Here is a 72,089-nt window from a genome sequence, read left to right as displayed (position 1 = left end):
ATGAGGTACTGCTCTTAAAAATACTCAACCCCTTAGACTGCCTAAGTCACTAACCAGACAGTGGGTAATGTATGTATCCCAGATGAGCCCCCAAATGTTGTGACTATGATTGAAGTCACTGGAGAGAAACTGAAGCTGGTGATAGAGAAATATTCATTCATTGCAACAAGCTGGCATAATTCTGCAGGGACTCTCAGTAGAAGCTCACAAATCCAAAGGCACATATTATACCCTTAATATCAAAGTTAACAGTAGCTGAAGCAATACAATTTCAATAGTTACAATGTCAACATTTTCTTTATCACTCCTCACATCTTATCACCTTCAGAGCTCAGGAATTGTAGAAAGGATGAAATGAACAATAAAAATTGTCTTAGCTAAAGCTAGGACAGAGATGGGAAGGACTTGGTTTGATGTATTACCAGGAATGCTGATGAGATTGAGAGCAACCCCAAACTGTATGCTTGGTCTGAGGCCCTACAAATTACTGACAGTGCAAGTAATGGTGTGATTATGGGCTGTGGGGAACCTGAAACAAAATTACCTTGCTGTGACCCTGCCCACAGAGTTCCTGCTGATAGTTTCAGCTATCAAAGATTGAAGGGCTTAAGAAGATGTGATCAAATTTCTGGAATGTTTAATTGTCATCCCTGTACAGTCTTGTAGATAGGCAATTAGGGATTTTAAATAGTGTAGAAGTAGTTACAGATAGGTTAGTAATTGGGGAAGGGATCCAAAGTGAAGGGCATTTTCGCTGCCTGCTTAAGCAGAATCAGGTATTACAGGAAAGATACAAGCCTGGATAGAACATTGAAAGATTGGCAGGAGGCAAAGCGTGGGAATAAAGGAGCCTTTTCTGATTGGCTGCCAGAGACTTGTGGTGCTTGGCAGGGGTTGGTGTTGGTACTGCTTCTTTTTAGGTAGTATGTCAATGACTTGGCTGATGAAACTGATGGCCTTATGGCCAAGTTTGTAGATGACATGAAGATAGGTGGAGGAGCAGGTAGTTTTGAAGAAGCCGGGAGGCTGCAGAAGAGCTTTATGAGATTGGGGAATGGGCAAAGTAGTGGCAAATGGTATGCAGTGTTGGGAAGTGTATGGTCAGGCACTTTTGGATAAGAAATGAAACATGGAGTATTTTCTAAATGAAGAGAAAATTCAAAAATCCAAGATGTGCAGGGACTTGGGAGACTTTGTACAGGATTCCCAAAAGGACCATTTGATGGCTCTGGGTCTGTAATTGCTGAAGTTTAGAAGAATGACAGGAGGATCTCATTGAAACCTGTTGAATGTTGAAAGACCTAGATAGTGTGAATGTGGAGAAGATGTTTCCCATGGTGGGTGAGTCTAGGACCAGAGGACACAGCCTCAGAACAGAGGAGCATCCATTTAGAATGGAGGTGAGGAGGAATTTCTTTAGCCAGTGGGTGGTGAATCTGTGGAATTCATTGCCACAGGTGGCTATGGAGCCCTGCTCACTGGATGTATTTCATTCAGAAGTTGATAGGTTCTTGATTAGTCAGGGAAAATTACGGGGAGAAGGCAAGAGAATGTTGAGAGGGAAAATTACGGGGAGAAGGCAAGAGAATGGAGTTGAGAGGGAAATGGATCAGCCATGATGAAACGGCAGAGCAACATCCATGAGCTGAATGGCCTAATTCTGTTCCTATAGCTTATGATCTTATGAACTCAATCCTCCTTATAGCCTTCCTGGGACAGACTTCTATCCAGGGACCACAAGGAGGGTGTCATCAGCAAACTTAAATACTGCATTGGTGTTATGCTCAGCCACATAATCATGTGTGTAGGTGTGCCTGGCCCAAGGAGATTTCAGATAATACCAAGCAACATGTTATACTAGTATGTGGTTATGGGAAAGGTGATGTGTTTAAAATCACTCCAACAGAGTAAAGAAAAACACCGAGAAGAATCATGCTATTCCCGCTGCTCTTCATAATGAGTTTGTACTTTCTCCCTGTGACTGCGAGGGTTTCCTCTGGGTGCTCCAAGTTTCCTCCTACAGTCCAAAGATGTACAAGTTAGTCGGTTAATTGGTCACATCAATGTAATTTGGTTTTGTGGGTTCATGACCTGAAAGGCCTGTTACCTCTAAATAAATAATCTACAAGTTGATTGAGACGATGTTAAATGACATGGAAGAGGGAAGGTTATATTGCATTAATTGTCTAGTCACAATATCAATTGATGGAGACGATTAACAATACAACCATGTTTATACTTGATGTGGGTGTGATGAGCATGGCAAAACCATAAGTGCCAACAAGGTTTTGGTGTTCTGGTAGAAGAAGCAAGGTAAGCCCTCACTAATGTTAAATGATGGATCGAAGAATGTTGCAGGAAGTTGTAGAATTAGTCAGCTCCATCATGGGTACCAGCCTCCATAGTATCCAAGACATCTTCAAGGAGCAGTGCCTCAGGAAGGTGGCATTCATCATTAAGGGTCCCCACCACCCAGGACATGTTCTCTTCTCATTGGTTTTGTACTGAGGGTCAGAAGCCTGAAAGCACACACTCAGCAATTCAGGAACAGCTTCTTCCCCTCTGTCATATAATTTCAAAATGGACATTGAACCCATGAACACTACCTCACTACTTTTTTTATTTGTTTCTGTGTTTTTAACCTACTTATTTTAACTTAACTACTTAATATACATATTTATATAATTGCTATAATTTTTTTCTTTATCTTTATCAAGTATTATAAACTTGATTCCAATCAAGAAGTCCAACCTAATAATAGTCTAACACATTGAATAAATGGAAGCAGGGATCCAAAATAAAGGAATGTGTCCTGGAAGAAAGTGTTTTAATTATGGCAGGATGAAACACAATTTAGAGCTAATAGTCTCATAACTTGAGTCCCACCAGAGATCAAAGACTGGAAATGAGTAAGCTTGGAAGCTGTTGGAGTTTTGGTTGATGGGGAATCTGTTTGAATGTTTGTACATGATCAATAATTTACAGCTTCACTTTGTTTTAAAGTCTAAAATTCTCCTTGTCATGCATATGTTTGTCTTTTAAACAACCTTGGCTGTTTAACCCTTGAGAGGCAGATATTTCCAAACTGGATTAAATTCTGTGTCTACAATGCTGCATGAGGAATAGGCAATTTATAAAGGGGGTAGACAAAGAGTTAGAAGTTGCTTGAATTAACTATACTTTGGGGATTAGGGTATGATTTAAGTAAAATTTTTGTCTGACCTAGCATGAAATAAAGTGCAGGACTTTTAAGAGATGATCTCCCTTTAAGAAGCTGCATGAAAGCAAGAGATCTCCTGTTCTCTTTTTCTTTGTTCTTTGCCAAAAGGTTTTACTTCACTGTGGAAAGTAATATTTTATTTTACATTTTACAGTTAATCACAAAAATTCCTGAAGAAAGCAAGAATAAGAGCAGAGTTTTGACACCCATTTTAAGCATGTATTTATTTTATTTTTCTCTTTTGTTTTCCTTTGCTTGCCATATGAATTAATATTGATAAAGACAGGAAGAACCAATTTCCACAGTGACCTTGGCGATATTTTGAGTTGTGTGATATCTCTAGTTCTGGATAGGAGTTGGGGGATGAAGTAAGAAGCTGGGAGGAGATAGGTGGAAGAGGAAAAGGGCTGAAGAAGAAGGAATCCAATAGAAGAGGATAGTGGACCATGGTAAAAGGGGAAGGGAAAGGGGAAACAGATGGAGGTAACTGGCAGGTGAGGAGAAGAGGAGGGGTAACCAGAATGAGGAATTAATTGACACTGAGTCTGAGGCTGTGTTGTAATCTGGCTGCTCCAGGCTTAGTGTCTGTGAGCTTCATGGTGATTTTCCTCTGTGTGATAGATTGAGCCTGAGACTATGGGCCGATTCCAGCTGCTTCCGGCTTTGAGATTATTGACTTATTTTTGTTCTGAATGCTGATGCTTACTTTATGATTGGCATGATCTGACGATTTTTCTTTCTCGTGTATTGGGTGTGGGTCTTTTTTTAAAATTGGGCTCTTTCAGGTTTCTTGTTTTGTGGATGCCTGTAAGCAGACACATCTCAAGGTTGTCTAATTGATACACACTCTGATGTACTTTGTACTTTGTAAAATGTACTTTGATTTAAAAAAGAAGGAAGGAGGAATGAGTAAGAAATTACCAAAAATTAAAGAAATCAATATCCATGCCATCAGTTTAGAGGTTACCCGCACCAAATACAAGGTGTTGCTCCTCCAGCCTGAGTTTGGTTTTATGATGGCTGTAGAGGAGTTTATGGACAGCCACTGTAAGATAATGCCTTCTGCAGCAGATGGAACAAAGGTGATCACAAAAGCAGTCCCCTAATCTGCATCAGGCGTCACTGATGCAGAGGAGATTGCACAGGGACCACTCGATACAATAGATGACCCCAATAGACCTGCAGATGAGGTGTTGCCTCACCTGGAAGAACTACTTGGGGTCCTGAATGGTGCCAAAAGAGGAGGTATAGGGCCAGGTTTCTATGGAGACAATGTACCTCACCCTACTGTCATAAATCATCTTCATCAAATCATCAAAAATCCGAGTCAAGTTAGTAAAATCTTTTCTAACTACCTCTAAGAAGTCTATACTTCTCTAGATGCAAGTAGATCCCATCCCTAACAATCTGCTCCAATACTATCCCTACCTCTGATGTAAGCATGGCCAGCCTATAATTTCCTGGTTTGTTTCTACTGCCTTTGAACTGACAAATGACTTTAACCATTCAAATCTTTAGAATCTTAGATTCTCTCTTTCCTTGCAGCAGGGAAATGAAATGTATCAGAACATTTGTCAAATTTAAACCTGATGGACTATATCAGCATATTTCAAAAGTTCAAAAGCTTCAAAGGTTCATTTTATTATCAAAGTATGTATGCAGTATACAACTCTGAGATTTGTCTTCTCCAGGTAGCCACAAAACAAACTAAAAACATGGAAATCAGTTTAGAGAGAAACTGCAAAACTACCAACATGATCATCAAGTCCCTAAACACCCCTCCCCCCACATAAACTGCAACTAGAATATCAGACCCAAATCCCTTTACACAAAAAAACCTATGAGAAAGAACAGTGCAAACACAGAATATGAAAACCATAAGACTGAATAATAACTTAATCATCAATTGTCCAGAACTCCATACGCAGAAACCTTGGTAACATTCACCAGCATTATCAAAAAAGGGAGACTGGGCACAGTGACAGACCACGCAAGTTTCTGCTTCAGCAGTGGAGCAACCCCACCAACAAATATGTCTTTTGGTCCAGACCAAAATAACCAAACTGTTATTTTCAAATCTGTTTTCAAAACTGCTATTAATCAGATCTTGACATCACACAGCAGATACCACAAGACTTAAAGCAAAGACAGAATTAAATAGGATGAGACAACATCAGAGTTACTTGTCGGTGCCTGCAATTGGGGAACTGGAGGCTGAGTGTTGTGATAAATCTTTATGTAAGTATTGTGAGACATGTACTGTTGTGATACAGTTAGTCGTCATCATTTCTTGGCTAGATTTAGCAGTGAAGAGGGAGTGAAGAAGGAAGCAACAACATTGTAAATGCATAACGTTCTGACTGAGTAAGAATTGGAGAAGCTGGCTGGAAGTAATAGTTTTGTAGTGAGGTATCCAGAGTTAATACACTTTAAATCGAGATTAAATTAACCAAACTGTTAAATGATCTGGAAATGACACACCTATCTTCTGGAAATTTGAAGGGCGAAGCCCTATAGTCATGCCTTCAACTAGAATACATACAGTAGCTAGCAGTGAAACAAAACTGACCCAATGCTGACCAGAAGTCAAGTCAAGTCAGGTCACTTTTTATTGTCATTGCGACCATAACTGCTGGTACAGGACACAGTAAAAACAAGACAACATTTTTCAAGACCATGGTGCTACATGAAACAGTACAAAAACTAGACTGAACCACATAAAACCAACATAGAAAAAAAACTACACTAGACTACAGACCTACCTAGGACTGCATAAAGTGCACTGAATGATGCAGGTATTACAATAAATAATAAACAAGACAATTGGCACAGCAGAGGGCAGTAAGTTGGTGTCAGTCCAGGCTCTGGGTTTTGAGGAGTCTGATGGCTTGGGGGAAGGAACTGTTATTTAGTCTTGTCGTGAGAGCCCAAATGCTTCGGTGCCTTTTCCCAGATGGCAGGAGGGAGATTAGTTTGTATGAGGGGTGCGTGGGGTCCTTCATAATGCTGTTTGCTTTGCAGATGCAGCGTGTAGTGTAAATGTCTGTAATGGTGGGAAGAGAGACCCCGACGATCTTCTCAGCTGACTTCACTATCTGCTGCAGGGTCTTGCAATCCGAGATGGTGCAATTTCCGAACCAGGCAGTGATGCAGCTGCTCAGGGTGCTCTCAATATAACCCCTGTAGAATGTGATGAGGATGGGGGGTGGGAGATGGACTTTCCTCAGCCTTTGCAGAAAGTTGAGATGCTGCTGGGCTTTCTTTGTTATGGAGCTGGTGTTGAGGGACCAGGTGAGATTCTCTGCCAGGTGAACACCAAGGAATTTGGTGCTCTTTACGATGTCTACTGAGGAGCCGTTGATGTCCAGCAATAAGTGGTTGCTCCATGCCCTCCTGAAGTCAACAACCATCTCTTTTGTTTTGTTCAATTTCAGAGACAGGTTGTTGGCTCTGCACCAGTCTGTTAGCCGCTACACCTCCTCTCTGTAAGCTGACTCGTCATTCTTGCTGATGAGACCCACCACGGTCGTGTCATCGGCGAACTTGATGATGTGGTTCGAGCTGTGTGTTGAAGCACAGTCATGGGTCAGCAGAGTGAACAGCAGTGGACTGAGCACGCAGCCCTGGGGGCTGATGTTGTTGGAGATACCGCTCCCGATCCAGACTGACTGAGTCTGCCAGTCAAGAAGTCTAGTATCCAGTTGCAGAGGGAGGTGTTCAGGCCCAGTAGGCTCAGCTTTCCGATCAATTTCTGAGGGATGATTGTGTTGAATGCTGAAGTCTATGAACAGCATTCAAACGTACGTGTCTTTTTTGTCCAGGTGAGCTAGTGAGCTAGTGCCAGGTGGAGGGTGATGGCAATGGCGTCATCTGTTGAACAGTTGTGACGGTACGCAAACTGCAGGGGGTCCAGTGAGGGGGGCAGCAGGGTCTTGATGTGCCTCATGACGAGCCTCTCGAAACACTTCATGATGATGGGTGTAAGTGCAACGGGATGGTAGTCATTGAGGCAGGACACTGAAGACTTCTTTGGCATGGGGACAATGGTGGCAGCCTTGAAGCACATTGGAACGATAGCGCTGCTCAGGGAGATATTGAAGATGTCAGCGAGAACATCTGCTAGCTGGTCTGCACATCCTCTGAGCACTCTATCAGGAATATTGTCTGGTCCAGCAGCCTTCCATGGGTTGGCCCTGCACAAGGTTTTCTCACATCAGCCACGGTGAGACACAGCACCTGGTCATTTGGAGGAGGGGTGGACTTCCTCGCCGCCATCTCATTTTCCACCTCAAAACAAGCGTAGAATTTGTTCAGCGCACCTGGGAGGGAGGCATCACCCGGACAGTTAGGTGATTTTGTCCTGTACTTGCTGATGTCCTGGATGCCCTTCCACATGCACCACGTGTCACCGCTGTCCTGGAAGTGGCTGTGGATTCGCTGGGCGTGTGCACGCTTTGCCTCTCTGATGGCCCAGGACAGTGTGGCCCTTGCTGTTGTTAGCGCTGCCTTGTCACCTGCCCTGAAGGTGGAGTCATGGGTCCTCCGCAGTGCACGCTCCTTCGCGGTCATCCATGACTTCTGGTTAGCGCGTGTAGTGATGGTCTTCTCCACAGTGACATCATCAATGCACTTGCTGATGTAGCTGGTCACTGATGCTGTGTACTCCTCTAAGTTGGTAGAGTCGCCATCGGTTCCAGCCTCCCTGAACATGTGCCAGTCAGTGTGCTTAAAGCAGTCTTGAAGAGCAGAGATGGCTCCTGCTGGCCAGGTTTTCACCTGCTTCTGAACTGATCTGGAGTGCCTGACGAGTGGTCTGTATGCTGGGATTAGCATAACAGAGATATGGTTTGAGTAACCGAGGTGGGGGTGTGGCTCCGCCCAGAACGCATTGGGGATGTTTGTGTAAATAAGTTCTCCCCCCTCATTGCAAAATGAACTCCCTTTCCAAGAAGTTCTGGGGAATTTAGATGTAGTGATGAATTTTCCAGTCTGAGCTCAAGATGAAATCCTCAAGTGTTTGTTTGTACAGATTCAAGTTTTCGTCTGGACCCATGCCAAGTGGTGAAGTGACAAAGTTTCAAGTCACTTAAAGTCAAAATAACAAAATAGTTCTGGTGTGGCTGGATGTGTCCTGAACAAATATTTACAATTGTAAACATTGTGGAAGATCTTAATAACAATGTTTAGAATACAAATAAACTCAAAAAATTTTCCTCCAAGTAAACATATTGTTGTGCTAATGGTTGGGCATCAAAGATTTCGGTGTTGGACAAGTCATGGTATTCTAGCAGGCAAACAGAATGGAGATGCATTAATCAAAAATGAAAGTTGCATCAATCATTTTGTCAAGGGTGTGTTTTTTTTAGATTATGAGATTGTCCAACAGAGAAAAGCAAAAATTGTGTAACATTTTGATTGGTCACAAGGATGAGCTCAGTCTAAAATCATCTAGAATTAAATTGTAAGTAATACTTAGTAGCTTGAAATAGAATAGGATGTTTATATGGAAAGATAAAGAGTCAAGCCAGGATTAAAGCTGTGGAAGGTATAGAGTGAAGAGCTCATAATAGAGTATGTCAGTATGTACTTCATGCCGTTCCCTCAGTAACTTAATGTAATATCTTCTCAAATATTGTTTGTTATATTTCCATTTATATTATGTTATTTTTGTTGACTGATTCTAAACTGTGAACAACTGGCTTCCTCACCTGGATGGGTACAAGCTGAACTTGTAGTTCAAGTATATAGGATCCTGCCTACAGGTGTGATTACAGTCAGCCCATTGGCCACCATGTGTCCTGATACAAGAACCCAGAAATCCCATTGGGGTTGCCATGCCAACTGATGACATGAACGGACCAGTGGAATTTTCCAGGTGAAGCAAATCATTCTGGGAATGGTGGCACTGTACTTTGTGCTGAAGAGCTCCCTTTAGAGTACTTTCCAATAACTTTTACTGCTACTTTCCCACTACAGCAGCAGGGATCCAGGTTCAATTCCTGCCACTGCTCATGAGGAGTTTGTAGCTCTCCCAGTGACTGTGTGGGTTTCCTTTGGGTTCTCTGTGTTCCTCCCATGGTCCAAAGTCGTGCCAATTGATTGGTTAATTGATCATTGAAAGCTGTCCTGTGATTGGGCTAGGAGTAAATTGGGGGATTGGTGGGGCAGCGCAGCTCAAAGAGCCAGAAGGGCCAGTTCCCCATGGTATCAAAATAAATAAATAAGTAGCTAAATAGATAGATAAGAAAGAAAGAAAGATAATTGTCAATTTACAACACTAGTAAAAACAACGTTATGCATTTCTGGACAATGCTTCCAGTGGGCATAGGTTTGAGGTGAGAGGGGAAAAAATAAAAGAGGAACTTGAGTGGTAGCTTTTTTTGAACAAGTGTGGTATCCATGTGGAATGAGCTACCAGTGGAAGTGCTTGAGGCATATACAATAAAAACTTTTAACAGACAATTGGATAGGTACATGGATTGAAAAGGTTTTGAAGGTTATGGGGCAACCACTGGCAAATGGCATTATTTTGGATGGGGCATCTTGGTTAGCAGGAACAAATCGGGCCAAAGGGCCTGGTTTCATGCTGTATGACTTGTGACAAGTTTACTCCTATCTACTTTATTCCAACACTCTTTTGTTTAAAATACTTCCACCAACTCACATGAAAATGCTTTTCAAATGGACAGATTTATCATATTCAATAGAACATAGAAGAGCAGAGCCCAGGAACAGGCCATTCGGCCCACAATGGTGTGCCAAACCAGCTAAAAAGTAAATCAAAACCCCGCTAAAGATAATCCCTCCTACCTACACAATGTCCATATCCCTCCATCTTCCTCATGTTCATATGCTAATCTAAACGTCTAAAAGCCTCTAATTTGCCTCTACCACCATACCAGGCAGCACATTCCAGGCATCCACCACTTCTCTGAGTAAACAAAAACTTACTCCTCACAAAGTCTTTCTTCATTTTAGGTTTTGCTCATGATGCCAAAAATGGCAGTTACTTTTCAAGCCATGACAGTGTATGCATAGATTTATGATTACGTACTAAATTTTACACCTAATTCTTCTCGTCGTAAAATACAGCATTTATTCACCCAGAGAACATCAGCAGCCAGAAGCTGAGCCTCAAAGGTTTCTGCATCTTGCATTGCACTCATGCCTTCACCAATGCAAAGCTGATGGCTTCCCCACATTTTAACCGGCTCTTTTATCCACACCCCTAATGATCCCCTTGGCTTTTAAAATTATTTACTTTTATTTGAGAAACATTGACAAATTCACACACCTTTCCCGCTAACACTGCAGAAACACATGAAGAAATGTGGGAGATTTATACTGGCGTACGTGGACCATTAGTTGCTTGAGAGATGGTAAAAGAACGTCAATGCAGATGTGTAGAGATTTGCTGCGGCTGGCACTTTGCTGGAATTGCACTTCACAAAGTCACTCTTCCTGGTTCATGAGCAGTGAGAAAATGTCGGCATCTCCTGGATTTGTCATCTAATTTCAATTGCAGATATCAGCACAGTACAGTACTCTCAGTCTTGCTTTCCTTTATATCCCATCTGCTGGATTCCAATAGCCAGTGCATTGAATGGAAAACATCTCTCATTTTCCTACACATTTTCCCCTCTCACACTGTACTTCATTAAGTACCTTCCAGTTTTCAGTTTCAAGATTAAAACTGTGCTTTATACCTATTCCAGCTTCTTTCGGGACATTTTATAACCAAGGAAAGAAAATTTGGATGCTAATTTGTCCTTCGTATCTTTAATTCACATACTGATTGGGTCAATATAACATACGATGTTCAGGTGCACCGAAGGCTTATCCAAAAGCCACAAAACTTTAATCCCAGAGCAGAATGAGAAATGAATGCCCAGCCCAAACTTCCCAATTCTTTACGTTGTATCTACTGTGCAACCTAGCCCGACTGAAACAAAAATGCCATTCACAGGAGCTATATTCATTTTCTGGAGCATGTTATGCCCAGGCTTGTGATGTATAGTGCTCTGTTTACATGCTGGAGACTAACTGAGCTGAAGGAGTTAAAGCTTATGGTGTAGGAAAACGCTGAACTTTGTCCATGCCCTGTTATTGCTTGGACTGTTCAGCACAGACGTACACTTTGAAGCTCACAAAGTAAATGAAACTCTTTAATCTATCGCTACTGGCTGCGATTTGGTTTTATTGAGATGGTAGGGAAAATCTGCCAGGTTCCCTCAAGAACGAGAGCAGGAATCATCACTGAATTTTGGTCTCACTCTCACCAAGAATAAGTTGGACAATATTTCACAGGCAAAGCAGCGGAAGACAGACTTGTGATCATGAAACCTTTTGTTTAAATGAGATTTGCACTGTGTCATTCAGGCCACTGTCCGATGCCTGGTTCCACTAAACTTCTTGGGAATGGGTTGAGTGTTTCCAACACCAACTTGTATGCTCCACTGTGTTGTGAACAAGGACTGCCACGAGTTAAAAAAAAATACAGATGTTGGAAATGTCTACATCATCCAAAGCAACCAGGACAAGCCGAATAAATGAATGGAATCATCAAACAACAACTACGTATCATAAGGAAGGTGTAGCAACCGCAAGCAAGAAAATGAAACCAAGTCTATTCAAGGAGGTAACAGGATATTCTATGTAATGGCCAGGAGCTCTCCATCTCAGAGAGGCTTTCATACACATTATGGCAGACAGTTAGCTATTGTGCAAAGTTAACCCAAGCTGTCCAGTCTGCTTCTCAGCAGGTTTCAGCCACATAAAGTGATCTAGCAGAAGGGGAACACCCCTTGATTTCTGGCCTGTGGGTTCTGATTAATAAATCGCATATGGATCGACTGAGAGCTCAATGGGAAGATCCCTATCAGGTTCTGTTAATTACCAACTTGGCGGTGAAATTAGATGATGAAAGTAAGTGGGTTCATGTCACCCACTGTAAGCCAGCTGAAGTGGTACCCGATGAGGCCAACAAGCATTATGGTTGATGTGCTATTAACTGCTTGGCCATAATGCCTACACTGCTGGGCTACACTGAGCAAATCACGAACCATCCAGGGGTCTTTAAGCAAGTCAACAACTCCTGGAAAATATGAAGTTTATTCTAATACTAGTTGTCATTATATTTTGCCAATTTTACCTAGTTGCAAGAATGCTATTATTCATACTAATATATCTTATCAAAATTTACATCTTTTTTAAACCTTTTTAATAGTTCAAACTTGCCTAAGAGTGTCTACTAATCTGCCTAACCATTATATAATCCTATGAATATTTGAAAAATATATACCTTTTGATATTTCATAACTGAATAGTTTATTGACTGTGTTATGCATTACATAGATGCCATAAGTTTTTCTGCCTCTGCATATTCTGATGTAATGATTCTAAATATGTGATTTAGAATCAAAGTGGAGATTATTGGATCCAGCTGTTTAATTTCTGGGTTGACTGTTTAGTTGTTATTTTCTTTCCAGTTTAGCAAATAATTCACACAAAATGCTGGTAGAACACAGCAGGCTAGGCAGCGTCTATAGGGAGAAGCACTGTCAACGTTTCGGGCTGAGACCCTTCATCAGGACTCTGTGTTCTACCTGCATTTTGTGTGTGTTGTTGTTTGAATTTCCAGCATCTGCAGACTTCCTTGTGTTAGCAAATAATTATTTGCTTGTAGTTTAACTAGTTTTTGTATGTATATAACAATTTAGTTTGCCCCTTGTGGCTATACAAAGTATAATTCTAGAGTCTTGGAAGCTTTTTCGTTTTACATTAAGTGAATAAGTGCTTTCTGATTGGTTAATTTGGTACTGCAGTATTCAGATTAGCACTTTCTTATTGGTTAACCCTTATCTACAAATTTGAATGAAATTTTTCCTTACCTCTGCTGTACAAAATAGCTAAACACAAAGCAGTGTTACCTTATTCTTTTTAGCGTCGTGCACCTGGATGACCACACAAGGGCTGTAACTGGAGAGCCAGGGGAAACCCAAGATGAGAGGTGCATTGTCCGAGTTAATCACAGGAATTGGATGGACTTGCGACGCTCTCCGATGCTCGTATGCGTGCTCTGACCATCCCATACTCCAGGGGATGTCCATCACTAGCTGTGATGCAGAAGGAGTGAGAGATGTACTCAGATTCAGGAAATCCAAGCCGCACACATAGAGTTTGGTCCAAAAAGTTGTCTGTTGTGCCAGAATTCACTCGAGTCTCTTCTGTGTGTAGAGCCATCTGGGTGTGGAGGAGGACGAGGAGCATGAGTCAGGTGCATTGAGGGTCTGGTGAAGTTTACCTTGTCTCTTCCAGGTGGTGCCATTTCCCAGGCACAGTGGGCATTTCATGTGTGGGGATCGGCTGCTTTGCATTAAGTCCACGTTGCTTCTCTACCGACACTCATGCTCCTGCAGAGTTAAAGGAGCTCTCCCTAACTGTTTGGGTTCTGGAGGCATTGATGATGTGGGTCATGAAGCCAGAAATGTTACTGGGATCACGTCCATGTTCCAGCCACTCTCCGCCCTGACAGAACTGATTTCGGCATGGTAACCCAGCACAGAGCGTGAGCCTTGACAGAGATGGAGTGTCTGATCCACTGCCACCCTTGTACTTCCTGGATGGTCAAAAACCTGCTGCATCCCAGCAGCGAAATTATCATATTTATTGCAAATGGTTTTATTATCCCAGTTAGTGGCGGTGTAGGTCAGAGCTCACACAATCAAAAGAAAGGTAACAAAGGCAATATTGGCTTGGTCCATAGAATACAGAGATGGTTGGATCCCAAAGCCTAAGATGTGCTGGGACAGAAAGATGTGACATCAAGTTGGGAATGCATCAAAGTGTTTGGGCACTGGAATCTGGAGGTCCAAGGGAGGAGATTGACTGGTGCAAGATTGCTGTATCGAGATGGACAATGGTTTCCTGCTGCTTCTGGATTGTGTATTTGTGTTAGCAGAAATCTTCCTTTAGGTGAGTATACTCTGCTGGGTTAATTGATGGTTTACTCATCCTGTCAGGAAACATAGAGGAGGCTTAACCCAGAAGAAGAGCAGTGGAGATGATTTAGTGGTGAGTGATAGCTCCAATAATAAACTACAAAATAACAAGCTAGGAAAGACCAGAAAACAAGAGCGAACAGGTATTAAATGTAACAAGGTAACTGGAGACAGGAGCAACTGTCTGAGACTGGCGGGGTTTGATGAGTGAACAGGAACTGCGGGTGAGAGCAGGGTTTGTATAAGCTGCAGGTGAGGAGTTATGAATGAGTGGCACCTATGATGACTCCTATTAACTGGACAGAGACTGGGAGGAGCCTGCATGTGTAAGCCTGGCAGATACTGGAGATGCCTCTGGCCTAATTCATATATAAAAAGAACAGAGAATTCTCTCTCACTTCATTCTCAGCCAATACTGTTAAAACAAATTAATTGGATGCCCACTTCATATGCCCTGTGAAATGTGTTCAAGTGCAAAGTGATTGGTAACTATACAATAAGTATCATTGATAAGATATGAAAATAACTTTGGATAAAGCACTTTCTGATAAAGCTCCCAGGCACTTGTCCCAAATTTATGTTACTTCTGAAGATGTCTTACAAATCAGCAATGGGAGTTATTTCCGTGTTTCCATTAATTGATCAACTTAAAAATGTTTACTTGTGCATCAAGATCCCACTGGTGTTTGGAAAATGTGACCTTCTGAATTGTCAAAAGGTAATAAAGTCACATTCATTTGTGTTGAAATTTAGATGGTGGATTCTCAGACTTCTGTAAGTAACTTACTGTAGGCCTTTGCAAGAATGCCCATCTTTGTCCATGCCTCAGCAACACATACAAAATCCTGGAGGAACTCAGTAGGTCAGGTAGAATCTATGGATGGAAGTAAACAGCTGATATTTCATGCTGAAACATTTCATTCAAGACTGGTTAATACCTTCTTTTTCACTTCAAGTACAGAGAGTTAGAACGTCTTTTCAGTTGTCAGAAGAAGAACGGCTAATGGATGATGTCACCTGCTGTCCCATCACTTGTTACCAGAACCTGATTCCAGAGGAGGTGGGGAGTTATAAAGAGTTATAACATTGTGAACATTTACAGCTAATTGTAGTACACGGAGATCATGCCCGCCAGAAATACACATGGCTCTTCGGTTGACTGTCCAGCTACTTTTTTAATTGTGAGCTTTCGACTTCCATTGAGTGGGAAAAAAATCTCCTTAACTCCTCTCTAATCCTTTGACAAATTAATTTAAATCTATGCCTGCTAATTGTTGTCCTGCTAAGGGAAATTGGGTTTTCCAGTTCAGCTTGCCTAGGTCTCTGGTAAGTTTATATATCTCAATTAAATGTCTCTGTGGTCTTCTCTGTTCCAAAGTAAACAACCCCAGGTTTAAATCTCTATTTTTACTGCTTTGTGATGTTTGTACTTCTCAGAAATGTTCCTACATATTTGCTCTTCTATGTTCTTCTGACTGTTTGGGGTCCTCTGGTACTTTTCCAGCAATGTGACTGTCCCTTTGCCGTTTCTCATTTCAACCGATATGGCTTGATTTGTTGATCCTTCTCACAATCACAGAGTGGTGGTTTACACCTCAGGGAAACAGGTCTCTCAGCCCACTGAGTCTGTATCTACAGTAAGCACTCATTTACACAAATAAATCACTCTGTTGAGTGCTCCGTCAGTCAGGGTCAACCATGGATATTGTGTCCTAGCTATCTAGGTATGCAAGTGTGGGCAGTACAATATGGAGAGCAAGCTGTTGCCTATGTAGCAAGCTCCCCCTCTGATGCTCTGATCACCATAGCTTGTCACAGCAGCCACACTAGCGTTGTTTGGTTGATGTTGAGCAGGCCATTGTTAGCTAAATCAGGTGAGAGTGGGAGTTGTGAAGAACGTGTTCAATGTTCTGCACCCTTTCGCCACACTCACAGGATTCACTGGTCTTTGAACCCCACTTCACCATATTGTCTCCCGTCCTACAAACTGCCGCTCTCGCTCTGTTGAGAGTGCACCCCTTCCGTCTGTCAAGCAGTGCCCCAGGGGTCTGGCAACTTTTCTGTGGGGTCTTGCACTGTCTTGTTTGGTGGGGTTCTGGCTTCTCTTTGTTGCCAGATGTCAATCCTGTAGTCTGGGGGGATGTTCCATTCGGTAGCTTTTGCTCAATTTTAGGTGGTTGGAAACTGGCACATGATGGTGTAGTGGGTGCCTTTAAAAGGACAAAAGGGTGCTCAGAACAGCAGAGACTGAAATAGTCTGGCACTGCCAGCATCACAGAAGTTGTCAGTCAGCATTGAACTCAATGTAAGACTGCTTTAGGGACTCCAGCTCTGAATTTTTCCCTTGGGGTTTACTTCTGTAGCCTTCCCTATGAGTAGGAATAGCCACAAGGCAGCAGAGGTTTAACATAGAAACATAGAGAACCTACAGCACAATACAAGCCCTTCGGCCCACAAAGCTGCCAACCATGGCTGAGAAGCCCCATCTGCCCAAATCAGATGGTTTTAAGGTGCCAGTAACTCACCTTTTCCCCTTCTCCTGTCAGTAGAAATGGTTCCACCAGGCTTAGTCGCTAAGCCACACATGTAGGCCAGGAGCTAAACTTGGTTATCAGAAGCTACTTGAGATGTATGCCATTGGAAGCATTTAATAGGTAGTGGGATCTTATCTCCATTTTCACCCCCAGCTATAACAAAGAACCAATAATAATCAATAATAAGTCACTAATCCTATTTTATTCTCCCCACACTCTGATCAATATCACAGTTCCCTACCCCAGCTCCCAGAGTTTACTATCCACAAACAAAGAAGGATTGGTTAACCTACCGACATGCTCGTCATTGGTCTGTGGGAGGACACTGGAGTACAGGAAACCCACTGGGAGAATGTGCAAACTACACGTAGATAACACCCAAGGCGAGGACTGAATCTGGATGGCTGCAGCTTTGAGGAAACATTCTGTACTGCTCCTGTACTGTACTGTTCTTCCTCCTCTGATCCTCCTCACAGTTGTTGTTGCTTCCAAAGCCAGTATTCAATGCTTTATTGGTTCAATTCAATGGTTTAGTGGTTCAATGGTTCAACTTAATATCAGAGAATGTAAACACTATACAACCTAAAATTCTTACTCTTCACAGACATACCCAAAACAGAGAGGAAAAAACTCAAAAAATGAATGACAACAAAACATTAGAACCCAAAACCTCTGCCCCCCCCACCCACGATGTAAGCAATAGCAAGCCCTCAGAGACCATGATCGAGAATCCATCAGAAACTACTGTCCATCCCAACATTTTGACATCTCAACAGCTTCTCTCTCACTAATGAAGGAGAGAGAGGTATCGCGCCTGCCACAGCAGGGGGGGGGGGGGGGGAGGGTGGCAACAGCTTATTGTCTCAGTGTTACCATATGCTGTGTTGCTTATTCGAGAACCAGCAGACTCACTCTCACCATCAGAGGGAGAGAGAGATCGCTCGCTCGAGTGTAGAGACCTCTGACTTTATTGTATCCTCCTATTTATCTGATCTGAAAGTAACTCTCCATTAGGATTCCCAAACTTTTCATTAAAATGATTCTAAGCCACCATCTCATGGTATACAATGGAACCATCATTCCTCAATCCTCCACCAGCAGCTTCCTTAGTGACTGAAAGCTTACCTTGACCATATCCATTGTTACAATGGCTGGAAGCACATATGAAAGTCTGGTTCCTGTGCAAAAGGAACTCAGTTCCCCAACAACTTTCTACCACATGCAAGTCAGGAGAGGGATGGAATATGCACCACTTCCATGGGTGCCAAGAGTTTTGGATTTGAAAATTAACATGCTTCAATGAGTACAACTCAAATTAAGCTAACATATTCTTCAGTTGTATAAAGGATTGCAAATCTTATGTCCTCTGAACGATTGCAAATTTACCCTGTTCCCCCTCACTTCACCATTCCCCATTCCTGTTTCTCTCTCCCACTTTATCTCTTTAGCTGCCCATTACCTCCCTCCGGTGCTCCTCCCCTTTCCCTTTCTTTCATCGTCTTCAACAAACAGATTCCCCCTTCTCCAGCCCTTTATCTCTGGCATCAATCAACTTCCGTGCTCTTTACTTCATCCCCATCCCCTCTCCCGGTTTCACCTATCACCTGCTACCTTGTATTTATTCTTCCTCTCGCTTTATATGACTCCTCCTCTTGCTTTCCAGTACTGATGTGGGGTCTTGGCCTGAAACGTTGACTGCTTATTCTTTTCCATAGATGCTACCTGGCCTGTTGAGTTCCTCCAGCATTTTGTGTGTGTTGCTTTTGCTTATTACATGTTGGCTTTGCAACCACACTCGCAACCCCCTGACAAAAAGTGGAAGTTCAAACTCTTCCATTGCACCTCATTTCTCATCTTACCTTCTTTGTGTCGCTGACTGCCATGGACCTCACCTTCCCACATCACTGGACCCACTCTGTCAAACATTTTGAGTCGCTTGTTGCATTCTTTACATATGGAATTTGGTATGGGAAATCTTCACCCTGCCTTGTTCAAATTCACTGGCCACCCAGCCACCCCTGATTTAAGCCTAACCTAATCACAGGAAAACTTACTATGACCAATTAACATATTAACAATATTAACATATTAACCAGTATGTCAGTAGGGGGAAACCAGAGCACCCGAAGGAAACCAATACACTCCATGAGGAAGAAGTACATACTCCTTAAAGATAATGCTGGATCTGAACTCTGAATTCCGAATCCTTGACCTGCAATTGCGTTGCGCTACCCGCTGTGCTACAGTGGCACCCCGTCCCATGATACTATGCAGTTGTGATTAAGCAAAAGCAAATTGGAAATGAGTGCATTTTAAAAAGCTACTTATGCAGTTGCAGCACTGCTAAAAAATATGCTAATGAATTCTGATGTCAGTATCTGGTGTACTTTCCCTCTGTGATCTTTTAGACTGCCTTCTTGACTGTGCACAGCCACTAAACCCCAAGTAATCTCCTTGATTAAATTCATGTATCAAAAACACGATGAGCTTTTAGTATTGTGGCACTAATGGGTCAAAGCAGCACACTAGGCAATTTTACATACTTGTGCTTTATATCCAGTAACACATGGCTATGAATTCATGATTTTTTTAAATCTACATTCCCTTTTGTGACAGTTCAATAAGATAGCACTGTATCACGCAATAATGTTTATGACCAGAGCAATACTAATATAATGGTCCTAAACAAAGCCAAGTACAACAAATATTTATTGTGTAACAGAGGTTGAATATATATTAAGCTGACTACACTTTCTGTTATGTTTTTTAATTCCAGAAGCTAATTGAATGAAAAACATGGTAGCCAGGAAAATATGTCTGAAGATTCTGTTACGTACCCCGTAACTTTGTGTCTGACCAGCAGAGAAAGAAGAATCCGTTGGAGTCTGGTTGTAGCAAACTAAAGGTGTTTATTAGGAAACTACACAATACAATATCAAAAATGCAAATATACATATACAACAAGTTAGCAGTAATAAACCTAAAAGTGTAGGAATAATAATAATCAATAATAAACAAGCTCTACCGATGTCTAGGGGGTAAATGAATTGTCACAATTGTCACAGGAAAGTATAGAGTTCAGTTCATAAATGCTGAAGTAGTTATGGTTGTTGTATTGAAATCATTGGAGAGAGAGAGAGAGAGAGAGAGAGAGAGAGAGAGAGAGAGAGAGAGAGAGAGAGAGAGAGAGAGATGTAACAGCAACAGCTGCGGCAGGCAAACCTTTTTTTGGCTTTCTTAATCCATCGTATTGTTGTGGCCATTCAGTTATGACCCCTCTGGTCTTCAGCTAGACCGTTCTTCTGTGGTGGACTCATCACTCTGGCATGAGTGGACACACACACAAGTCCCCAGCGGCCCTGCTGTAACACTGTGAGCTTTACTGACCGATCTCCTGGTTCGGTCTCCGAAGCCCCCCACCTTTCTGTTGGTTCCCAACACTCAGTCAGTGTCCACTGGTGTGTCTGAAGGGTGTCTCTTCAGAGCTGTCTTTTATCCCTACTCACGGGGTCTCAGCTATCCATCAACTCCAATGACCGTGTCCATCAAATCAGGCCACTCCTGCTATCTCCTGAGGAATGTTAATGAGCAAAGTAAAGTCCTTGTCGTGGAAGGTAAATAATCCAGGAAGAGTCATAATACAGTAAATCAACAGTCTCTCTCCCCCTTTTATCTGTAGAAGATATTCTTGCCTGTGTTTTATCTCTCTCTCTCTCTCTCTCTCTCTCTCTCTCTCTCTCTCTCTCTCTCAATAGCAGCATAGCAACAGCAACAGTTCGTAGTTCTCAGGAGGGGGGTTGGGAATAGTTAACTCTGCACCCCATTGTCCATCAGGTCTGTTCATCACTCATAACACCTCCATCCTTCTGGAAATTTTCACCAGAGTGAAAATTAACTAATAAAGCATATTACTGAATTACAGAGTTTAACAAAATACAGAAGTGGTCTTAACTACAAGAATAATACAAGTACACTTTCAAATTAACATCTGGATAAACCGTCAGCAATTACATTCTCACTCCCCTTTATATGTTGCATTTTAATATTGAATTCTTGTAACAACAGACTCCATCTTAACAACCTCCTATTTTTATTTTTCATGTTAGCCAAAAATACCAAGGGATTGTGTTCTTAGCTTAGGTGTATATTACAAAGTGTGAACCAATACATGTGTGATTATACTGTGGTACATTACAGAAGTTTGTGCAAATACTAATCTCTATTTTACTTTTAAACTTAACATTCAGTCTTCCATGATGTTGTCTTTCTTATTCACATTCTTTGTTCAAAAAAAATCAAATTCCCTTAAAACCAGATCCTGTTATTCAAAGTGGCATTTGGTCAACCTTTGCCTCTTTTCCATTTAACTCTCACGTGGTTAGCTTGCTCACCAGCTTGGAACAGGCCTTCACAGACTTCTTTCACAGGAGCTGTCTTATCACCAATGTTTTCCAAACTAAGCACATTTGCTGAACTTCCACACCATTCATTAATTTCAAGCAGGTCATTAATTTCATCTTCAGGATCTTTAATTCTGGTAGTTTCTCATTTAACATCTGCAGGTGATCCCTCTTGGTCAAAACAACACTTTAAGTTCTGCCTCTCCAACTCACATCATTGAACAACATCACCAAGTTGTTTATCCTGAAATTCCAAAACAAACTGTAATTGACTCACAGGCACCTTGTTAACAAACCACTGTTCAGCTAACGGTCCCTTCACCTTAATTAACTGTTCTGAAACCAAACTTGACTTTAAATTTTCTTTATTCAAAAACTTAGGAACAATACTTTTCTCTTTCCCTTCAATAATATTCACATCACCAGCTTTCATTTTATTACTAACTTTTAACACACGTTCTAACCCAAGTGACTGAGAATTCTCACTTTCTACTGGTGCAAAGGTTAACCCTTTCTTCACTGAACCAAGTCCATCTGACCCAAAAGGATTTCTCCTAGGCTTTCAATACCAGTCCCTTTTTCAAATTCTAAGTTCCCTGATCCTCCCAGTTACTCTCTGGGCAACTCCCCTTTGAAGTAAACTCAACCTTGCGGGTTAAAACAACCTCGTCTGCTAACCCAGCAGACTCCCTGAAGGTAGCGGCATCCTTTTCATCTAGGACTACCCTTATATCATCGGGAACACTCTTAAATTCCTCAACTGAAAACAGCTCTGTCAAGCCCGACAGATCATCCGTGTCCAACCCTGGACCTTCTATCTGCCTCATCTGTTTCTCATCTTTATTCTGTGCCTCCATAAATTCCTTCCTCACTTCTAAGTGTCCACCCAGGGGTATCTTATGGGTCAGGTTCAAAATTCCGTTCCTTGACAACACTAAATCTGCTTCGCCTCCCTTACTTTCCTTAGCTCCACTATTCTTTTCCTTCTCCTCTGGTAACCCCTTTTCATACAAGGTTGGCAAAAATGTCTCTGCTAAATCAACCCTGGACTCATTTAAACTGTCTCCTTTCTCAGCCGCCTTTCTAGACATGCTGCGAGTTATTGCACATGCGGGATAAATCTTGGAATCTATGGGTGGGTCCTCAGCACTTACAGGCTTACTTGTCAGCTTCACTGCTGAATACTCGTCACCACCTGCCAGATCGTTACCAAGTAGGACGTCCACGCCGTCCATCGGTAGTTTCAACCGCACCCCTATTTCAACTGGTCCAGATACCAGGTCTCATTTCAGAAACATCCTGTGCAAAGGTAAAGCCTTGGTCCCTTTTCCGATACCTCTTAATACAACCTCCCCAGTCTCGGTCTCAGGACCGAAGTCTAACATCTTCTTTAGAATCAATGACTGACCAGCCCCAGTATCTCTCCAGATCCACACTGGAACTGGGGTTTCATCCTCCTTCACAGACACTGTCCCTTCCAAGATAAACTTCTCATGCCCCTCTTGGGCTCGATCTACCTTTGCCTTCCCCATCGATCTGTTGACTGACTCAATGCAATCAGTCAGGACTGCTGTTTTCCCTTTTCCTGTCTCTTCCTTCAGAGCAAAACACTTAGATGCTATATGACCAGCTTTCCCACAATTATAACACGTAAAGTTAGGAATCTTCCTGCTAGCCTGTTCTTCCTCCTCCTTACCTTTTCCACTAGCTCCCGGCTTATTCTCTGCCTTGGCCGGTGGGCTTCCTCTACCGTCCCTACTGCCTTTCTGGTAGCTCTTATTTAGGGAAAACTTTGTTTTGTGGGTTAAGGCATACTTTTCTGCTAATTTGGCAGTCGCAGACAGAGTCACTGTCTCCTTCTCATCCAAGTACGTCTTCATACTCTCAGGGATACAACCTTTGAACTGCTCCATTAGTATTAACTGTAACAGTTTATTATAATCTCCAATGACCCCTTTTAAGGTGCACCAATGCTCACAACACATTTGCATCTCATGGGCAAACTCTAAATACGTGTGGTTCCACGGCTTTCTCAAGTTCCGGAACTTCTGCCAGTATGCCTCTGGCACCAACTCGTAGCTCCTCAATACAGCTCTTTTTACTTCCTCGTAATCCTTAGACTCATCCATAGACAATGCCAAATATGCTTGTTGAGCCTTCCCCCTAAGTACGCTCTGTAACAGAACAACCCATTTCCCTTTAGGCCAGTTCTGATTCACAGCCACTTTCTCAAAATGAAGGAAGAACTTATCGACATCTGTCTCCTCGAATGGAGGTACCAACTGGATCTCCTGACCAATCTTGAACCCCTCATTTGGGTTTACAACTCGGTCTCTTCCCTACGATGCCTTTAACCTCTCTATTTCTAGCGCAAACTGCCTCTCTTTCTCTCTGTCCTCCCTCTGCCTATCAGCTTCTTCTCTCTGCCTTGCAGCTTCTATCTCCTTTATCTGGAGCTCATGCTCCCTTTCTTCCTTCTCCTCAGCCAACCTTATTCTTTCTATCTGTATCTGAAGCTCACACTCGACTGTTTTTTTCTCAGGGAACAGGTCCAATACATCCGACGTGAATACACCCTCGGATACATAATGCACACCTCTTGCTCTCTGTATATCCAACTTGCTCATGGACAATTTCACCGCCGAGAGATTTAATTATTTTGCAACGCTCACCAATTCCACCTTCTTGGCATCCTCTAATGCCCCCAAATTCGGGTCTTTTTAAAATTTGTCAATTTCCATCTCTGCCAGTTTCCTGTCTGGTTATCCACACAACCAAATCAGATAAGGGATTTTTATCCCGATTCACTGCCCCCCCAAATTTGGTAATCAAATCCCAGACGAGCCCCCTATTTGTTATGTACCCTGTAACTGGGTGTCTGACCAGCAGAGAAAGAAGAATCCATTGGAGTCTGGTGGTACCAAATTAAAGGTGTTTATTAGTAAACTACACAATACAATATCAAAAATGCAAATATACATATAAAACAAGTTAGCAGTAATAAACCTAAAAGTGTAGGAATAATAATAATCAATAATAAACAAGCTCTATCGATGTCTAGGGGTAAATGAATTGTCATAGGAAAGTATACAGTTCGGTTCATAAATGCTGAAGTAGTTATGGTTGTTGTATTGAAATTGTTGGAGAGAGAGAGAGAGTGAGCGAGATGTAACAGCAACTGTTGCTGCAGGCAAACCTTTTTGTGGCTTTCTTAATCCATCGTATTGTTGTGGCCATTCAGTTATGAACTCTGGTCTTCAGCTAGACCGTTCTTCTGTGGTGTACTCATCACTCTGGCATGAGTGGACACACACACAAGTCCCCACCAGCCCTGCTGTAACACTGTGAGCTTTACTGACCGATCTCCTGGTTCGGTCTCCAAAGCCCCCCACCTTTCTGTCGGTTCCCAACACTCAGTCAGTGTCCACTGGTGTGTCTGAAGGGTGTCTCTCCAGACCTGTCTTTTATCCCTATTCACGGGGTCTCAGCTATCCATCAACTCCAATGACCGTGTCCATCAAATCAGGCCACTCCTGCTATCTCCTGAGGAATGTTAATGAGCAAAGTAAAGTCCTTGTAGTGGAAGGTAAATAATCCAGGAAGAGTCATAATACAGTAAATCAACAGTCTCTCTCCCCCCTTATCTGTAGCAGATGTTCTTGCTTGTGTTTTATCTCTCTCTCTCTCTCAATAGCAGCATAGCAACAGCAATAGTTCTTAGTTCTCAGAAGAGGGTTGGGAATGGTTAACTCTGCACCCCCTTGACCATCAGGTCTGTTCATCACTCATAACAATTCAAAGGTTCAAATGCTCATTTTATTGTCATAGTATGCATGTACAATACAACTCTGATAATTATCTTCTCCAGATAGCCATGGAATACAGGAAGACCATTGGTATTGTTGACAGAAAAGACGTCAACTTTCTCCCCACCCCGGCATGAAAATGAAAAAGGAACAAAACTCGCAAAGCTCCAAATCGCCCAACGCCTTCCAGAAAAAAAATGACGATAGCAACAAATCCCCACCCCTTCCCCAGAAAAAAACAGCAACAATAGCAACAAATCTCCAACCCTTCCCCACAGGAAAAAACAGCAACAATAGCAACAAACCCCCAAGCTGTCCCCGCAGAAAAAACAGAGACAATAACAATTGCCAGCTCTCTCACTTGCAGAAAAAAAGCTGCAACAGTAGCATCTAAACCCCCAACCTCCTCACTCACACAGAAAAAATAAACAGATCACCCACTCATCAATCAGTTACAAGGAAGAAAACACCAAGAAACTGAAGAAGACCAATCTAAAGTGCAATCGACTTAGTTTCTCTTGGGTGAGGTGCTCACATATGATGTGATGGTGTAATGATGTAAGCCATTCATATATTTCTTGCATATAACCCATAATGAATTATGCAAACAGAGAATGCTTAATCAAACAATATATTTACAATATTACTCAAAATACCACTGAAATATTAAACACACAAGAGATTCAAAGAGTTAAGAGTTTTATTGTGATTATACAAAGCTCTGATTAGGCTGGGTCCACAGATCTGTTCAGGGGATTGCAACTTAAAACAGGATATAATGCCCGAGAGAGACTGCAGAACAGGATGAAGTAAGTAACAAAGGCTTCTGTTTTAAGGATAGGGGGCATTGATTTGGGCTTGTCATACCAGCAATGAGCAGCATCAATGTGCATAAAAATCTAATTGAGATGTTTGAGACGATTTAATTACTTTATAAAAGAGGAGGCAAACAATTTCCTTGGGTGAGTCTTGGACATTGCTGCAACTCAGGACCTAAGCCATTTGGTAGTGATACTTGAAAATCTGTGGGGATTGAAAATAACATCTCCACCTGGCTGACAATCAACACTGGTGTGCCTAGGGGATGTGTGCTTAGCCCTCTCACTGCTTTACTCTCTCTACACCCATGACTGTGTGGCGAGGTACAGCTCAAATGCGATCTCTACATTTGCTGATGATACAACCATTGCTGACAGAACCTCAGATTGTGACAACAGGATATTCAGGAGTGAGATATACCAGCTAGTTGAGTGATGTTACCTCAGCAACCTTGCACTCAATGCCAGTAAGACCAAAGAGCTGGTTGTGGACTTCAGGAAGAGTAAGATGTGGGAACACACACCAGTCCTCATAGATGGATCAGAGGTGGAGAGAGTGAGCAATTTCAAGTTCCTGGGTGTTAATACCTATGGGGTCATAACCTGGTCCCAGCATATCTCTGCAGCTATAAAGAAGGCAAGGCAATGGTTATATTTCATTAGGAGTTTAAGGAGATTTTGTATGTCACTAAAAACACTCACAAATTTCTACAGCTGTATCCTGGAGAGCATTCTAACTGGCTGCATCACTGTCTAGTACAGTGCAGGGAGTGTGGTGGGGGGTGCTACTGCACAAGATCGAAGTAAGCTGCAGAGAGTTGTGAAATCAGTCAGCTCTATCGTGAGCACTAGCCTCCGTAGTATCTAAGACCACCTTCAAGAAGCAGTTATTGTCAGGAAAGAGGTGAAGGCATGAACTCATAAATTCAGGAATAGCTTCTTCCCCTCTGCCATCTGATTTCTGAATGGACACTGACCCCATGAACACTACCTCACTACTTTTTAATTTCTGCTTTTGCACTACTTATTTAATTCATAGATTATATATATATAGGTACATATTTACTATAATTCAGGTTTTTTCTATATTATCCTGTATTGTATTGTACTGCTGCCTCAAAATTAATGAATTTCACGCCATATGCAAGAGATATTAAACCTGATTCTGATTCTGAAACACTTCTCACAGGGGTAATGGTAATCCAGATTACTTGTCCTCCAGATACTGATGAGGATGGATCAACAAAATGTCAGAATAAGGTTGATAAGGTCATCACTGGGCAAGGACAGTAAGGAATACAGAAGAGTTACATGTAAAGGTCCTAATGAAGTGCCCAAATTTTCAAGATTTCCAGAATCTACAGAATATCTTGTCTTTATGGGTTATAGAAGCAATTTTAGTTCAATAGTAATGGAATTGGACTGCAGAACAGGTTCAGGAATACAGCGACATTCTTAAGAATCTTAAGAATACATTCTTAAGGTCTGTGCTCCTAAGCAGTTGGCAGACAAACACTGATGGAGCAGCCATCCACCAGCACCCCTTACCTAGCTCACTCAATCGGATATGTGACTATGAATGAAGACATTCTGGGTCACAACAACCAAAACAGCCAGCTTACATTGCTAGGGCATCTGTGGTGCTGTAGAAAATCCCAAGAGTGCAACAAGAACATCCCCAAGTAAACATAATGTTGAACCACCTAAGGGGGTAGATGACCAAAGGCTTAATTAAAGAGGTGGCTTTTAAGGAGCATCTTATAGTAAGACAGCTGTAAATGCTAAGAGATATTTATCTATCTATCTATCTATCTATCTATCTATCTATCTATCTATCTATCTATCTATCTATCTATTTATTTATATATTTATTGAAATTCAGCACAGAATAAGTCCTTCTGGCCTTTCCAGACTTGCTGTCCAGCAAACCCTTGATTTAATCCTAGCCCAATCTTTGGAAAATTTACAATGGCCAATTAACCTACCACTACCAAGAGGATCACAATCTTGTCATAGGGTTTGGAGGGTTGTGTGCCTCAATGACCCGGAGAGCTATGTTGGCTGCAGTCAGGCCTTTGTGCTTTGACTCCTGGTAGAGTCACCCAGGCCAAACAGGTCAGAAGGTAGAGGCCAGATTAAGAGTGGTCCACCAGTCCTCCATGTTCAGGGGTTCATCTCAGGGCAAACAGGACTGGTAAAACAAAAAAGTCATTCCAGAAACAACAATAAAGAATATACTGTTTATCTGCGTGCGACGGTATTCCTGAGTCTCCACCCGGGATTTGCATGACTGATGGTAGTGGAAACTGACAGGAAGCTACCGGCACAATGAAGGAAGGCTGCCAAGATCAAGACTTAAACTGGTTCTTGGAATGTGTGACAAGCTGGTGCTGTACTGTAGAAGTGGAAATGAATCACACCTGTGGAACAATAGAGAAGGACAACAGGGATGGAGGACCTTCAATGTTGCCCTAGGTGCCAGTGGAGTACCAGGCAGAAGCTAACTAATTAATTAACCTACCAACTGGTACATCTTTGGACTGTGGGAGGAAACCAGAGCATCGGAGGAAACCTACGCAGTCACGGGGAGAATGTACAAACTCCTTACGGGCAGCAGTGGGAATTTAGCAAGCATCACCACAAGCTAAACTTGAACATGTACCTCACTGCTCTTTTTGTATCATTTATGGTATAGAACGGCTATGAAATTTCCCACCTTTGTAAATGAGGCTATTTTACGGTATGTATATATGTGGAACCCTTTGAGGTATTTCATTTCTCCTCTCAATGACAGGCCCATATTGATCTTCCATATTGGTTTCAACAAACCAATGGTTTGAGAGCAGACTATTCTGAATTCCAATACTTGTTATCAAAACAAAAAATGCAGGAGAAACTCCGTAGGTCAGGAAACATCTGTAGGAAGCCAAATGAATTAACACTTCAGCTTGCTGAGTTTATATCAGTTTTGCTGAAATGTCCATGATCTGAAGCATTTACTTTGCTTTTCTCTCTTCATGGATGCTGCCTGACTTCCTGTGCGTTCCCAGCATTTTCTCTTGCCGTTTCAGATTTTATTCGCCTAAAGTACTTTGCTTTTCACTGCTTGGCTGGATGTTTAACAATAAGCTTCAATCACTTCTGTGCATTAGATAACCTTTTGCAAATGTTGTATACATTTCTTAGTCCTCTCACACTCAGCACAACCATACATATTTACTTCCCTGAATCTTCCTTCATCAGTTATATCCGGTACGTAGAAAATTTTTACTCAATTACTCAGTTACACTTCTGGGTTAGAGTTTTTTTAAAACTACATTTGCACACAAGCTTCTAACCAGCAATCTAATAGCCTCTTTGTTTGATCAATACACATTGTACAAGCCTTTCAGAAAAAAAATCCTCAGACACTTTTTTTCCACTTCGGCAGTCTGTGTGATGGACAGATAACTGCAAAACAAGTGCTATTTATAGAAGAGGAGGAAGTGCGGCCTCCCTCCTTTCTGTTTCTCATTGTTCTGTCTGAAAAAAATTGTATGCATGCAACTGTCACTATAGCAACAGACAGGGTCAGAGGTGAACACTCAGACTGTCAGCTTGTACATGCTAAAACCACCAGCCGTTAAAAAGAGGAGCGTTTCTTGCTGTCTCGCTGATAGCACTACTGTTTGAATCGCAAGATAATATAATAATGCTGCCATTTATCCCAAACCATGCCACATCATTGAAATGTCTCAGAGGACTCCGCATATATACAATAAAATAGCTTCAGGTACTAAGATGGTTATATAAGGAAATTTTGGAGCCATTCTCTGCCAAAAAAAAAACAACATGAAAATAGGAGTGAGATGACGGACTGGAAAATCTGTCATCTGGTGTATTATGAAGGCGGGATTTCAGCTGAGCTCTCTGAAGATTGGGCTGGTTGTGTTTGCAAAGAGTATTGTGTGATCTGTAACCTTCCCTTGAACTGTCAGACAGAACCTCGGCGCAACATCTCATTTGAAGGGCAGTGCAAGAAGAACAATCTGCATTTAAATTGCACCTCTAATGAAGTAAAGCATTCCAGGGCACTCATCAGCAGGCCAAGTGAGGCTCCGTGCAAGGGGAGGGGAACAACGGAAGTGGAGCAGGTTATAAAAAGGACACATGAATGTTATTTAAGGTGGAAGATGGAAGGCTGTTCAACTGAGTATAGGTATGGTTCGGGTCTGAAATTAACAGTGAGCATGTCACTGAGCACACTTAGGTAAAACACTGTGGCAGGAAAGCAGCACCGATCATCAGGAATGCCGACCACCTAGGAGACGCTCTCTTCTCATTGAAGCCATCAGGGAAAAGGTACAGGAGCCTCAGCATTCACACCGCCAGCAACAGTTATTCTCCCTCAACCATTCGGCTCTTGAACCAAAGGGGATAACTTCACTCAACTTCATTGAAATGTTCCCACTGCCAACTGACTCCTTTAATGACTCTTCATGTCATCTTCTCTGTTTCTGTAGATGCTGACTGAATGTGTTTCCAGCATCTTCGGTTTTTAGTACAGAATTGGATGGCGCCAACCCCTCTGTAATGGAAGGCGGATTAGATCAGAGTTCAGGCTCAGGGACAAATAGTATGCTACTCGCCATCTGACTCATAGACAATAGACAATAGGTGCAGAAGTAGACCATTCGGCCCCTCGAGTCTGCACCGCCATTCTGAGATCATGGCTGATCATTCACTATCAATACCCAGTCCCTGCCTTGTCCCCATATCCCTTGATTCCCCTATCCATCAGATATCTATCCAGCTCCTTCTTGAAAGCATCCAGAGAATTGGTCTCCACCGTCTTCCGAGGCAGTGCATTCCACACCTCCACAACTCTCTGGGAGAAGAAGCTCTTCCTCAACTCTGTTTTAAATAACTGACCTCTTATTCTCAATCCATGCCCTCTGGTACTGGACTCTCCCAACATCTGGAACATATTTCCTGCCTCAATCCTATCAAATCCTTTAATTATCTTTAACGTTTCAATCAGATCCCCTCTCAATCTCCTCAATTCCAGCGTGTACAAGCCCAATCTCTCCAATCTCTCTGCGTAAGACAGCCCTGCCATCCCAGGAATCAACCTAGTGAATCTACGCTGCACTTCCTCAATTGCCAGAATGTCCTTCCTTAAACCTGGAGACCAAAACTGTACACAATATTCCAGGTGTGGTCTCACCAGGGCCCTGTACAAATGCAAAAGAACATCCTTGCTCTTGTATTCAATTCCCCTTGTAACAAAGGCCAACATTCCATTTGCCCTCTTCACTGCCTGTTGCACTTGCTCATTCACCTTCATTGACTGGTGAACTAGGACTCCTAGGTCTCTTTGCATTTCTCCCTTACCTAACTCGACACCGTTCAGACAATACTCTGCCCTCTTGTTCCAGCTTCCAAAGTGGATAACTTCACATTTATTCACATTGAATGACATCTGCCAAGTATCTGCCCACTCACCCAGCCTATCCAAGTCTCCCTGTATTCTCCTAACGTCCTCTTCGCATGTCACACTGCCACCCAGTTTAGTATCGGCAGCAAACTTGCTGATATAGTTTTCAATGCCCTCATCTAAATCATTGACATAAATCGTAAAGAGCTATGGTCCCAATACAGAGCCCTGTGGTACCCCACTAGTCACCTCTAGCCAGTCCAAGAAACACCCATTCACTGCTACCCTTTGCTTTCTATCTGCCAACCAGTTTTCTATCCATGTTGAAACCCTGCCCCCAATGCCATGAGCTCTGATTTTACTCACCAATCTCCTATGTGGCACCTTATCAAATGCCTTCTGAAAATCTAGGTACACAACATCTACTGGCTTACCCTCGTCTAACATCCTTGTTACACCCTCAAAAAACTCTAACAGATTAGTCAAGCATGATTTGCCCTTGGTAAATCCATGCTGGCTCGGCCTAATCCTATTTCTGCCATCTCGATGTGCCACTATTTCGTCCTTAATAATGGACTCAAGCATCTTCCCCACGACTGACGTTAGGCTAACAGGGCGATAGTTCCGTTTTCTCCTTCCCTCCCTTCTTGAAAAGTGGGACAACATTAGCTACTCTCCAATCTTCAGGAACTGATCCTGAATCTAAGGAACATTGGAAAATGATTACCAATGCATCCGCAATTTCCTGAGCCACCTCTTTTAGAACCCTCGGATGCAGACCATCTGGACCCGGGGATTTATTAGCCTTCAGTCCTACCAGTCTACTCATCACAGTTTCTTTCCTAATGTCAATCTGTCTCAATTCCTCTGATATCTTATGACCCTGGCCCATCCATACATCTGGGAGATTGCTTGTGTCCTCCCTGGTGAAGACAGATCTAAAGTATGCATTAAATTCTGTTGCCATTTCCCTGTTTCCCATAACAATTTCTCCCAATTCATTCTTCAAGGGGCCAACATTGTTCTTAACTATCTTCTTTCTCTTCACATAGCTAAAAAAGCTTTTGCTATCCCCTTTTATATTCCTGGCTAGACTGAGCTCATACCTGATTTTTTCTCTCCGTATTGCTTTTTTAGTTAAGATCTGCTGTTCCTTAAAACTTTCCCAATCATCTGTATTCCCACTCATCTTAGCCCTGTCATACTTCTTTTTCTTTAATGCTATACAATCTCTGACTTCCTTTGTCAACCACTGTGGCCCCTTCCCCCTCTTTGAATCCTTCCTTCTCATTGGAATGAACTGCATTTGCATCTTTTGTATTATGCCCAAGAATATCTGCCACTGCTGATCCACTGTCTTTCCTGCCAGGGCATCCGCCCATTTAACTTTGGCCAGCTCATCCCTCATGGCTCCGTAGTCTCCTTTATTTAATTGCAACACTGACACCTCTGATCTGCCCCTATCCCTCTCAAATTGTAGATAAAAACATCATGTTATGATCACTACTTCCTAATGGCTCCTTTACTTCAAGATCACTTATCAATTCCTGTTCATTACACATCACCAAGTCCAAAATAGCCTCGTTCCTGGTTGGCTCAAGCACAAGCTGTTCCAAAAATACATCCCTTAGACACTCCACAAACTCCCTATCCTGGAGTCCAGCACCTACCTGTTTCTCCCAGTCCACCTGCATGTTGAAATCTCCCATAACGACTGCATTACCTTTAGCACATGCCAATGTTAACTTCCTAATCAACTTGTACCCAATATCCACGCTACTGTTTGGGGGCCTGTACACAACACCCATTAGGGTCTTTTTACCCTTACTGTTCCTCAGCTCAATCCACACAGACTCTACTTCCCCTGTTCCCAAGTCACCTCTTGCTAAGGACTGAATCTCATTCCTCACCAACAGGGCCACCCCACCCCCTCTTCCCATATTTCTGTCTCTACGATAGCACGTATACCCTGGTACACTCAATTCCCAGGCCTGATCCCCTTGCAGCCATGTCTCCGTTATCCCAACAATATCGTAGTTCCCCATTTTCATCTGAGCTTCAAGCTCATCTGTCTTATTTCTGACACTACGCGCATTCAAGTATAGAATTCTTAGCCCATTCCTCCTCTCTTTGCTTAAAACACTGTCTACTGTACCTAACCCAGCTCCTTGAACTTCCATCGGGCAAATTGCACCCTGAATTTTGATGACCTTCTCAAGATCACCCAAACCTTGTACACATTTAACCCCATGCACCTTCTGACCAACCCTCTGGATCTGGATCCCTGCCCCCTGCACATCTAGTTTAAATCCCCCCGAGCAGCACTGGCAAATACTCCTGCAAGAATGTTAGTACCCCTCCGGTTCAGATGTAGACCATCCCTTCGAAACAGATCCCAATGTCCCTGGAACAAAGACCAATTATCCAAAAACCTGAACCCTTCCTTCCTGCACCATGCTCTCAGCCTCGTATTAATGTGCATAATCATTCTATTCTTCGCCTCACTCGCACGTGGCACAGGTAGCAATCCCGAGATTGTCACCCTGGAGGTCCTGCCTTTCAGCTTCACTCCTAACTCCCTGAATTCTCTAAGCAGGACCCCCTCACTCACCTTACCTACATCATTGGTCCCTACATGGACCACTACATCTGGGTTCATGCCCTCACTCTCAAGAATAGCCTGCACCCGATCTGAGATGTCCCAGACCCTGGCACCAGGGAGGCAACATACCATCCGAGACTCCCGATCTGCCCCACAAAATCTCCTATCTGCCCCCCTAACTATAGAGTCCCCTAAAACTATCGCTCTCTTCTCTTCCCTCCTCCCCTTTCTAGTTGAGGGTTCAACCTCTGTGCCAGAGGCAGGACCACTACAACTCATTCCTGGTAGGTCATCCCCATCAACAGTATCCAGTACGGTATACTTATTGTTAATGGGAATGGCCGCAGGGGTGCTCTGCTCTCTCTGCCTGCTCCCCCTGCCCCTCTGGACCATCACCCATCTGCCTACTTCTTGGTTTTTTGGTGTGACTACCTCCTGATAACTCCTATCTATCTCTGCCTCCACCTCCCGAATGATCCGTAGTTCATCCAGCTCCTGCTCCAACTCCCTAACTCGGTCTGATAGGAGCTGCAGCTGGACGCACCTTTTGCAGGTGTGGTCATCAGGGACAACTGTGTTGACCCTGACTTCCCACATACTGCATACGGAGCACACCACTGCTCTGACTGTCTCCCCCATACCTGAACTGGATTAATAGAATAAGTCTAAAAAGCACCTAGCGACCTTACCTTCTTCCCCTCAGCGAGCAATCACACAAGTTTGCCGAAGCCCACTTAGATAAAGCCCAGGACTCTGCTTCCACGGACTCCGCTGCCCGCTCTGAAAAGAAGTCCTGCCTTTTAAAGTGCGCGCTCGACGCTGACGTCACTCGCGCCTGCGCAGTTCCCCCTCCTCCACAGGTATTGACCAGGTAGGCTTAAATCCTACCTACACGGTCGAATTCTCTGAGCTCCCAGCTGAATCACAAGCTGTAACTTGCTCCCGATTCAAATGACTGCGAAGGGGTAGCTATACTGTACAGAACAAAAGTCTCAGGTATATATATAGCTAGAGTGCCTCAGACTTCTGCACCGTACTGTAGTAATTTTATGTATTGCACTGTACTGCTACCACAAAAAGAAACAAATTTCATGTCATTTGTGAGTGATGATAGACGATTTGGATATGGGTCTCCATTGTGGACTGAGAGTGGGAAGGAGCAAGGAGAGGGGTATCATGGTTGGGAAAGGGGAAGAGAGAGGGGAGGGAGCAGGGAGCACCACAGAAACATTCTGTAATGATCAATAAACCGGTTGTTTGGAATCAAATGACCTTGTGGGCATACTCAATATATGTTACCTTATACAGCTCTGAGATTAATTTTCTTGTGGGCATACTAAATAACAAAATCAATGAAAGACCACCAAACTTGAGTGTTCAACCAGAGTGCAGAAGACAACAAACTGTGCAAATGCAAAAAGAAAGATATAATAATAATAATAATAATAATAATAATAAATAAGCAATAAATCACGAGAATGTGAGGTGAAGAGGCCTTGAAAGTGAACCCATTATTTGTGGGAACATTTCAATGATGGGGCAAATGAAGCTTTCCCCTTCTATTCAAGAGCCTGGTGGTTGAGGGATACTAACTGTTCCTGAACCTGGTGGTGTGAGCTCTGAGGCTCCTGTACCTTCTTCCTGATGGCAGCAGTGAGAAGAGAGCATGACCGGGGTGGTGGGGATCCTTGATGATGGATGCTGCTTTCATGCAACATTGTTTCATCCAGATGTGCTCAATGGTGGGGAGGCTGGCTTTAGTGATGATGGAATTCAATGGTCCCACAGTTTTGATCCCTCTGCCGAAGGATCAGGCTCATGGCATTTGCATTTCTGCATTTGCCATAACTACATTCATCTCAGTTAAATTTTCCCTCGACCTCTAGCGCACTGAGAAATATAACCACGACCTGTCCAGTTTTTCTCATGTTGTGTGACTGGTGCCAATACAACAGAAGGAAAGAATCAGGTAAAAATGTGCCTACTGTCCTGGAAGGGTGAGGAAGGGCAACGTGTCATGACTACATTGTATGAGTTTGATCAGGGCTGCTTAAGACATGGGACAATAGGTTGAGGGCCAGCTGAATAGAGATAATAGGGGAGGAGGATGTAAGAATGCCAACTTTTGCAAACGGGCCATCGATTAAGAGCGAGAGGTGCATTTGCAGCAAAGTGTGCAAGAACACGCGTGGCCTAAAAATATATCAGGCGGAAATGAAATGCAGGAGAGAGCAGTACAGTGGTCCTGGTGAGACCCTGGGGAGACGGGCTTGGAGTTACCCCAAGATGCTCAGAACCTCCAAATGCCAGAAACTCCCACTGCAGGCAGAGTAGCAGAACATCGGTGGGTTAAGTAATCTCCAGCAAGCCATCAGAGGGGGTGGCTGCAGTTTGAGACAATTGCCAAAGGAGATGTCGATTGTTGGCTACTCACGCTGCAGAACCTACTCTTCCTTGGCCCAATGAGGGCCATCACAAGGGCTACTGAGCAAGCCTCCAGATGGAGATGAACCAAGAGGACCAGTGTTGCTGGGACCCAGACCAGGACCTGATCAAGCCTGAGTGTCTGATGTTGTAAGACCCAAAGCACCCAATGACCACAGCTTACCTCACTGATGATGTGTCCCAGTGCATCCTAGTATGTGTCTCAGCATCACAGAAAGATCAGCACAGATTTGAGAGGTGACATCAGCAATCCTTCTGACTGCATAATATGCTTAAACCTTAATTTGGGCCTCACATCCACAACCTTTTGATGCAACGGGGGAAAAAAAAACATGAAAAGCTAAACCAAAGTAACACAAAGATAGCATTCTTTTCTAGAGGCTATTTAAAATGTGCAAAATTTTAGGGCAGGCTAACATTCACCTCAAAATCTAATGATCATCTTTTCTCAAGCATTTTCAGATGTTCGACAGACCAGCAGAAAGAAGCAGCTCTCTGAAGTATTTGAACAGGAAAGTGATCAGAGCAGGCAGGAAGGAATAGAACAGAACAACCAGCAACTCCCATTAAAATGGAAACCCAGTTCTTATAAATAAAATGTCAGTATTTAACCTCCTGTACTGCCCACTACCACAGCTAAGCACCGTTAAACTACTCTGGGGTCCATTAACTTCTTCAAAGGAAGCTGTGCTGAATCACAACCTTCAAAGACAACATACGCCAATAATTACTCCAGCCTCCATGTCTGGTCTTTACTTTTGCTGCTTGCAAGAGCTTACTATGCTTAAATCAAATGCTGTGCAAATCAAATATTTCAATAGTTTACTACTCTAATGTAGCTCATGGGTTACAAATGGTTTCAGTTCATGAAAGGCGCTATATAAATTCACATTTTTTCTTCCCTTCCTGCAAAGCAATGTGAAGTTCAAGGTATAGGTTCTGACATGTGGTAACCGTAGTAATATGCAGTGAAAGGGTTAAATGCTCACAAATGCAGACAAAAGGAATGTTTCATCTTGGTTTGAGAAAAATCAGAACCACATGCGAGGAAATTATTGCGTGTAAGACAGCGAGACCTGAGGGCCTCAAGGATCAGGCACTTGAGCACAACACCCATCCTGAAAAAGAGCTACATTTGCTGTGGCACGTTTGTTTATCATGTCTGAGCTCAATCTCCAGTCTCAGCTCTTCGGGTTCAAAGGGGGAAGTAACAGTGTGCAGTGATTCTGAGCTCAACGTGCAACGGGGAGGGATACTAGAATCTCACCTCATGGTGCGCCGGGTTATGCTTTGAATGGCATCAGACTCAGCATCTGCCTCTTGCTTTCTGGACTCATCCACTTCTACCTGATTCTACCTGAGATGGGTCCAGTAACCACTGTCAGAGCACAAGACAGTATGATCTGCTGTTGATGCTGTTATAGCTACTATTCTATAGATTTGTTGAGTATGCCCACAGGAAAAGGAATCTCAGGGTTGTATAAGGTGACATATATGAAATAAAATTTACGTTGAACTTTGATGTCATAAAGTTAGAGAGAGAAACAGCACAGAACCCTCAGTCCAATGACCTTCAACCACTCATTCACATTAATCCAATTTACTCTTCCCAAATTCCTATTAACCCCCACCCCCCAGCCCCTCCAGATTCTGCTGCAGTAGGCCTCCGTTAGTCTCGATAGACCATGGATTTGTGCCTTGGAAAGTTTCCAGGGTGCAAGCCTGGGCAGGGTTTTTTTTATGGAAGACCGGCAGTTGCCCATGCTGCAAGTCTTCCCTCTCCACGCCACCGATGTTGTCCAAGAGAAGGGATTTAGAATCCATACAGCTTGGCACCGGTGTCGTCGCAGAGCAATGTGTGGTTAAGTGCCTTGCTCAAGGACACACACACAGCTTCAGCCAAGGCTCGAACTAGCAACCTTCAGATCACTAGACAAACGCCTTAACCACTTGGCCACGCGCCAATACTTCACCTATTACTATTCACCTACATTAGGGGCAACTTACAGTGCGTGATTAACCTACTAAGCTGAATGCCCTTGGGTCCTGGGTGAAAACCAGACCATCCAGCAGAAACCCAAACAATCACAGTGAGAGCATGCAAACTCCACCCAGACGGCACCAGAGAAATGGAGTCCATCATGGGCTCATGCCCCCGTCTCCAGGCTTCTTGGCCTCCAGGCTGCACACTCCACTGGAAACCTCACCAAACTCTCTCAGAGACAACAAAGCTCCTGATCGCTCAATCAGCCTGAAAACACACACTATGAAAATGTAAATCACAAGTTCCAATAGCAGCAGAATCATACTTGAAAGAAATAAAGAAGTAGTTTTGTGAACCGTCTGAGGGGCGTCACCTTTGGTCACATTGTTTGCTGGCACCATCTTCTTCAGCTGCATTCATCAGGATAAGAGTGGAGAGACTTAATATGATCCTGAGAGGCAACTTTTTCACCTAAAGAGTGGTCAGTATATGGAATGAGTTACCAGAGGAAGTAGTTGAGGCAGGTACACTAGGAACATTTGAAGGGTATTTGAACAAGGTCGTGGATAAGGGAGAGAGATAAGAGTGAAATGTGGGGAAGTAGGACTAACTTAAATGGGAATCTTGGTCGCCATGGACCAGTTGAGGTGAATGTGTGGTTTCAATTTTGTACACATCAACAACTCTATTGCAATGTGAGCAAGTGACCCTACAATGTGCATCATCATATCACCAAGCAGAGAGAAGGCCCTCTTTATATTTTCTGACAAAATCCAATTGCAAGAAACTCAGGGTGTTCCGGTTCAATGCTAGCGCTGTTCTCTAAGGAGCTTCTGTACATCCTGTCTGTGGAATGCATGGGTTTTCTCCAGGTACTCCAGTTTCATTCCACAGTCCAAAGATGTATCAGGCAGGTTAGTTGGTCATTGTAAATGTCCCATGGTTAGGTTAGGGTGAGTAGGGTTTTTCAGAGCATGTTGGGGTGGTGTGGATCAAAGGGCTGGAAGAGTCTACTCTGTGTTGAATTGCTAAGTAAATAATAAATGACTTTTTGACACATGGTAATTGATGGTCTCTTCCCTTTCCCTATTCTGCTCTCACTTCCAACTTCCTCCTTCCCCCTTTCTCTCTCCTCCCTCTTCCAGCTCAGGCAATGACAGATAAAAATAAGTTGATGTAGTGACTTTGCTAAGGCAGCAATAGTGGAAGTTAAATTGAACTGCATCTCCTCAGGCTTGCAGCCCAATCTCAGTTCGGTGTCCCTAGAACCCAGCCGAAGCATTAGACTAGACTTGTGCACAGAACTGGCAGGAAACGCACAGGGCAGCTTCATCCAGATCTGACTTCACCTGATCAGGTAGGCACAGTAGCACAGTGGTTAGCATAACACTTTACAGTAGCAGCGACTCCAGTTCACTTCCCACTGCTGCCTCTGGGTGGTCTGGTTTCTTCAACAGTCCAAAGATGCACCAATTGGTAAGCTAATTGCCCTGTGATTAAGCTATGGTTAAATCGGAGGGTCGCTAGGCTACATGGCTCGAAGGGCTGAGAAGTCCTACTCCACCCTGTATCTCAATAAATAAATAAACAAACAAGGCTTTCATCCGAAACTGTCTGTATACTGCTCCAGCTGTATATTTTTATCGAAAGTAAGATGACTGACTACCTCACAGGTTAATTTCCCACCCTGAAAAGTGGGGAATTTCAGAAATTTGGTTTGAACTGCTAATATGTGTTATTGCCATAAATAATAGACTCCTTTTTTCCCCCCTGAACTAAATTTGCATGTAATTCTTCTCAAATTGTTAATTAAAAATAACTGCAGATGCTGGAAAACTGGAATCATTCAGGTCAGGTAGCATCTGTGGAAAGAGAAACAGTCAATGCTTCAGGTCTAAGACCCCAATGTTTGATGTATAACATTCACCTGAACCATATCTGTCTTGGACCAGAAGCATTACCTATTGTTCTTCTCATGGTACTCCCTGACCTGCTGGATATTTTCAGCAATTGCTGTTTAATTTTGCTGTGACTCAATTGTTCACTGTCTCTTCCCCCCACCCCCTCTCTCTTGCACTCTCTCTCTCTCTCTCTCTCTCTCTCTCTCTCTCTCTCTCTCTCTCTGTCTCACACTTTCTGTCTCTCTCTTCCCCCCTCTCTCCCTCTCTTTCTCTATTTGTCCCCATCTCCACTCTCTCTCCTTCCCTTTTTCTCTCTATCTCACACTCGCCCTTCCCCCTTCTCTCTTTCTCTCCCTCTGTCTCTCTGTGTGTTTCTCTCTCTCTCTCTCTCTCTTTCTCTTCAGAGGTGTAAGGTGCTGCATTGTCAGCTGTTCTAGCTTGTCACAGAGCTATTAAACTGAGAAACCCATTTGCTCTTTCGGGTAGAGGTCAAAGATCCCTAATTTAAAGAAGCAAAGAGGATTTATTGCAGCGTATTCATTAATATTTATCTCTCATTACAGAGAAACGATTACTTGGTCATGATTGTGTTGTTGTTTGTAGGAGCTTGCCATACACAAAGGGATCCACGTACCAATTCCAGTAGCCACATTTCAGAAAGGCTTTGTTAGCTCTAAGGCACTTGGGAACATCATGAGGTTGCAAAATACTTTGTAGCAAAGCAAAGCTTCTCTCTTCACAATAAGGAGATGTTCCTGATGTTTTTATAAAGTCACTAACTTTTTTTAAGTTCCTTCTTATTTACTTATTTATTTATTGAGACTTAGCATGGAATAGGCCCTGCCACCTAGCAATCCCCCCACTTTAAATGCTAGTCCAAACATTGGACAATTTACAATGACCAATTTGCTACAAACAAGTCTTTGCATTGCGGGAGGAAACCGGAGCACCTGGAGGAAATGCATATAGTCACGGGGAGAATGTGCAAACTCCTCACAGGCAGAGGTGGGAATTGAACCCAGGTTACCCGTACTGTAAAGAATTTTGCTAACCACTACGCTACCTGTTTACTATATCCAAGATAATCATACATATGGTCTTTGTAAAATAATTTGACATGAGCCACAAGAAGTTAAATGCTTAGAGTTAAGGAATTCCACTGATTTTGAAATGTATTTTAAAAATATACCCCTGATTAATTACTGCAACTCAGGACTGCGACTGGCCCATGGTTTAAACCAGCAGAGGGAGCAGATTCAACACATGTACAGTGCAGTGGAGGAGTAGGATGAAAGTGGAATGATTTTTCATGACCAAGTAATTGCGTCCACCACATACCATTAGGTGAGGTGACATTGAAAATTTTCCAATGGATTCAACTGGGCGACATATTGTTGTGACGGAACAATCACAGTGAAAATGTCTATTGAACGAGTACGTATCAAAAATAATATCAAAGGATGTGCTGACATTGGAGATGGTTCAAAGGAGATGGACAAAAATGAGTCCGGGCTTATCATATGAGGAGCAGTTGATGGCTCTGCGCCTCTACTCACTGGAATTTAGAAGAATGAGGGGGACCTCGTTGAAACCCATTGAATGTTGAAAGGCATCAATAGAGTGGATGTAAGAGGATGTTTCCTGTGGTGGGGGAGTCTAAGACCAGAGGACGCAGCTTCAGAATAGAGGGACCACCATTTAGAATGGAGATGAGGAGGAACTTATTTAGCCAGCGAGTGGTGAATCTATTGAATTCATTGCCACGGGCAGCTGTGGAGGCCTAGACATTGGGTATATTTATAGCAGAGGTTGATAGATTCTTGATTAGTCAGAGTATGAAGGGATACAGAGAGAAGGGAGGAGATTGGGGCACAGAGGGTAATGGATCAGCCATGATGAAGATGGCAGAGCAGACTCATTGGCCTCATTCTGCTCCCATATTTTACAGTCTTAGGTCTTATTATTGAATTCCTATCCAGTCATGAATAATGGCTTCTGGGGCCAAATAGTGTTTCTGAAGACATCTCTGTCCTATTATTTATGCCACTTTAAGTCTTTTGTCTTCTCAGACTTTGTTAATTGTTCATTAAGTGCTGCTTACAACACTTAATGGTGCCAAATTATTTCCGAATAATAATTCTCCTTACCAAGATGACTAGACAAAGAGTAGATCTCCTCATGATTGCCAGACTTACAGGGTGGAGGGACATTGGGTCCATTCATTTGTACCCAGATATCTGTATCCATACTGTATCTCATTCAGGTACAGAGGTTCTAGAGGTTCTAATCTGTAAGATAAACTGCAAAGTTGATCCAATGGCACAAATATATCCAGCCAAGTCAAGGTTATTGTCATGGGCACAAGTACAGTGAGTTATGAGTACAATGAAAAAACTTGTTTACAAATACTCTGATCTTTGATGCCCATGATGAATAGGGTTGTGTCCACTTCTCTCTAAGACAGGTGTTCCCAACCTTTTTTATGCCACGTACCAATGCCATTAAGCAAGTGGTCTGTGGACTCCAGGTTCAGAACCAGGGCTCTAAGGCCTTTTGTGCTCCTGTGCATTGGAATTGCTGTACTAGACCATGTTGCAACCAGTCAGTCCTGCAAGATCCAACCAAACCACCCAATCAAAGCTTACTAGATGTGGCTTGTGTTCCATGCCTTGGTGCCCCTTTAGGACTTCACTTTGTCAGATTCTGCATGGAGTACAATGTTATAGTCTTGCCCTGTTGAGGTTTCCCATATTATACACAGAAAATGGCCACTCTAATCAGGCATGTGGTCAGAGACCCCACACGCTACAGTTGGGATTAATGACTGGAGAATGGGATGTAGTTTTTATATATTTTTTCCTCACTTTAATGTTTTTATTGCCCTTCAACTATTTTACCTTTATTACCGGAGGTTTGAAACAATAATTTTAAAAAAGGCCTTCCAGCTTTGATGAGCTAAGGCTCAGCATCCAGTTTCAATTTCTGTCAAGGGTTGCACGGGTGATCCTGGAATAAGGCCTCATTATGTCCTACCTCCCAAGGGCACAGGGTCAGCTTAGTCCTGCATATCTCATCCAGGTCAGCGGGAGCGGTGGAGACATCCTACGGCTACAGAATCCATGCAGTGGAACACATCCAAAATGGCTTGACTAGTTTTCATTGGCTGTACAAACCAGGACAATTATAGGACACCAAAACCCAGACGGATGCACCCACCAAGTGACCCCCAGTGTCATGAGCACTGTTGACTCTTAAGGAAAAATATCATGAGGGACTGAGGAGAGGAGGGCAAGGAACAGAATCCTGTTATCCATTGCAAGGACACTTACACTCCGGATAAACTGCATCATCCACCTGGCACAACCTGAGGCTTCCTATTCCTCCTCTTTTGTCTGGCATTCCCATTGGGCCTTGCCACTATCCCAAACATTCAGATATTTCCTTTAAATTGCCACAGTCTTTTTTATTTCACTGCTTTTATACCAGCACTAGCTTACTCCTCACACCAGCCCAGGTCTGCATCCGCAAAGAATTCCTAAATGTGTATGCAAATAACGTGACCCGGGACTTTATAGTGTTACAGCACATTGGCATTCCAATAGCATCAATGCAAGTTTGCCTCTATTTAGCATGGCTTGCAAGACAGTCTAAATTTATGCTCAGAGCATTACACCTTGGCTGTTAACCATACTGAGAGTCTTTTGCTCAACTTTCAGTGGACCTTTGTATGAAAACTGAGTGAATCATAATCAAAAGATTCAAATGCTTTGTCAATTTTCTTTTTTAACCGGGTAGGAATTTGCTGAAGGCTTGTGAATGTTCTCCTGGTCCCACATGCGAAGTCAAATTCTGTCCCCCGGCTATGTTCTGGTCAGAACGAAGTAGCTTAACTTTCAATATTTTAATTCATCACTGTCAACTATCAAGAAAATTAATGTCCTCTGGTAATACAGTGACTCACACATTTAGGTTAAATACCTTTAACAAAATCATTAACCTATTTATTGTGAGCGAATTATTAACAGCATCACAATAGGAGAGAAAACATGAAAAATAAGAAGGAATTACCCCCTGAGAAATTATTTTTTGGGTGACAATCAAGGAATATAGGTATCCTCTTGGAGCCCAACATTTTATACAACACTTGCATTTATGTTTCTGGCCCATTCTTTTATTTTTCCCTAGTGATCAATTGGTTGTTGACATGGAAAGAGGAAATGTTGTAAATACTTAGCAGGATCTATGCTGTTGCTAGGTCAGGGACTTTTTATCAGAAACCCCACATTGTCGATGGTGAGTAAATTCAGTGATATGATGCCATTGAATATCAAGAAGGGTCAATTAGTCTTCTTACTTTGCAGACAAGGTCATTGTCCATCATTTGTCCAGAACAAATATTGTCCACTATTTTCATCTCAACCCATAATATTTGTCTGAATCTTGCGACATGTTGCAATGGATCATTTCATTCACTTAAGAGTTGCAGATTGAATACGATATAGACATCATCAAAATCCATACTATTGATGAACCTGCTGAATTATTTGCATCCATCATTGCCAAAATATCATGATGAAATGAGATCATTGACCACTAGAACCTTATCATCTTCCATGCCTCAATGACCCAGAGAGCCATGTTGGCTGGAGTCAGGGCTTTCTGCTTTGTCTCTTGGTAGGGTCACCCATGGCAAGCAGGTCAAAGAGTAGAGACCAGTCTAAGAGTGGTCCACCGGTCAGTCCTCCAGGTTCTGGGGTTCAGCTCAAGGCTGCCAACTCTGACTGGTAAAACAAAATTGTTACAGAAACAACAATGAAGATTCTTTCTATATCTGAGTGAGATGGTATTCCTGAGTCTCCACCCAGGGCTTGCATGACTGACAGTAGTGTAAACCAAGAGGAAGCCACTGACACGATGAAGGAAGCCCTGAACATAGCCAATGATGGAGGACCTTCATTGCTGCCTTAAATACAAGTGGCATCATGGGCAGTAAGTAAGTAAATTCTTGATGCCACACACAGGGAAATACTACATTATGTTAAGAGCAGTCACTCTGACCTCTCTGATTTAGAATATATTGCTGTGATTTTTGGTTGGTCCGAAACAGGAATGAGTTCTAGAACTGAGCCACATTGGGACACACTGAGCATTGATGAGTTAATCATTGGTAAATGAACAACTGTGGATAGCATGGTCATCAACACCTTTTATTTTGCTAAATATTGAGAACATCTATAGGGGCAGTAAGTGGCAACATATCTTGATTTTTTGTGAATGGAAAATTTCTCTGCACTTTCCACTTCGCTGGGTAAATAGTAATGTCTTAACTGTTCCTGGGTAGCTTCATAGTTCAAAGTTCAAAGTAAATTTGTTATCAAAGTGTGTATCTGTCACTATATACTATCCTGAGATTCTTTTCTTGAAACAGAGAAAATTCCCAGTAAAACAAAGAAATGCAATGGAATCAATGAAAAACTACACAGGAAACGAAAAGTGACAAGCAGCCAAGTTGCAACAGAAGACAAACTGTGCAAATACAAAATACTAATAATAATATTAAATAAATAGATAGATGGTACTGAGAACGAGTTGTAGCATTCGTGAAAGAGAGTCCATGGGTTATGGAATCAGATCAGTGTTGAGGTGACTGAAGTTATCCGCACTGGTTTAGGAGCCTGATGTTTGAAGTGTAAAAACTGTTCCTCAGCCTGGTGGCGTGGGATCTAGGCCTCCTGTACTTCCTGATGACAGCTCTGAGAAGAGAGCGAGACCTGGATAGTGGGGGTCCTTGATGTTGGCTGCTGCTTTCTTGTGGCAGCACTCCTTGAAGATGTGCTCAATGATGGGGAGGATTTTCCTTGATGGACTGGGCTCTACCCACCAGCTTTTATAGGCTCTCCCATTTTTGGGCAATGGTGCTTCCACACCATGCCATGATTTAACTAGTCAGGATACTCTCCACTGTGCGTCTACTGTTTAGAGGTTTGTCAAAGTTTTAGTTGACTGAAGTTGGTTAGAGAAATCACCCATTGTGAAGCACAGGTCTTCAGCACCTCACCAGGAATATTATATACAGTCTTTATTGTATCTAGTGTAGTTTTGAAATGACAGTGGGTAATTGAATTAACTGAATTCTGAGTGCTACTATGGTCAAGTTCTCAGGGGATCCTTCAGTAACACATTTATATTAAGTTTATGCCCTTTAACTATGTCAGAAAAGTGCTTCAAAGTAAACAATTTAGACACTGCACTGAAATAACAAACTTAGCAAGTTAACACACATGCAATTTCCAATTCAATTCTTCACCCAGGGAATACAGATATAGGTTTTCTGTGAAAATGGAAAAAGTCATTGATATGTGGGTTGAACTCTATGTCAAAGTCAAAGGCGTGGACTACAACCAGTCTTGGAGACAAAGAGTTAAAGGCAGCCCAATGTGAGTCCTCCCTGCCATGTTGCAGGATAGTTAGCGATCCAAGAGGAAGGCCTAACTAGAAAAATAACAAACTAGAAGTAATAGATTTTTTTGAGTTGAGGGATTATTTTGAGTTTTCATGATATTCCCTCTCTTGCTGCCCAGAAGACTGGCAATGGATATTAACATTGGTTACCTTCTTACAGCGACAGTGGCATCAAAGTACATATTTCAGACAAAGTAAACAAGCTGAGTGGTAATCATTCTACCTGATCACCACCTTTGAGGACATCTACAAGAAGCATTGACACAAGAAAGCAGTGTTCATTGTCAGGGACCCCACCATCCAGGCCATGCTCTCTTCTCACTGCTGACATCCAGGACCCTCAGGTTTGACACCACCAGGTTCAGGAATAGGTTTTAGCTTTCAAATATCAGGCTCCTGAACCAGTGTCTACAACTTCACTCACCTCAACTCTGAACTGATTCCACAACCCATGTACTCGCTTTCAAGTTCTCTACAACTCATGTTCCCAGTTTTATTTATTTTGCATGGTTTGTCTTCATTTGTACATTTGTTGCTTATCAGTCTTGGTGTGGTTTTCTATTGTTTCTATTGTATTTATCTGTTCAGAAATCAAGTTTATTATCACTGGCATGTGACATGAAATTTGTTAACTTAGCAGCAGCAGTTCAATGCATACATAATCTAGCAGGGAGAAAAAAATTAATAATAAATAAAATAAAACATAATAATAATAATAAATCAACAAGTAATTCAATTACATATATTGAATAGATTTTAAAAAGTGTAAAAGCAGAAATACTATATATTTTTAAAAAGTGAGGTAGTGTCCAAAGCTTCAATGTCCATTTAGGAATTGGATGACAGAGGGGAAGAAGCTGTTCTTGAATTGTTGATTGTATGCCTTCAGGCTTCTGTACCTCCCACCCGAGGGCAACAGTGAGAAAAGAGCATGCCCTGGGTGCTGGAGGTTCCCAATAATAGATACTGCCTTTCTGAGACACTGCTCCCTCAAGATGTCCTGGGTACTTTGTAGGCTAGTGCCCAAGATGGAGCTGACTAGATTTACAAACTTCTGCAGCTTCTTTCAATCCTGTGCAGTAGCCCTCCATATCAGACAGTGATGCAGCCTGTCAATGCTCTACACGGCACAACTACTGAAGGTTTTGAGTGTATTTGTTGACATGCTAAATCTCCTCAAATTCCTAACAAAGTACATTGATATGTTGGGACCAGGTTAGATCCTCAGAGATCTTGACACCCAAGAACTTGAAGCTGCTCTCTCTGTCCACATCTGATCACTCTATGAGGATTGGTATGTGTTCTTTCGTCTTACCATTCCTTAAGTCCAGTTTTGTCTTACTGACATCGTCCCAAGTTGTTGCAGCGGCACCATTCCACTAGTTGGCATATCTCACTCCCGTACGCCCTCTCATCACCACCTGAGACTCTACCAACAATGGCCACATCATCAGCAAATTTATAGATTGCATTTGAGCCATGTCTAGACACACAGTCATGTGTATAGAGAGAGTAGAGCAGTGGGCCAAGCACACACCCCTGAAGTGCACCAGTGTTGATTGTCAGTGCTGTTATCACCATATGTTATCACCAATCCACACAGACTGTGGTTTTCCAGTTAAGAAGTCAAGGATCCAATTGCAGAGGGAGGTACAGAGGCCCAGGTTGTGCTACTTCTCAATCAGGATTGTGGGAATGCTGGTATTAAATGCTGATCTATATTCGATGAACAGCATCCTGACGTAGGTGTTTGTATTGTCCAAGTGGTCTAAAGCCATGTGAAGAGCCATTGAGATTGCATCTGCTGTTGACCTATTGTGGCAATAGGCAAATTGCAATGAGTACAGGTCCTTGCTGAGGCAGGAATTAAGTCTAGTCATAACCAACCTCTCAAAGCATTTCAGTACTGTAGATGTGAGTGCTACCGGGCAATGGTCATTAAGGCAGCCCACATTATTCTTCTTAGGCAAGTGGGAACTTTTGCCCATAGCAGTGAGGGGTTGAAAATGTCCTTCAATACTCCTGCTAGTTGGTTGGCACTGCTTTTCAGAGACTTACCAGACCTTCTGCCTTGCGAGGGTTCCCTCTCTTTAAAGACAGTCTAACATTGGCCTTGAAGACAGAGATTACAGGGTCATCAGGTGCAGCAGGGATCTTCACAGCTGTAGTTGTGTTCTCCCTTTCAAAGCAGGCATAGAAGACATTGAGTTCATCTGGTAGTGAATCATCACTGCCATTTATATTATTGGTTTTCGCTTTGTAGGAAATAGTGTCTTGCAGACCCTGCCAGAGTTGCCATGCATCTGATATCATCTCCAACCTCATTCAAAATTGTCTCTTCATCCTTGAAATAGTCCTCTGCAAATCATACCTGGTTTTCTGGTACAGGCCTGGGTTGCCAGACTTGAACACCACAGATCTAGCCTTCAGCGCCTCCTGGCTCATCCATGGCTTTTGGTTTGGGAATGTATGGTAAGTCTTTGCAGGCACACACTCATCCACACAGGTTTTAATGAAGTCGGTAACAACTGCAGCACACTCATCCAGATTCGAAGATGAATCGCTGAATACAGCCCAGTCCACCAATTCAAAGCAGTCCTGTAGGCACTCCAGTGCTTCCTTTGTCCAAACCTCCTTGGTCCTTATTGCTGGTGCTGCAGACTTCAGTCTGTGCTTATACTCAGGGAGTAGAAGTACAGCCAGGTGATCAGACTTCCCGAAGTGAGCGTGTAGGCATCCTTGATGGTGGTGTAGCAATGGTCCACTGTGTCATTTCCTCTGATATTGCAAGCCTTGATGGTAGTTGCTTAGTTGTTCTATTGTGAATACCCACAAAAGAATAAATATTAAGGAAGCGCATACTTTGGTAATAAATTTGTTTTGAACTTTGAACATTTATTGATGTACTTACCATTCAAATCCAATGAATTGGACTAATAGAATCTATTCATACAGTAGGTCTCACCTCTTTGTGCCCTCTTCCTATAACCTTGACAACAGTAGTTTGTGATCATTAATGTGGAGAGGGGTACTCAGATATTAATGAAGTTGTGGAATATTGTGAGTGGTGGCAACACTTGCATTATTTTCCCATTGATGAGAATGATTTCCTGTAAACATCACTAGCAGAAGCTATGGTTCAAGATCCTGTGCAAATAATGTGGACAAGAGAAAATGATATATTTATACCATAATCCTTTATAACTATGGGAAGCACAATAGAAGTGTAAAAAATTGGGAACAGAATCAATGGCTTGGAAGAGAAACTGAGAGAGAATAATTTGCAAGGCTATGAGGAATAACCAAGGGAATGAGATTGACTAGATTATTCTTCTAGTCTGCAGCATATAATCAATGGCCTGAATGGCCTCCTTTGTGCTGTAATATTATCACATGATTTTATAATATTAAGAGTTTCAGTTTGGTAACTTATTGAATAATAGTATTTGGCAATTCAGAAGGTGATTATTTTATCCTGTGTGTCCTGGTGATGCAATTAGTACCCCCATCTTGCTCTTTTCCATTGCTCTGCAACTTCTCCCCATCCATCAGTTACCTGAACCTCTTTTGAATATAATTACTGAAACTGCCACTACCATCCCTTTAAAGCAGTGTATTTCAGATCATAATAACTTGTAGCATTAAAAACAATCTTTTTTATTTCTTGCTTTTAAATTACGGTAAACTTCCTGTACGACACTGTAAATCGGCAATAGGTGATACTCAAGCCATTGGGTTAACACAAATTTTCAAAAAAATTCAAGCTCATTACCTGGCGTTCGAGGGCTGCAAATCTTTTCTGAACACTGAGGGAAAAGTAATGAAACGTAATAAAAGCAGGAAAAGGAAAATATCAGTCAGAAAGACAAGAAAGAGTTGTGCATACATGAATGTATTGATTGGACTGGTAGAATTCTCTGCAGAGTGCCTGTAATCGAGCTGCAGGGAGCTGTTGTTTTGAACTGATTCATTCAGGCAGAGTCAAAGAGGTGACATTCAAGATCTGAAGCTAATCTTGAAGATCATATTGAAAGAGATGCAAAGGATTTTTTTTTAATATTACACCCAAAATCTGAGTTGGGATATCATTAAAGGGGTGCTGTCACCAGCAATTCCTTCTACAGATGTAACAAGGAACCACCTTGGCTCAGGGGCAAATCAATTTGGCTGAAAAAATTAAATCTATGATGCTTTTCACAATCAGACTGTTCCCGAGATCGAGGTAAATCCTACGAAATAATTAACACCACACTTATGCAGATTAGATTGCTCTTTGACACCTTAGAAAATGCCCAAAACAGACCCTCTTATAAACCACAAATTAACATAGTAATATTGTACACTGAGGACATAGGTAATTATTTATGATTAAACAGAGGCAATAGATGTTGATATGTTAAAATTTGGCTATCTTTACTTGCGAGAAGTATTTGATAAGGTTCCACTTGTAACTAAAGTGACCACACAGGAAAATGACAAGTGTTGCAAACTGAACAATGAGCTACAGAAATAGTAAACAATAAAATACACGCAGACAATGGTTAATAGTTTGTCTAGCTTGTCTGTGGGACTTAATCCCAGGAACTGTGCTCTTTGACCATTGACATTAAAAACTATCATGAATTGCCAAATGCATTTCAGATCACCTCTTTCACACCCCTTCAGAATCAGAATCAGAATCAGGTTTAACAACACTGACATATCATGTCAAATTTGTTGTCTTTGCAGGACAATGCAATACATAATAATAGAAAAGAATGCATGAATTACAATACATATATTAAGCAGTTATATTAAATAAGTGGTGCAAAACTAGAAATTAAAAAAGTCATGTGGTAGTATTTGTGGGTTGAACGTCCATTCAGAATTTGGGTGGCAGCAGAGAAGGTTTCTGTGCCTCCTTCCTGATGGTAGACATGAGAAGAGGACATGATCTGGGTGATGCAGATGCCATCTTTTTGAGGCATTGCTCCTTGAAGATGTCCTGAATACTACAGAAGCTAGTGCCCAAGATAGAGCTGAGTTTACAACTCTCTGCAGCTTATTTTGATCCTGTGTATTAGACACCCCACCCCCTCCATGCCAGATGGTGATGCAGCCAGTTGGAATGCTCTCCATGGTACATCTGTAGAAGTTTGTGAGTGTCTTTGGTGACATACCAATTCACCTCTAGCTCTGAATGAAGTATAGCTGCTGTCTTGCTATCTTTGTTGCTGCATCAATATGTTAGGTCTAGGATAGATTTTCAGAGATATTGACACCCAGGAACTTGAAATTTCTCACTCCATCCACTTCTGATCCCTCTAAGATGACTTGTGTGTGCTCCCTCATCTTACCCTTTCTGGAATCCACAATCAGTTCTTTGGTCTTGTTGACATGGAGTGCAAGGTTGTTGCTGTGACACTGCTCAGCTATCAGATATATATTGCTCCTGTACACCCTGCCATTACCATCTGAGATTCTTCCACCAATGGTCAGCAAATGAGTAGATGGCATTTGAGCTTGCCTAGCTATACAATCATGGGAGTAGAGACAGTTGAGCATTGGGCTAAGCACACATCCCTGAGGTGTGCCAGTGTTGATTGTGAGAGAGTGACTGCCATATCCTTGGACCCTTAACTTAACCTCTTGTGGTTGACCTCATTTTGCACTATAATCTTTGCTCCATTCTGCTGATTCGTGGTTATTGTTGTATTTAATATTGTATTTCAGAATCAGAATCAGATTTATTATCACTGACATACATTGTGCAATTTATAGTTTTGTGCTGTGCAAGCGTCACAGTGAACAATGGCAATGACTGAACCCAGGTGCGGAGGAACAGCAGACTTCCATGTGGAGACAGAAATAAAAGGGTATACATGGGAATATCGACAGAGCGATGGCATGACCGAGTGACACCACATTACAAATTATTCTAAACACAAGGACCACCGAAGGGAGTCTACATTAATAATCATAGTATGTGGACAACTCATGCCTGTCACAGTTAATTCAACAAGATTAAACAAGAAGCATAGGGGCTTAACAACTCTGGTTAAGACAATAATTAGTAACTACAAATGCTCCAGAAACCTAGAAGCCCAAACTTCTCCAGCATGTTGCAAAGGCCCACAGGGCTCATGACAGCAAGAAGTAAAAAGATAAATAAAATAAATAATTAAGTGCTGCAGAAGAGGAATGAAGTAGTGTGTATGGGTTCATGGACTGTTCATAAATCTGATGATGGAGGGGAAGGAGCTGTTCCTTAAACATTGAGTGTGCACCTTCAGGCTCCTGTACCTCTTCCCTGATGGTGGTAATGAGAAGACAGCGTGTCCCGTGTGGTACTTTAATTGATGGATGCTGCCTTCTTAAGGCTCCACCTTTTGAAGATGACCTCGAAGATGGGGAGGCTTGTGCCTGCGATGGAGTTTGCTGAGGTTGCAGCTTTACTCAGTCCTGTGCTTTTGTGCCTTCATGTCAAGTGGTGTTGCAAACAGTCACAATGCTCTCCATGGGATATCTGTAAGGAGTTTGCTAGAGTCTTTGGTGACATACCAATCTCCTCAAGCTCCTATTGAAGTATTGCTGCTGGTGTGCTTTCTTCAAGACTGCATCAATATGTCAGACCCAAGACAGATTTTGTTTATTCTGTGAGCTTTGTGTGGGCAAGAAATCTCATTGTGCCCTGTTAGCAGTGGGGAAGATTCTATGTGTATGTCTGAACATGTGGGCATATCTTCTCCCAGAAAGTAGAATGGGTTTCATGGACTCAGGCTTGCTTTCCTTTTTTGCATTGTGTGTTTCTGCATTTGGTGACTCTGCTGGAAGGACCCCATTGGCACCCACTGGAGCAAGGTACACCTGAAGTAGACCAACACAACAGGTATGGGTGGCCATGGAAAGCTGATGGTCAATAAAAAAATCAAAAAATGAGAGGGGGGGGGGAATGCTAAAGTAAAATGATAAATGGAAGGAGGATCATGAATATTTGGAAATCTCAACTTGGGGGCTGGACAGACAAGGTTAAGATAGATATTGGGCCAATAAAACAATCAAATATTTTAAGAAATGAGTAGGAAAGAGCATATGGTCAAGACTGGATCAGCCTGTTCTTAATGACTAATGGGAGACTGTCAAGGAGCTTTCTCCTGAACTCTTTCTTGTAGGGGTTTGGAAACTTATTTTACATAGATACATGGAGTACAGCACAGGAACAGGGCCTTTGCCCCACAATGTCATGCCAAACCAACTAAAAACTAAATCAAAGACCCCCCCTAAAACTAATCGCTCCTACCTACACAATTTCCATACCCCTCTATCTTCCTTACATCCGTGTGCCTACCCAGATGTCTCTTAAAAGTCTCTAATGTAGTTGCCTCTACCACCATTCCAGGCATCCACCACTCTCTGGGTGTACAGACTTATCGCTCACATCCTCTTTGATCCTCCCTCTCTCACCTTCAATGAATGCTCTCTGGTATTAGACATTTCTACCACAGGAAACAGATACTGCCTGTCTGTTCTATCTCTGCCTCTCATAATCTAATGAACCTTGATCATAGAGACTGGTGGACCTCTGGAATGTTGTTGCCCAGAAGTTTGTGGAGGTGAGTCCTAAGGGGTATTTAAAGAGAAAGTGTATAACTTCTTGAGAGATCAGAGGATCGAGGGCTATGGCAAACAGACACAAAGGAAAGATGAAGACAATTCAGCCATGGTCGTCTTGAATAACAAGGCAAGCTTGAGAGGTCAAATAGCTTCCTTTTCCTGTGTTTTTCCATTCTTATATTATAGACTCAGAGTTATAGAGCTTGGAATTTATAGAGAAGGAACTCATACCAATCCTCATAGAGGGATCAGAAGTGGAGAGATTGAGCAGTTTCAGGTTCCTGGGTGTCAAGATCTCTGAGGATCTAACGTGGTCCCAACATATTGATGTAGTTATAAAGAAGGCAAGACAGTGGCTGTATTTCATTTGGAGATTGAAGAAATTTGGCATGTGAATAAATACACTCGAAAACTTCTTTAGATGTACATAGAGGGTATTGTGACAGGCTACATCACTGTCTGGTATGGGAGTGAGGGGGCTACTGCACAGGAGCAAAAGAAGCTGCAAAGGGTCCTAAATATAGTCAGCTCCATCTTGGGTATTAGCCTACAAGGTACCCAGGACATTTCAGGGAGCGGTATCTCAGAAAGGCAGCGTCCATTATTAAGGACCTCCAGCACCCAGGGCATGCCCTTTTCTCACTGTCACCATCAGGTAGGAGGTAGAGAAGCCTGAGGGCACACACTCAGTGATTCAGGAGTAGCTTCTTCCCCTCTGCCATCCAATTCCTAAATGGACATTGAACCCTTGGACACTACCTCACTTTTTTAATATACAGTTTTTCTGTTTTTGTACATTTTTTCATCTATTCAATATATGTATAACTATATAGCCATTTAACAATTACAGCACAGAAACAGGCCATCTCGGCCCTTCTAGTCCATGCCGAACGCTTACTCTCACCTAGTCCCACCGACCTGCACTCAGCCAATAACCCTCCATTCCTTTCCTGTCCCATGTACCTATCCAATTTTACTTTAAATGACAATACCGAACCTGCCTCTACCATTTCTACTGGAAGCTTGTTCCACACAGCTACCACTCTCTGAGTAAAGAAATTCCCCCTCGTGTTACCCTTAAACTTTTGCCCCTTAACTCTCAACTCATGTTCTCTTGTTTGAATCTCCCCTACTCTCAATGGAAAAAGCCTATCCACGTCAACTCTATCTATCCTCATTATTTTAAATACCTCTATCAAGTCCCCCCTCAACCTTCTACGCTCCTAAGAATAAAGACATAACTTGTTCAACCTTTCCCTGTAACTTAGGTGCTGAAATCCAGGTTACATTCTAGTAAATCTTCTCTGTACTCTCTCTATTTTGTTGACATCTTTCCTATAATTCGGTGACCAGATCTGTACACAATACTCCAAATTCAGCCTTACCAATGCCTTGTACAATTTTAACATTACATCCCAACTCCAATACTCAATGCTCTGATTTATAAAGGCCAACATACCAAAAGCTTTCTTCACCACCCTATTCACATGAGATTCCACCTTCAGGGAACTATGCACCATTATTCCTAGATCACTCTGTTCTACTGCATTCCTCAATGCCCTACCATTTACTATGTATGTCCTATTTGGATTATTTCTACCAAAATGTAACACCTCACACTTCTCAGTATTATACTATATTAGTATACTGTAATTGATGACTTATTATTATTATTTTATTTATTATTTTTTCTCTTCTATATTATGTACTGCATTAAACTGCTGCTACTAAGTTAACAAGTTTCACATCACATGCCAGCGATAATAAATCTGATTCTGAAGTAGGCCCCTCATTCTATCATTATCATGCTTTTTTTTATTCTCCCCTGAGATTACACATTAGAAGCAATTTACTTACACATTAGAAGCAATTTACAATGGCAAATTAAGCTCCCAAAGTCAAGTCAACATACATTTATTATCAAAGTATGTATGCAGTATACAACTCTGAGATTCCTCTTCTCCACAGACAGCCACAAAACAAAGAAACACCGTGGGACCTGTTCAAAGAAACTCGTCATTCACACAGTGTGCAAAAAAAAATTGCAAAAAAAAAAGAAACAAGGAGAGAACTACACACAAAATAATAAACATCAAACTGCAGTCCTTGAGATAGTCCGGGAATGTTCAACTTGCATGCCTCTGGGATGAGAGAGCAAACCCACTTGGTTCCATTGAGGATGTGTAAAACTCCACACAGACAGCACCATAGGGACGGATTGAAACTTCTTGCTGGATTTGCGAGGCAGTGACTCTGCTAGACCCAGGTGAGTGCCATTCTGAATGTTATATTTTATTATAACACTTTACTACAATAGGTGTACAGGTGTACTTAATAAAGTGGCCACTGTGTGCACTTTGGTCAGAATCACCAGACTCTCAATTTGAACCGATATTTTATCAGGCTCACTGAACCCTGTGCCTTTAGTATTGTTGCAGCAGTATTGTGCCTTTACTATATATTAAAATATAAAGTTCAGAATGGCACACAGGTGCATCTAGTAGAGCCACTGCGGTGTGGATCCAGCAAACAGCTCCATCCTGGCCCTTTAGTGCTGTCTGTGTGGAGTTTTACACATCATCACAAGGACCGCATCGAGTTCCTCTGTGTGCTCCAGTTTCCTTTCTCATCTCAGAGGCATGCAAGATAAACATTCCTAGACTGCTTCAAGGACTCTGTGGTTCAATGTGTTATTTGTCATTTTTTTTGTCATTTGTGTGATTTGTTCTCTTTTTTGGCAAGCTTGGTGCATGGTGTTTTTTTTTGAACGGGTCCCATAGTGTTTCATTGTTGGAAGCTGGATCTCAGGGTTGTATATTGCATTATACTTTGTTAATAAATGTACTTTGGAATTGAAACCTGATCAAGTCTTTCAGATGGATGTAAAACTTGCCATGGGACTATTTTGAAGAAGAGTACTGAACAAATATGTATCCTACATCATCACTCTGAAAGTGATTCCCTGGTCATAATTGCATTGCTGCTGTGGGAGTTTGCTGTGTAGAAAGTGGCTGTCAGGTTGCATGAGTCACGATAATGATGCATTTCAAAGGTTCTTTATTAGTTGTAAGATACGGTCAGTGGCCACCGTATGAGGTACACCAGTTCACCTGCGCATTAATGCAAATATCTAATCAGCCAATTATAAATATGTCTAGGCAGCTCCATGCATAAAAGCATGCAGACATGGTCAAGAGGTTCAGCTGTTGTATAGACCAAACATCAGAGTGGGGAAGAAATGTGATCTAAGTGACTTTGACCATGGAATGATTGTTAATGCCAGAGCATCTCAGACCTTGCTGAGTTCCTGAGATTTTCATGCACAGTAGACTCTAGAGCAGAGGTCGGCAACCTGCGGCTCTGGAGCCGCATGCGACTCTTTCATCTCTGTGATGCGGCTCCCCGTGGTTTGTTAGCTTTTGAAATGTAATTCGAAATTTGAAGATTATGGTGATCTTGTACAATCTGAAAACTTTGTGGAGACACCATTTCCTGGCACATCCGAACCGGCTCACAATTAGCCACCGTTCCGGCTAAGGGAGATAGCCTACGGGGGTTTGTGAGTATGTGTCTTTTGGAGCGTCCGCGCCCACGGGGACGGGTTGAAGGAGGCTTTAAAGCAAGGCTGTTTAGTTCAAATAAAATTACCTTTGACTGCAGTCTTTATTTTAGCGCTGCGTGTAGCACACCGCTACAACGTGTTTTTTTATCGCTATTAATATACATCACAACTGCCAATGCCTGACACCCGCCAGTGCGCGCTTTCTTTTAATTCTTCGATCCAAGGTAGGCTAACTATGGAGTAACCTTCAACCCAACGTCTTTTTTTCGGAGTTCAAAATGTTTTTGTTGCGTGCAGAAATGTAATTTCGTTTTCTCTGCAGGAGTTCATCAATTTCAAAAATGCAACACATTATAGTTTGTTTATACATAGCATAAAGGCAAAAAAAAAACCCGTTGTATGCAGTGTTATTTCATTTTGTGGCTCCCAGTGTTTTCTTTTCTGTGGGAAATGGGTTCATATTGGCTCTTTCAGTGGTAAACGTTGCGACCCCTGCTCTAGAGTTTACAGAGAATGAATGGTGTGAAAATCAAAAGCATCGAGTGAGTGGCAGTTTTGCGAGCGGAAAAACCTTGATAATGAGAGAGGTCAGAGGAGAATGGCTAGTCTGGTTCAAGCTGACAGTAAGGCCACAGCAACTCAAATGACCATGTGTTACACCAGTAATGTGAAGAAGAGTGTCTCTGAGTGCACAGCTCATTGAACTTTGAAGTGGATGGACTATGGTGTAGAAGACCATAAGCATGCACTCAATGGCCACTTCATTAGGTGTACGAAGAAGCTATTAATGTGGTCCTTGAGTGTGTGGAGCAAGTTTACACAGACACACAGAACATTCACCATTAGGAATGGAGCAGGTTTGGAAGAAGGGTTTATATTATGCAAGATTTTGAGTCTCTTTCCACTCTGTTTATAAGGTTCTCGGGAAATGTAAAGCACCGGAGGCATTAAAATGGAGTCTGACCCTTCTCTAGAAAACATTCTAAATCCTGACAGACTCTCTCCTTGGCTCTGGATTAACATAACAGTGACATGCTGCTAAGTGTTACATAGCAATGCAAAAGCTCCACTGTGGGCATGCCCTTACTTTTGCATCAAATAATGTGCACTGAACATCAAATCATATCCATCTATGCATAAGTTCAGTGTGGATTTGTTTGTGTCATTTGCTTTCCTGCTGGGCCTTGCTCCCACTCCTACAGACTTCATTTCAATATTCTGAGGATGCAGCCGGACACCAGGCAAGGAGACAGAGACTTTGAGATCAAAAAAAATGTCAGACTGACATTTGACATTCAGAGTATACTGCAGAGGTCAACGTTACCTGCTCATTTACATTTTCATTTCAATAGCAGACGGAGTGTTTTAACCCCATTTCGCCCTGTGTCTCCTGCTATTAAAATATGTTCTGTTATCTTCTGCAGATCAAAACAATTAACCCCTGTCAGTACAGAGCAAGGTGTAGAATGGGCCAGGAGACAGTGTCACAAGGGTAGTGAGCATTATTGTGTGATATATTCAATTATAATTTAATATTTTGTTCTGCTTTATTGTCCCAAACTGCTACCTTAGCAACGAGGTATAGTTGAAACAATCGTTCCTTCCGAAGAATTTTGTCTGCGGCTATCGATCAGACTTCATGTCCAACGTAACTTGGTTTCTCTGCTCTCCTCATTCATTGCCTTTGTAACCTAACATCTGGCTTTCTGGTGAAGGAGGAAGTGGGATTGCAATTGCCTCAAGCTGCAGTGAGTCTTGGCTTGATGGTTAACCCATCAGATATTGAAAGGCCTAGATCAGGGGTCGGCAACCCGCGGCTCCGGAGCCACATGCGACTCTTTCATCTCTGTGATGCGGCTCCCCTTGGTTTGTTAGTTTTTGAAATGTAATTCGAAATTTGAAGATTATGGTGATCTTGTACAATCTAAAAACGTTATGGAGACCCCATTTCCTGGCACATCCAAACCGGCTCACAATTAGCCACTGTTCTGGCTAAGGGAGATAGCCTACGGGGGTTTGTGAGTACGTGTCTTTTGGAGCATCAGCGCCCACGGGGACGGGTTGAGGGAGGCTTTAAAGCAAGGCTGTTTAGTTCGAATAAAGTTACCTTTGACTGCAGTGTCGTTATTTTAGCGCTGCGTGTAGCACACCGCTACAATGTGTTTTTTATCGCTATTAATATACGTCACCACTGCCAATGCCTGACACCCGCCAGTGCGCGCTTTCTTTTAATTCTTCGATCCAAGGTAGGCTAACTACGGAGTAACCTTCAACTCAACGTCTTTTCTTCGGAGTTCAAAATGTTTTTGTTGCATGCAGAAATGTAATTTCGTTTTCTCTGCAGGAGTTCATCTATTTCATAAATGCAACACATTATAGTTTGTTTATACATAGCATAAAGGCAAAAAAAACGTTGTATGCAGTGTTATTTCATTTTAAATGTCAACCGGGTTTTGTGGCTCCCAGTGTTTTCTTTTCTGTGGGAAATGGGTCCATATTGGCTCTTTCAGTGGTAAACGTTGCCGACCCCTGGCCTAGATAAAGTGAATGTGGTGAGGACATTTACAGCCTCAGACTAAAGCAACATCCCTTTACTACAGAGATGAGGAGGAATTTATTTAGCCAGATGGTGATGAACCTGTGGAAATCATTGCCACAGATGGCTGTGGAGGCCAAGTCATTGGGTATGTTGCACTTAAAGTGGAGGTTGATAAGTTCTTGGTTAGTAGGGATGTCAAAGGTTACGACCCCCAAGAGGGCTACAACCTTGGTGTGGGTTCAGAGGCTTGTGTGCCTCAATGTCCCAGAGAGTTATGTCGATTGGAGTCAGGGCTTTATGCTTTATCTCTTATGCCAAACAGATGAAAGGGTAGAGGTCAGACTAAGGGTGGCCAATCAGTCCTGCAGATTTGGCGGCTTTGCTCAGAACTAACAACCCTGAATGGTAAACCATAATTGTTATGGAAACAACAATGATGGGTCCTTCTACATCTGAGTGCAACGGTATTCCTGAGTCTCCACCCGAGGAGCAGTGAAAACCAAGAGGAAACTACTGACATGATGAAGGAAGTCCTTAACGCCACCAGAGATGGAGGAACTTCATTGCTGCCCCCAGCAGCAGCAGCATAAAGGGCAAAAGAAAAACAGAAAGGTTACAAGGAGAAGACAGGGGAATGGGGTAACAAAGGGTAATAATCAGCCATGATGGAATGGCAGAGCAGACTTGACGGGCCAAATGATCTATTTCTGCTTCTATGTCTTATGGTTATGGATTTACCATAGGGCAATTCAAGACTTCAAGGCCAAGCCAGACACTTGAGCACATAACTTACAAAGATCCTCTTGGCTGAAATCAGAAGCAAAAATAGGAATGAGGCAGTACCTTTGCAGAGAAAAAAATCCCAGGGCTATCATGACTTTCATTTGGAACTCAGATCCCATCTGGCCCTCTGAGTCTTTCCATTTTTGATGAGCTCAGAGCTACATAAGCTGGAAGTTAACCTGGTGGTGATGTTATTCTGAGGAAGTGTCACACAAAGAGGTCCACGCAAAAGATTCTTCAGATGCTGGAGATCTAGAGCAACATGCGCACACACACAAACACACACACACACACACATTGCTGGAGGAACTCAGCAGATCAAGCAGTATCTATGGAAGGAAACAGTTGATGTTTCACCACAAGATCCTTCAGCAGAACTGTAAATAGTCCAATAAAGAGTCTTGGTTTGAAACTTGACTACTTAATTCCCTCCATAGATGCTGCCTGTCCTGCTGAGTCCCTCTAGTATTGAGTGGGTATGACAATTGAGGTTTCAGCTACAGTATGCAACTGGATTGAATTTTTACATGACTAAATAATACCATAGTAGCAGTTACAGATTGTACAGCAAAGACTAAAATTCTTCAAGCTGCACTGCCCAGCAATCCCCCGATTTAATCCCAACCTAATCACGGGATAACTTATAATAATCAATTAACCTACCAACCGGTACGTCTTTGAACTGTGGGAGGAAACTGGAGCACCCGGAAGAAAGCCACACAGTCACAGGGAGAACGTACAATCCTCTTACAGGCAGCAGCGAGAATTGAACTCCACACTCTGATGCCCCGAGCTGTAATAGGGCCGCGCTAACCCCTTTGCTACCGTGGTGTTGAGCATTAAATCAGCATTAAATGTGGAACTTACAAACTGCTTACAGGCAGCAGCGGGAATTCAATCCTGGTGCTGTGACTGTAAAAAGTTATGCAATCTACCACAAAACTGCGCCGCCCCAAATGAGGAACCTAAAGTCTCTACAACAAAAAGAAAATGGAGGCTAAATGTTCTGAAAGCATCCTTACCAAAGTGTCCATATTTAATCAAAAATGGAAATTCTCTGCCAGTCAGACAGGATCTGTGTTCAGATGAAAGGTCATGAAAGCACAGTTTTTCTTCCTATCACTACTGCATTTCCTGTTTCTACCTTGAGTTCCACCAACTTCACCTTGGCAGCAATGTAAATTTGTTGCTGACACGCTTGGAAATGTGCAGAGACAATTCACAAGTATGTTGCCTGGATCTGCGAATTGGAGTTATTGGGAAAGGGTGAATAGGTTAAGACTTTATTGACCGGAGCACTGGAGAATGAGTGGAGAGCTTATAGAGGCTTACAAAATTATGATGGGGTGAACGTTCCCAAGTTTTATCCCTTCAAGTTGGGCAAGACTAGAGCTAAAGATCCTAGGTTTAGATCAGTGTTTTCCAGCTTGCAATCCACAGACCCTTGCCTTATTGCTATTGGTCCATGGCATACAAAAAAGATTGGGATCCCCTGGTTTAGGGTGAAAAGTGAAATATTTAAGGGGAATCTGAGGGGAACTTCTTCACTCAGAGAAAGGTGGAAGTGTGAAACCAGCTGCCAGAGGAAGTGGTAGATGTGAGTTCTATTGCAACATTTATGGGAAGTTAATGGATAAGAGAGGAATGGAGGTCTATGGTCCAGGAGCAGATAGATGGTACGAGGCAGAAGACCAGGCTGGCACAAACTAGATGGGCTGAATGGTCAAAATCTGTACTGTAATGCTTTATGAGTCTGTGGCTCTATCTTCCTGCAATCCCCTATCTGGTGACATAGTGGAATCAATGCACTCAAGTCAGCAGGTCCGAAGTGCTGATTGTGGACTTCGGAAAGAGTAAGATGAAGGAACACACACCAATCCTCAAAGAAAAATCAGAAGTGGACAGAGTGAGCAATTTCCAGTTCCTGGGTGTTAATATCTCTGAGGACCTAACCTGGACACAACGTATTGATGCAGCTATAAAGAAGGGAAGACAGCAGCTATATTTCATTAGATGTTTGAGAAGATTTGTTTTGTCAACTAAAATACTCAAAAACGTCTACCAATGTACCGTGGAGAGCATTCTGCATTCTGACTGGCTGCATCACTGTCTGTTATGGGAACAAGGTGCTGCACAAGACCAAAGTAAGCTGCAGAAATTTGTAAAACCAGTCAGCTCCATCATGAGCACTAGCCTCCTCAGTATCCAAGACATCTTCAAGGGGCGGTGCTTCAGGAAAGTGCAGTCCATCATTAAGGACGATCAGCATGCAGGACATGCCTTCTTCTCATTGTTACCATTGGGGAAGAGGTACAGAACTCAACGATTCAGGAACAGCTGCCTCCCCTCTGCCATCTGATTTCTAAATGGACATTGAACCCATGAACACCACCTCACTGCTTCTTTATTTTCCATCTTATTATGCACTACTTATTTTAATTGAACTATTTAATAGACAAGTATATACGTAATGTAACTCAATTGTTTTCTCTATATTTATTTATCATGTGTTTTATTGTACTGTTGCTGTAGAGTTAAGAGATTTCACGACAAATGCCAGTGATTTAAACTCGATTCTGATCGTAAGACATGAACATACACCGGTACTGGGTAGTGTGTGCCAGCATTGTGCACATCCCCAGAACAAGCACTTGGCAAAAAAAAATCAATAAAGGCTGATGATAGTTTAAGAATGAAGACATTAAACTCTGTTACCCCCCCCCCCCCTGCAAATATTGCCTGACCAGAAGTTTTCCCTTTTCATGTACACCGGCTATTATTCCTTGTTGTCAGTACAAATCAGCAGGAATGCTTCTAATGCTCCCCAAAATGGCTCTCAGCATTTCAGAAGTAATATTGATGAATTTGTGCTCATAGTGTGCACAACAGTTCACACAAATTACTGCACACACTGTCATTCATGTAAGTTATTTTCATTATTCCTCTCTATTTAACATTGGAAAATATAGGGAAGCATTTATTGCAAGTGAACGTTCCGACAATCACTGGCTTTGCATTTGGGGACTTGATTGGTTATTACAAGGTGTAAACAACAGCGACTTCACTTCTGAATTACATCTGGTGAAATCTGACAAACTAGGATGAGTGGCCTTTCTGGTGCCAGTCTCTGAAACATAACTGCTTGCGCTTTGAAGATCCACGGAGACAGATGTTATTTCAGCTGTCTGGATTTCCACTTTAATGACAACAGCAGCTCTGCTTCCTGGCATTCTAGCAAAAGGGCCACCTCTGCTGTGCAAACATAGCTCCACTAGGGTGAAAGGGGAATGGCTGTCAGACAGAATGAGTAGGCCCCTTTCTTAAAAAAAACAGCACAGAAATGGATTTCTGAGCGTCAGGAGCAGAGGACTGCTCTCTCTATCGATTAAGGATATGAATGAAGTTCTATGGGTCAGCTGCTGAGATTAGACACAGGCAGCTTGAGAAAGCTTAAAGGAAACGAAAACAGCCTTTGATGATCTGCCCAATATAATTTGACATTTGCAGGAGGGAAGCGAAGCTGATGCACTGCTGACCTGCACAGGTCAGAAAGACCTGTCTGAGCCAAGCTCACAGTCCAGGGGCAATCTGCCCTGGCAATGCCAAGCTTGAGTTGGCAAAGTGGGTGCATTATTTTTTAAGTGGGAAACTAAATGGAGATTTTGAAAAACTTATGAAGCAGGGCTACTTCCACCAGAGCAGTGTGGACAGAGACATCGAGTGCAGACCGTCCAAACCCTTCGCCTCCAGTTACCAGCAGAGCTCCAGAAAGACATTAGTCAAAGATGGAAATAGAATTGACAATTGTGGGCTGAGATAGAAAGGGATCTGAGAAGTGACACAGTAGTGGAGCGCCTCAGCTGTAGCACGTCTTGTTACAATATCCTCTTTGTGGCTAATATCTACACTGTAGAAGAATCATAATCTCACCATGTTGAATTGATGGTTGACAGAGCATCAGAGAATTTGGAAATACCTTCAGTGGGAAAGAACCTGGCTGAACTCCAGAACTGGCCTGTGGAAGTAGAAGGAAAAAGTGAGATGGATTCCTCTTTTTGTCAGCTTGTTCACATTCAGGCTACGTAGTCTGCTTAGCAACAACGACCCTTGGTTCACTTGTTAATACTCATACCTCTGAGTCACAAGGTTGCGAGTTCAAATCCTACCTCGTGGACCTGAGCACAGGCGTCGGAGATGAAATACCATTGCAAAGCTGAGAGAGTCCTCCACGGCTGCAGGCACAGGCATTTGGATGCAACGTGAAACTGGGGCTCAGGTGGTTATCAGACCAATGTAAAGAACAGCATGGCACTAATTCAGAGAAGAGGAAGAAAGGAATGGCCAATGTCCTAGCCAACAATTATCAATCTCCGAATGCTACTAAAGTACTGATTATCAGATTATTATTGCATTGCTTTTTACAAATCATCTGTCATAATTCATATTATACTACAATGATTCTACATCATATTATTGCTTCTGAAAGACACCACATCACAACAAGCCAGTCTTTCCTACTTTTCCGGAAAATATTGATACGCTTTTACCTCAAACATGAGATTCTGCAGATGCTGGAAATTATGTTCCCTCTAAGCTGTGTGCGTGCACCCACCATTTTCAACCAGCGCACAAGGGAAATTAATGTGCACATGAGAGGTTAGTTACCTAAAATAATGTAATAGTTAATAATTATACTTACTGTTAGTCTAGATAGAGTTTACAAAGAATGGATAAATGCTAAAGACAGGAGAGAGAAAAAATAACTGAATGACTTAAATATGTACTGTATGTTATTTTGTTGTTATTTTGTGCAGTTTTATGTCAAATATTTTGTAAACCAACATAAACTGTGCCATGTGTGCATTCAGTGCGCACATACTTTTGTCAGAGGAAAAAAATTTGCACAACATAAGATTTTTGCGCACACTGACTTCAAAAAATTAGGGGGAACATTGGCTGGAAATCCAAAGCAACACACACAAAGAGCTGGAGAAACTCAGCAGGTCAGGCAGCATCTGTGGAAAAGAATAAACAATTGGCAGTCGGGGCAGAGGTGTTTCTTCAGGACTGACAAGGAAGGGGAAAGATAGCAGAATAAAAAGCTGGGGGGTGGGGGAGCAATGGAGGACCTCCACAGGCCAGGCAGCATCTATGGAAGAGAGTATAGTTGACGTTTCAGGCCAAGACCCTGCATCAGGACAGAAAGCAGGATAGCTGGAAGGTGATAGATGAAGCCAGGTGGGTGGGAAAAGAAGGAATCTGACAGGAGAGGAGAGTAGACCAGAGGAGAAAGGTAAGGACAAGGAGATCTGGGGGAAGTAATAGGCAGGTGAGAAGAGGTGGGGGGGGGGGGAATTTTTTCAGCCAAAGGAGAAATTGATATTCATGCCACCAGGTTGGAAGCTATCCAGATGGAATATAAGGTGTTGCTCCTCCATCCTGAGGGCAGTTTCATCTCAGCACAAGAAGTGGCCGTGGGCTGAAATGTCAGAACGGGAATGGGAATTGGAACTAAAGTGTACGGCCACTGGGAAGTCCTGCTTGTGGCTGATGGTGCGGAGGTGTTTGTCGAAGCAGACCCCCAATTTATGACGGGTCTCACCAATGTAGGGGACACCACATCAGGAGCAGCAGACAAAATACCTTACCTGGAAGGACTGTTTGGGACTGTGATTAGAAGTGAGGGAGGACATGTATGGGTAGGTATAGCATTGAGTTGCTTACCGAGATAAGTGCCGGGCGGGAGGTTAGAGGGAATCACGGAGGAAGCTATATCTGTGAACAGAGGAGAAAGATGGGCCGGTGAAGATATGTTTAGCAGTGGGATCCCTTTAGAGATGGTGTAAATTGAGGAGAATCATGTGTTGGAACTGATGGCTTATGGGGTGGTATGTAAGGACAAGAGGAACTCCATCACTGTTGAAATGGTTGGAAGCTGTGGTGAGTCAGGATCTTTGGGAAATGTGGATGGGGGCAGCATCAATAGTGGAGCGAGGAAGCCCCATTCGTTGAAGAAGGAGAACACCTCTGAGGTCCTGGAATGGACAGCCACGTCCTGGGAAGAGGTGTGGCGGGGGTGAAGAAACTGAGAATAGGGAATAGCATTTTTACCAGAAATAGGCTAGGAAGAGGAATACCCTGCCATGATTAGGAACGTGTCCAGGTATTTGTTAATGATAATCTTAAACATGATGTCAAGCTTATGTCTTCTGTAATGTAGAGTTATCAGGTCTTACATGAATGGTCAAGTTTGAATTATTGAGAAGAACTTTCACCTTCTCAAGCTTCACCCTCCTCACTCTTCCAGCAATCATTCATGCGTTTGCTTTGATTCTTATCCTGTCATAAATCTAGATCACCTGCTGTGTTCACAAATCATTTATTAACAGGAGTGCATAAGGAGGCAGAGCATCATTTATATTTTTAGGAATATCCATTTTCCTTTCAGTAGCAAGATCCTAACTGAGGTGTGAACATAAATGAATTGCAGTGTTGCTTTAGACCAGTTGGTAGCACTCTTGCATTTAGGTCATAATGCCTGAAAGAAACAACAATTTTGATATCACTCTTCGTGTCCAGAAAGATATTAAACAGGGCTTTATCTTGCACTGGGAAAGAAGAGACAGGAAAAAAAATCTGAGAGGAATTGATTCTGTGTTGTCAGATGTGCCTTTCCTGTTATGGAATTAAACTGAAGTTATGTTTCTCAATTGATGCTGTATGACGAAGAACTAATCTTGATGAAGATCATCACATATCAGCAAAGAAACAGTGAATACTTCTCCTGAAGATTGCATTAGTGAAGAGCTAGCTCTGATGAGGCTGGTAGTTTGCCATGAACAAGAAAGCTGCTGTCATCATCAAGGACTCCTTCCACTGTCCGGGCCATGCTCTCTTCCAGTTTCTACCAACAGGAAGGACGGACAGAAGTCTTCGTTCCCACCCCAAAAGCTTTAGGAGCAGTTATTACATTTCAGTCATCAGGCTCTTGAACTAGCATAGATGACTTCTCTTATCTCAACACCGAACTGATTCCACAACCTATTGACTCACTTTCCAGTACTCTGCAACTCATGTTCTCAATATCATTTGTTTATGTATCTGTCTGTCTTTCTTTTTGCATTTATCCACTGTGTCTTGTTTTGCACATACGTTGTCTATCAGTCTTTGTGTGTAGTTTTTCATTGATTCAATTTTATTTCTTTGTTCTAATTTGAATGTGTGCAAGGAAAAGAACCTCAGGGTTGTATATGGTGACATATATGTATTCTGATAATAAATTTACTTTGAACTTTGAACTTTGATGGCCTCATCCTCCAGTGCAGTAGTCTACACTTGTATTTATTACTGCAGACTGGAACTCAATGGAATTGAAATCTACTAGGATACTTCGAAAAAGTTTTGAAGCAAGGAAAGCTAAAGGGGACAAAGAAAAGCTTGCACTTTTGCTATTAGAGTCAGTACATTACTGGACTAGTTGCCAGATTATTGACCAGGACATGAACTTGAATCCTGATTGTATTAGCAAAATTAAGACTCCAATGAATAAAATGAATCTGGAATTTTAAAATAGTCTCATAGTGATGGTCTTCTATGATATTCCAAATTTGTGAGAAATCTCCGATTGGTTCAGTAATGACCTATAGAGAAGTAAAGTCTGCCACCACTTCGCCAGCCTGACCTATATGTTACTCGAGGCCAGTGGGGCTAACTCTTAACCAATTCAAGGGCAAACAGTGACAAACCATGAACAGCAACATTTCCAGCACTAAATGAACAATTAAACTAATTACTGTTTGAGAGATAATCTGTGGACTATTATTCTGTCCTTAAGAGAGAGCCAAAATACAACTTTCATGTATATATACGGAGTTGCTATTTCTTTAAAACTACCACACACCATCAGTACTGCATCAGAATTTTGTGCTCAGGGCCCTGGATTCTGTTGCCATGGATTCCAGCGATTTTTTTTTTGCCTCACTTCTTACACTGTTAAACTAAGTGAAGTGTTTAAAGGTTTTACTCCTTCTTGAGGTAATCACTCTGGTGTGGTGGGCCTCCGAGCTCTGCCATCCTCAGTGGGGATCTACATCAGGCAGTGAATGTACAAACAAGTGAATACAGCTCAGAAAACTAGCCCTCAGCTCTGGATCTGCAGGCAGAATGAACAGGCAACGCTCCATGCGAAGCAAAGAAGGATTAACAGGGCCTTGGCTGGGCACCAAACACTTGTAAGTGGAAAATAAGTGGAAACACATTTGTGATGAGTTAAAAGAGTCTCTGGTGTCCCCTGAAGAAGAGCTCTTAGCAATACAAGCCTTGTAATGCACACTGAATGCTTCTGGAGACTTGGAGTTATCAGTAGCAACATAACCTTGAAATCCTGTACAAGAGCAGCTGGGAATCAAGCCAAAGCCTCCCACTCACAAAATAACAAATGTGCTATCCTGCCTAGTACAGGGATAATGGGAGATAATCAGAGTTATTTCTGTTTCCGCTGAGTTTCAAACAAAATCTGTTTCCTCTGTGAGTAGTTGTGGCTTGAAGTTTGACCCAGTTTATGTCTCTTTACAAAAAGGAGAGTTTGGACCCAGTCCAAATGTGCCGATAACAAGTAATGGAAGAGGCGTTCAGTGTTGTCAGAGGCTGATGATTATGTGTCTGGAATTCCCATGCTTGAAGCAATATCAAACCATGCACTGATAACATCTATTGACAGTTGGTTCTGTTATGTACCCCAACTTTTAAAATCAAAATGTTATTCAAAAGACTAAGGCACCTTTCATATCCCTTTCAGTGTGTTACTGCCTGTTACACCGCTGGCATTTAGGGCAGCAATGAAGGTTCTCCATCTCTGGTGGAATTCTGGACTTCCTTCATCATGTCAGTAGATTCCTATTGGTTTCCACTGCAATGCAAATCCCAGGTGGAAACTCAGGAATATCATCACACTCAGATATAGAAGGTTTCTTTTCGCACTAAATGAACAATTAAAACTAATTATTGTTTGAGAGATAATCTGTGGAGTATTATTCTATTTACTTAATAACGAGCCAAAATACAACTTTCCATAACAAGTTTGTTTTACCAGCCAGGGTTGTTAGCCCTGAGCTGAACCCCTGAACCTGCAAGTCTGGTGGGCCCTCTTAGCCTGTCCTCTACCCTTTGACCTGCTTGACATGGGTGACCCTACCAAGAGCCAAAACATAAAGCCCTGACTCCAGCCAACATAGCTCTCTGGGTCATTAAAGCATGCAAGCCTCCAAATCACAACGAGGCTGTGGTCCACTTGGACGATCCTTTCCAGAATTCCAAAATTTAATTAAGTAATTTGAAGTCCAAATTGCGCGCGCGTGCACAAACACACACACACACACACACACACACACACACACACATTGTCATCATCATCTGTGATCACTCGTAGTTGAGTATGATTCTTCTCCTGGTGGTTGATCCGGTCACTTGTGGATCTTGAGATGACTGAAACGGCTGATTTGTGATCCACGAGTCCTGTTGCAGTGTTGGCAGGTGTAGGTCATTGAGGCGGTGGTGGATGTAGTTGGTTGGGCCTTTCCCAGTCTCTCCTTATGTTGAAGCTGCTTAGTCTCAGTGTAGGTGTAAGTGTAGGCATTGTCATTGGGTTCGGATATGGCCTAAATGTGGAGTGAGAGACACTGACATGGGTCGATGGTTTGCAGACTGTAATGCGAACAATGTTAAAGGGAAAAGAAAACAATGAATGCTAGGCCAAACGGGGCCGTTAATTAAAACTCTCAAATGGAAAACGAGCCTACACTGCAGCTGAAAAGAACAACTAAATATGAAACAAATACCACTAGTCTTCAGAGTCAGTTGACTGGACAGTCCTATTTCCCAGGCAAGGCCGAATGCAAACAGGCAGCGAAACGTTGCTGTGTTCCATGTCCGGGTCTCGACAAGCACTACGACGACAAGTATGGAGTTAAGTGCTATCACGATTAAATAATAATTAGCTGACACATGCAAATTCACAAGCTCAATTACCGTATCTACTGCACTGCCGAATCCATGGTTGTGACAGATATTCTTCGAGCTGTGCAGTCCCCTCATAGACAGTCTTTCTTCAGCTTTTCCTATCCTATGCTAATTTCTCCCATCCATTCAGGCCATCCTCAGGTGGTCTTAATATTGTCCTAGAACCACTTTCTCTGCCTTCCAGGAGATGGGAGTCAGGCATAGGATGATGTAGCCGACCCATCATAATTGGTGTTGAGTCACGATTGTAGCTATGGAGTTTAATATTAGCTTCCTCCAAGATGCTGAAGTTAGTATATCTGTTCTTCCAGCTAACTCTCAGAATCATTTGGAGGCATCTTTTATGGCAAGTTTCTAGGATTTTTATGTACCTGCTGTCCATAATTTGGCTCCAAATAGCAAGGAAGGAGGACTATTGCTTTATAGACCAGAAGCTTAGTGTTGATCTTAATATCCCAAACTTCAAAAACCCTCTTCCTCAGCCTGGCAAAAGCTCCACTCACGCAGCCTTTTCTGTGATTTATTTCAAGGTCAGTGTTGGCTCTTGAAGCAAGAAGGCTGCCAAGATATGGGAAATGCTCAGTGTTCTCCAGAGGAATGTTCTCAGCTTGGATGGTTGGAGGTTTAGGAGCTTGATCTGGAGCAGGTTGTTGCAGAATTTGGGTTTCCTTGAAATTTAGATCAAGCCTCAGGAGTTTGCATGCTCTGGCAAAAGCATCCACTGTGCACTGTAGATCCACCTCAGAGTGAGCCACAATGCCATTGTTGTCTGCATATTGGAGCTCCATGATAGAAGCAGTTGACACCTTGCTCTTTGCCTTGAACCTGCTAAGATTAAAGAGCCCCTCATCTGTCCTATAGAGAATCTGGGCTCCTTGTGGATGGTCATGGCCTGTGAGGTGAAGAATGTTTGCAATGAAAACAGTAAACAGAGTTGGGTCAATGATGCAGTCCTGTTGGACACTGGTCTCAATCTTGAAAGGTGTTGTTTCAGAGCTGCTGTTGCT

This window comes from Hypanus sabinus, chromosome 13 (genome assembly GCF_030144855.1).
Source record: "Hypanus sabinus isolate sHypSab1 chromosome 13, sHypSab1.hap1, whole genome shotgun sequence".
Taxonomy (NCBI): Eukaryota; Metazoa; Chordata; class Chondrichthyes; order Myliobatiformes; family Dasyatidae; genus Hypanus; species Hypanus sabinus.
The sequence above is the reverse complement of the archived record's forward strand: the minus strand, read 5'-3'. Positions refer to the sequence as shown.